We start from the raw sequence: 72,089 nt of genomic DNA, 5'->3' as shown, positions 1-72,089 counted from the left end.
TACAAGTCAAACGTAAAGAACAATTGCATCCGTTACGTCACCGGTGTTTGATCCACTGGTACCTGAATGCTATAAGAGAACTGATTCGTCAGAAATTATTTCAGTGGTCAGACCTTGTCCAACAATTTGAGGTCGCCAATGATCGACATGTTCGTGATTTTGGTTACTTCGAGATTCACCTAGAGCAACGAATTGAGGAAGAAGAGTTGAAGGATTACCAACATATTTTACGTGGAATCTACTTAGTGGAAGAGGAAAATCTAATCGAACTCTGAAGTGTAGGTTACAGTTTGGAGCATTTAAATTTCCTACTGGAGAACGAAGATCTCTGACTAGAAAGTATGTGTATTGCTTCTGAAAAAAAGAGAATATAAAAACAGGCTGCCATGCCAAGGTTTTTATCACATGTGATTGAACAGATTCCGTGTAAGGAACTCAATGACAATATTCAAACCGTGGATCATTACTATCAATTATTACAACAACTGTTTCCGTTCAATTTGGGTCGACAAGTGGTGTGTGTCTTAGTGACTTGTTTTCTGGGATTTCATTTACCAGCCGATTCCTTGTGGACCCTTTACGAACAGTACTTACCACCCAAATGGCCTTAAATGGTCACGAAATACTTATTTTGCTCAAAGCCTTGCGTTTTCATCTGGATACTTCTCGACCTCTGCAGGAAAAAAAAAGATTCGTCAACTTTTAGCTACCGAAAACGTGTATGACGATGTGTGTGTAGCTTGTGACTTACACCGCCATTGGACAGATGTACGTGCCTGGAAAAAATGGGGTTTTGAGGCTTGGACCCAAGAAGTGGCCCAGTATGCTCGAGAGTTGTGATCCTTCCTTTCAACGTCCAAAGAAAAAAGTCACTTTTCAACCTGTGTTAGTGACAGTACCAGAAGAAGAACTCGTCACTCAGGACAGAACTGTCGTGGACATTCCTGAAAGACCCTTTCGCGAGGACACATGTATGACCTTACCCCCTGTTGAACTTGTCAGAACATTACCCAAAACATGTTGTACAGAAACTTGTTTCTATTGATCGTTTTCATGTGCCTTTTATCGTTTTACTAAAGCCTTTGGCTTTTATGTATTTTAGTCTTTCGTGTTCATTTTTAAAACATTCAATAAACGTGTCCTGAAAAAGTATAAAAACTCTTGTCTTGTCTGTTTTCGTGTCACAAGTGACATTCCTATGGCAACCTCTGCTGTCTCTGCTCCCTCTTTCTCCACTGTCAAAGTCATCAGCGAACACTTAGTTCGTGCCATTTGGGAGGCTTTGTATCTTCGCCATCCCTTTAACATGCTCATTGCTGGACCTAGCGTTTCAGGCAAAACCGAATTTGTCAAACGTTTGATCGAACATAAACATCATTTGATCGATCGTCCACCTCAACACATCATTTGGTGATACAAAGTGTGGCAATCGGCGTACAGCCTCTTGCGAGAAAGTCAAGGCGATTCCATCGTGTTTGTGGAAGGCATTCCTAAAGAAGACGATGGAATCGTGTCTGACTCCCGTCAAACCCATTTGGTCATTTTCGACAACATGTTAGGAGAAGACGAATAAGAAATTAAACTTTGGTTTACACGCAAAGGGCATCATCGTAATGCCAGTGTCGTTCACATCACTCAAAATTTGTTTCAACAAAGTAAAGGCCATCGCACCATCAGTCTCAATGCTCATTACGTGGTCTTGTTTAAAAGCCCTCGAGATAAATCGCAAGTACAAGTCTTAGCCAAATAGTTAGGAACACCTTGGCTCACTCAGGCGTACGACGATGCCACTCAAACTCCACACGCATATTTACTCGTCGACTGGAAACCTACTACCCTTGATGATTTGCGATTTCGTACCCAATTGTTTCACCACTACTGCCAAGTCGGAGGGCCTGTCCTGTACACGTCTCCGTCCTCGACTTAACCCCAAAAAATCTATAAAAACCTTATACACTTTTCGTCTGTCTCACACAGTCTCAACATGACGTCCCTTCAGTCGCATCTTCCCGTCAAATTGATTCGTGCCTTGTATGGCATAAGTCGCGAAAAAAATCCACAAATACGGGCTCGTGTCTTAGAAGCCAGTCTCAAAGAAGTCTTACGATGGTCCACGGTTACAGCACGTCAATTACTACTAGGGATCATTCAGATTCCTCATCAAGCCAAACGCTTTTTTGAACGAAACAAAGTCGCTTTGACCCAACTGGCCGATCCCCGCATCGACACCCAAACCAAAAAACAAATCATTTTGAAACCTGGAGGGAGCGGTACTCTAGGAGATGTCATCATTCGCTCTCTCGTAAGATGGGATCCTAATGCTCCCAAAGTTCTCCCCAAGAAAAAAGCCAAACGAAGCTCCAACAAGAAAAAGAGCCACGGTGTCAAGACCAGGTCCCCAAGGAGACCCGTGTCTCCAAGAACTTCTCCAGTGGCGGGACCCTCATCGTTCCGGTCACCACCCCGGAAAAAGAAAGCCCCCAGAAAAAGAAACAGAGAAAAAGTCCATAGGAAAAGATAAGCGTACTTCGGCCAGAACGCAACCTTACACTCGCAAACCACGACCTGCAAGGACGGTGACTGCATCTCCGGTAGCCTCAGGTTCATTCACTTCTCCGTTGATGTCACCAACAACTGAGAAGTACTTGGAGACGTTGATAACACCAAGAACTTCCCCGTTAATGAGACCAAGAACTTCTCCAGTGGCAGAACCCTCCTCTTTAGAGGCAGTGGCCGCTGATTACAAAGTACCTTCTCCCAAAATCAAAGTCCAAGAGAGATCGGGCATGTTACAGAGTTTACTGGATTTGTCCAAGGAAGAACTGGCTCGATTTAGTCCGTTGCGTACCCCTGCACGACGTGTCATGCCTGTCCTCAAGTTAATACGACGTAAAGACAATCAGTGGCGACGCGTTCCAGTATAAAAAACGTATGCGACAAAGTAGGGTATCAGTGTTTTGGTGCTCCTGAAGACTCAAAGATGTCACCCTCTAGAAAATGTCCCTCTTCTAAACCCCAAGGAAAGAAAAGGAAAGGACTGCCTCCTCGTTTAGTCAAACATGGAGACATGTTATCTGTCCTGTCCAAAGCTTCTCCACCCTTACGAAAAAGACTCATTCAAACAGCCTCCAAAGAGGTCATCGATACCGTGTGCGAATGTTGTTTGAACGTTTTGAAAGGCATGATCCCTTTGTCCAAACACCAGAAACAATGCTTAGGCAAACATCGTCACGTTCTTCGTGAAATGGTTCAAAAGAAAATCTCCCTTCGTCAAAAGAAGAAGATGTTGGTCCAACGTGGAGGAATTTTACCCCTCTTGTTAATGCCATTGCTGAAAGGAGTCTTGGGAACCAAGTTGGGAGGACTCGTGGGAGCAAGATAAAATGGACCTCTGAAGTCCCAAGATCTCAGAGGTAACCCTTGACATTCAATGGAAGGACGAAAACTAGCTTTAGTGCCTTACAAACGATGGATGGAATACCATCGTTGGCAAGAACAACGGACCCCGCATTTACCTCCCAATCCCAATTTGAGCGAGATGTCCCAGTTGCAACACGAATTGCACTCCTTGATGGATCGCCAAGATTTGTCCGAAACAGAAAAATCGCAAAAGTACGGTCAACTCTTGCAACGACTGCAACTCTTTCACCAAAAAGATTTAGACAAAACAGCTCTTCCCACTCTGAATGATTTTAAGACCTTGATGAAAAGTGCAGCACCATCACCACTACCACCACCACTACCAGTGACCAAGACAGAAAAAGGAGAAGAAGAAGAAGGGTTTCAAAATCCACCAGTAAAAGTACGCAGGTTAACAACACCACCTACCTCCAGAATTGGATGGATAAAAAGATGATGACCACCCCTTCTTCATCAGAAGAGACAAAGAAGGTGAAGACAGAAGTGAAACAAGAACCGATATCCCCTGTTCAGACATCCTCCTCTTCGACACCTATCGCTGGTCGCACACGTAAAGCATTACAAACCAAGAAAATACCCCACGAGAAAAAGAGTAGCATCCTCCAAGAGGGGGTACCTTATTAACAAACAAAATGGAAGTGTTAGCCAGCATTTTCTAAGATCCATCCCATTCTGCATGTTACGGAGGAGTTAAAAAATTGTATTGTGCTGCCAAAACTCGACTGAAAAGTCTCCGTTTAGCTCAAGTGCAACGATGGTTACAAGAACAATCTACCTACACTTTACATAAACCCATTCGACGCAAGTTTTCCAGAAGTCGCACCCAAGTGGAAGGCATCGATCAACAATGGCAAGCCGATTTAGCCGATGTCTCTCATTTGGCTAGCTACAATCGCGGCTACAAATATTTGTTTTGTGTCATCGACGTCTTTTCCAAATTCGCCTGGGTCGTACCATTGACTTCCAAATCAAGCCACGAGTTAGTGCGAGCCCTGCAACGGGTGCTGAAACAACGTGGTCGTCACCCTCCTCGATGGCAAACGGACAAAGGCACCGAATTTCTGAACCAAGCTTACCAAAAAGAATTAAAGAAACGTGACATTCATTTTTAACCACCGAGAATCCTGAAACCAAAACTAGCATCGTAGAACATTTTCAATGCACTTTGAAAGAACGCATGTGGAAATATTTTACGCATCACCACACTCTGAAATACATCGACATCTTACTGCACCTGGTGCAAGCGTACAACTAATCTTACCATCGAAGCATTGGACGTGCCCCACAAGTCGTGACTCACGACAACGAAGTACTGGTGTCTGATCGTCTTTTTGGTACGTCCTCGACGAGGACTGTCCCCAAGAAAAGTGGAGTTTTGGCCGTATGAGACTGAGTGCGCATTGGCAAAACCAAACGCACTTTCGACAAAGGTTACTTACCTAACTGGACTACCGAATTGTTTCGTGTCACTGAACGAGTGCATGGCCGTCATCCTGCCGTCTATACATTGGAAGACATGAACGGAGAAGTGTTAAAAGGAACGTTCTACTTGCCCGAGTTACAACGTGTCACCAAAAACGAAGACGACATGTACGACATCGAAAGTATTCTCGAAGTCAGAACCCGTAAAGTGGGCAAACGACGTGGCAAAGAAGTCAAAGTACGATGGAAAGGATATCCGCCCAGTTTTGATTCTTGGATCGACGCTTCGCAAGTCATCGACTATAAAAAGAAGTGACCATCATGCCCTTTCACATAGACTCAGCTACTGCGACCACTCCTTCACCCAGTTCTTTTCTGCAAGAATTACAGAAACAACCCATGTGGGTGTGGTGTTGAGAACGTGTGCCTAAAACGCAAATCTTTTTTTTTCTGCCAAATCTTCGTGGTGTATTGTGTCATAGGTGCAGCCATTGCCAATTTGAGTTTGCAACATGGAGACAAACAATTGTGGACCATTTTATTGAGCAGTTGCATCGGTTACCTGCTTCCCAATCCCTCCCTGAAATTCACCTCGAACGGGAACAACGGGAACCTTGTGTCCAGTGTCAGTGGCAGTCACCACTCCAATAACAACAACCCCATTCTGAGCGGAGACACTCCTCTGACTTCCAGTAACACCTCGGACAGCCACAGAACTCTGGAATTATGAGTTACACTAACAACCAATTTTACTTAACCTTACCCAGTGACAGTTCCATTGAGGTGTTTCCCAAGAACAATTTGTGCTGTTACACGGTCAAATTACCTCAGACCATCCAATTAGATCACGAAACCCATTGGGAAGTGGCTTTGGTAGAAATCATTCACCCGACCCAAGTCCTCAATGTCCTTCCCAATCAAAATTATTTTTCAGTGGAAGTTCATGACGAACATTTGCAAAGGTACTTGAATACCCATGTCAAATATGATAACAAAATATATAACTCAGAAACTCAAAAGTGGTCCTATTACTTGTTCGTTCCTCTAGGCTATTATTTTAGTGGTCAACATTTAGTGAGCACCATTGCCTCCAGATTTAATGTCGTGTTTCTTAAAGCTTTGTAAAGTGTCAGAAAAAGTGTCACCATGGAGTAGCACAAAGCAGCTTGTCGCTTCCTGATAAAATTTGACGTGGGTAAAATCATGTCTATTTTATTTTGTCCTGAATTATTTGACATGTTGGGTGGGGACATGGACATGAAGATGGCCATGATGAAGAAAAACGAATTAGCAGTCATTTCCGACAACGATTCCTTTACCAAGTTATTTCGTTTCCCGGTAAAACTGAACCAAGGACTGAATTTGATGTTTGTGTACTCCGATGTGGTGGAGTACAATGTGGTGGGACACACCTCCGTACGGGTTACTGCGTGTCATTCCTTTCAAAGTGGATTCTGAAACGGTCACTGACGAGGAAGGTGGAAACACTTATCACCTACACCGCGAATTTGTACATGCTCACTATTTGCCTGTCAGCAAGTCGTATTTGGACACGGTCAACATTGCTATAAAAGGAGATCTGGGACAAAATATTCCATTTACCAAAGGGAAAGTCACGGTGAAACTCCATTTTCGAAAACGGTTCTCTCACGACTCGTAAGTCATGTATCCAGTGTACCGAGGGGTTGCTCGACAGCGAGGACACGGTTTAGGAGATATGTTAAAATCGGCTTTTCGTTCGATGGCTCCGGTGTTGAAATCGATGGTGACAAGCGGATTGCACGCCTTGAAAGATGCGGCATTGACACACGGCACAGATTTTCTCCAAAATGTCATCATCGACAGACAAAACCCAAAAGAAGCTTTCTTGAGAGCAGGCAAAAATGTCTTGTTGCAAACGGGCAAAGACCTTTTGGGTCGACGAGAAACTCCTATAAATGCCCTGAACCCTACTGAGTCAGGCATTCCATCTTCCCTGACGAGACAGCAAGGACAAGGCAGAAAGAGACGAAGAAGAAAATACCCTTTTACCAGACTTTACACTTCTAAAGCTAGAAAGACAAAGAAAAGAAGAACCGTTCTAGACTTAGACGTTTTCGATTATTAAATTATTGAGAAACAGAAAAATGATGCACCGAGAATCTTGCGCTAGTTCCAAGTCGGAACTGGATCTGTTTGCCATGCCACCCACCATGATGATCATGCAATAATCCCAAATGGGTCGAATTTCGCCCCGTCTCTTCTTTGACGGATTCTGCTCCCATCGAGTTTGATATCAAAGGTCAGCCCGAAGATTACATCGAATAGCAGTTACCTGTACTTGAAAGTCAAAGTGATCAAAACGGACAACTCCAATCCCGCAGACACTGCTAGAGTAGCTCCTGTTAACAATTTCATGCATTCCTTGTTCAGCGAAGTGGACTTTTTACGTGAATAACAAACTGGTCAGCAGCAGCATGGATATATGCCCTTATCGTGCCTACCTAAAAAATCTCTTGACGTACGGAAAGGGAGCCAAGAATACTCATCTGGATGCTTGCGTGGTATGGAAACGTGACACAGCGGGTGAGAACACGTTTAACGACACAGCCCTGACAGCAGATGACGATCCTCACAATGTGGCATTTAATGATCGTCGTAAGAAAATTCTGCAAGGGCGAAGTTTAGAACTGATGAATCGTTTGCTTTTAGACATGTGGCTGCAAGAAAAGTATTTACTGAACGGCGTGGATATCCGCCTGAGGTTGAATCGTAGCACTGCTGCTTTCCATTTGATGGCTAATGCTGACGAATACAAAACTATCATTCAAGAAGCCAGGCTCTACGTGCGTCGTGTGGGAGTGTTACCTAAAGTGGGAAATGATATCAGTCACACTTTGAGCAGAACGACCGCCAAGTATCCGATCCGTCGTGAAGAAGTGAAAACGTTCAATATTCCTGCTGGATAGCGATCCATGATCGAAGATCATCTCTTTCAAGGACAATTTCCCAAGCGTTTGAGCATTGGTATCGTCAAGAATTCAGTCTTCAATGGACTTCACAACGAAAACCCTTTCCATTTTCAACATTACAAGGTATCCAAAATCGGAGTCAGTCGCGATGGCAAGACACTGTGTACCCGACCCTTTGAGCCTAAGTTTGGTGACAGGAATTATTTGAGATCGTACTTGTCCCTGTACGAAACCACCGGACAGTTAGGGACCAACACCAGTCACGGGATTTCGTACGACGATTATGCAGGAGGCTATGCTTTGTGGGCTTTTGATTTCACTCCAGACCAAGGCAGCGACGAGGGACATTTCCACTCTATAAAATCCGGTCAGATTCGTGTGGAACTTCAGTTTGCGAATCCAATACCTGCAGATAATACACTGAACGTCATCCTGTATGCAGAATTTGACAATACCATAGAAATCAACAGTTTGTGAGAAGTCATTCTAGACTATTAGAAGCCATGGAAGACTGTTATCCCTCTTTACCTAGTGGAGAAACTTTGAACATGGAATGTGAGTAGACCATGGAAGAAGAATCCCATGACAAAGACGAAGAAGTCATGATGAAGTCGAGATGGCCAGAACAAGAAGCCCATTTAGTCTCCTGTTTTGATACAGTCCTGGGGAGATAAAATGAAGGAACCCATCAAGAAAGATTGTAATGGATGTCAAAACGATCATCCCAGTCAAATTCAACACGATAAATATCTGATGCTAAGTCAAGAAGAAAAATTGGACGAGTATCTGGAAAAAGCTTGGAGTCTCATCGAGATAGAATTCGTGTTTGATCAGTGGTATAAAGGCTTGCGTAAATATTCTTCTCCTCCATTAACGCCTCTGGAGATCCGTCGCATCGAAAGTCTCTTGGACCAGGGTAAGAAGTCGGAGCTAAATGCCTTCTACTTGTCAGACATTTTCCAAGAGAAAGTCAGGATCGAATTGATCACTTAATATCACCTGTGAAGAAAAAAAAACAACAAAAACATGGATACCTGGGAACTTTATTATCTTTTGAACCACAGTTCGTACACTGCTTATTGGAATCCTGTCGTATGTGCTAAAGATGAACTCCCTCATCGCAAACCTCAAGACCATCAAGCTTATGTGACCAATACTGACACCAGTCATCTCCCAAGAACCCACTGGGTAGCAGTCTACTTTCCTAAAGATGGATGTGTGGAATATTTTGATTCGTATGGATTGCCTCCTTTGGAAGACGATATCAGTGACTTTATGAGAAGAAATGCTCAGACCACACGATTCAATAATGTGAAATTACAAGGCACAGATTCCATGGTGTATGGACAATATTGTGTGTATTGTCTACATCATCACATTCTGGACTATTCTTTAGAACATTTAGTGACTCATTTTGATCCTCGTTCTTCTTCTAGAAACGATGTGAAAGTAGATCGATGGTTTTGTGACCATTATACTTATCTTTTGTCTCAAGCTAGGAAACGTAGTGTCCATCAATGGCCCAATGACTTCCAACAGTGGAAATTACAATTTCATTCACAACGTTGTCAGCCCTGTCCAAAATAGAGTGTTAGTTGAAAAAATGTTTTGTTATTTAAAAAAATGTTTAATGTTATATTGAATGCTTATTGTTAAAATTGTATGGTTACTTGTTAGTGTTAAGTGATTTTGGATACAAACGTTGTGTTTTGAAGAAAATATTGTCTTTGTGGTTTGTTTTGCTATGGGTATCCTGATTCATGCTCTTTGACTTCTTACTATCCCTTACTTACTTACTTACTTGGATTAAAGTGATTTTCGCTCCAATGGAGCATATATCACTGTTTAATGCACGCACAGCGTGCTATTTAATTACTCCTGGGGGAAGGAAGGAGAGCCACATCCTCCAGGCTTTTATGTGTTCATGGAACACTTATTGATTAGGCAGTCAGATCAAGGTACTATTTAGTTCCTAGCGATCTGGATGTAAGGCCGAGGTGAGTGGGATTGGACCCAGCACGCACTCATTGCTAAGGTTGCATTGCCTTCCTGATTGAGACCAGTGGGATTGGACCCAACGCGTACTCGTGTATTTGGTTATGGGGGCGTGAACTGCACGAGTGATGTTTGATGTCCAGTCGTGGTAGAGGAGGAAGAGGCTTATGGCGCAGTTTTGGCGTTTCTAAGCTCCAGGGTGTAGTTCTAAAAGGGTCGTCCTGCATAGTTTGGAGGATAACTCTGTGCTTTTTTAGAGTAGGTTAAAGATAGATAGCCAGGTTGACAGCCATGGGTTTTGATGTTGCCACCTTGTGTAGCGGGCCCTGATGGTCTTGGGTATTTTGGACCACCTTGATTGGTATTTGTTTATAGGGTCTTAGTATTCTAATTAGTGCTGTTTTCGTTGCAGCTCTGTGCTGCTGGATCTGATGGTCGTTGGGTTTTGGACCACATTATACGTGTTAATTTGGGGTTATACTTCCTTATGCAGAGAGCTTTTTTATTTTGCTGCCTTGTGCTGCGGGATGTGACAGTCTTTGGAGTTTAGACCACCTTATATATTGATAATTTGGGGTCGTTTTGTGTAAGTTCGTAGAGGTGTTAATTTTCATTCCAGATGTTGTTTAAGAGACAAGGAGACGGTTAAGAGTAGAGCAGGGAGCAGTATAGATAAAAAATATTTTAAAAAATTGTTTGTTACATTTTTTTTTTAATTGTTTAATTTTTTTTCGTCTTGAATTCCTTATTTATTTTCATTCCTTTTCTTATTGGTGTGGAGTGAAAACTTGATTTATGGTTGTTTGTATGTTATTATGTAGTCCTGTTTTAATTAATTCCTATTTTCCTATTTAATTTTTTGTGGCCTTAACTGGTTTTTATTATTCGGGCTATGAACGGCTGTGTCAGTCTGTGAACCCACGAGACCGAGCCGGCCGTCATAATTCCCAAACAGTGATTTGTAATATTTTTGACTGGTCTTTGATTTACGTTCTTAGATTTTTTTTATTAGATTGGATTCATCAAGAATTCTGGGTATGTTAACCTCCTTACAAACCTTAAAGGAACCACCTGGGGATCCAATCAAGAAACCTTACTAGCATTATATAAATCGTTAATTAGATCTAAACTAGATTATGGATGCCAAATTTACAACTCGGCACCCCAAAATAACCTAAAGTTAAAAAAAACTGAACAATAATAACTTACAAGTAGAATTTATGTGGATACCATCCCATATTAACATACCAGGTAACGATATGGTAGATATAACAGCTAAACAAAAACTAAACGAAACCACTCACATCAACCTAGATTATAGCATATGCGAACTCAATAGCATATCTAAAACCCTCGTTGACAATAAATGGCAGGAATTATTGAACACAAACACCCAAGGCAGGGAACTAAAAACCATCATTAAAGAAGTCTGTAGAAATAGAAAACCACCCAAAACAAAAGGCAATGAACAAAAATTCATAAATAGAATACTCACGGGCAAAACCAAGCTGGCTAACAGCTTCGGACAGTACATAAGACCACAACCACATAACCCTAACTGCTACCACTGCAGGGTCCCAGAAGACCTAGAGCATATTTTTAACAACTGCCACACACTTGAAAAAGAAAGGGCTAAGTTTAAAGTTAAACAGCATAATATTGGATCCCCTGCAACATACCCAGAATTCTTGATGAACACAAACCCCAATATCAATCTGACATTCGAAAATATCATAAGTTTTATACACGAATCCAATCTAATCAAAAATATCTAAGAAAGTAAATCAAAGACCAGTCAAAAATATTACAAATCACTGTTTGGGAATTATGACGGCCGGCTCGGTCTCGTGGGTTCACAGACTGACACAGCCGTTCATAGCCCGAATAATAAAAACCAATTAAGGACGAATCTAATAAAACAAAACAATTTTTTTTTACAAAACACTGTTTGGGAATTATGACGGCCTGCTAGGTCTCGTGGGTTCACAGACTGACACAGACGTCCATAGCCCGAATAATAAAAACCAGTTAAGGATGAATATTACAAAATCACTGTTTGTGAATTATGACGGCCTGCTAGGTCTCGTGGGTTCACAGACTGACACAGCCGTTCATAGCCCAAATGATAAAAACCAATTAAGGCCACAAAAAATTAAATTAGTAATTAATTAAAACAGGACTACAGAATAACATACAAACAACCATAAAACAAGTTTTCACTCCAAACCAATAAGATAAGGAATCAAAATAAATAAGGAATTCAAGACGAAAAATAAAAAATTAAAAAAAAAAAGATTATTTTATTTTTTTATCTATACTGCCTTCCTCATCTACTCTTAACCGTCTCCTTGTCTCTTAAACAACATCTGGCATGAAAATTAACACCTCTACGAACTCACTCACGGAGCGAAAGCAGACCCAGTTACCACGTGGCTCCAGTATTGCGACTCAACAAGAGAACAAACTACAACAGTCTACCTCTCACACAACTACAACACAAAGGGCCGGGATTGAGAATAAGACTGTCCATTCCAGTACGGACCAAGATCCGTTAGTAACTCATCAACAACTGGCTGAAATTTTAAATCAAGCTTCACAAACTATTTCTACGTAACATACTCAGCCAAATCCAGGCAATGTTGGCAGACGACCCCGAAGAATTTGAAACTTCCACGCTGGCAGCGGTCCTGGAAGTATCATCATCCAGCGGCGATGAAGTTGAGGAACCTGCACCACCTAAACATAGTGGAAAAAAGGAAGGCTTTATCTACCGAAATATGGGACTAGGAAAGGCAATTGATGATATCAAAAAAGCGGGCCACTTCGTCAATGCAATCCAATACATTAATTTGCGCTCTCTTGGTACACAGAAACCACGACCGGCACAATGGCATTATGGAATCAGAATTTTGAGCCAATTCTATTATGAAGCTTACTCAGAGTTCTCCTTGCGTCAGCTGACCGAGGCGGCTAAATACATCGCTAAACTTCATGGTTATGCCTTTCCTGGGGAAACTAACGAAGAAAGCAAAACAGCCCAGCTATGCAGGGAAACAGAGGACAGACGGGGAACGTTTGCCTGAAAACAAAAAGCCCTTCTTAGGGCTACTAAAATTGCCTGTAAATATCTAATAGGGATACATTTTGGCTTGGTATCCATCCTAGATCAACTAATCTGACATCTGAACTGATCTGTTTTGGTACCGCCGTTTAAATTCTCACACTTACTCTTTTACCATGCGTTACTCAACTGCTATAAGTCGTTTCGACTTGACCGATTGGTTTTTAATTTCAATAAGTATGTACACTATGTACACTAAATTCAAACTTATTCGGAAAATTTATTCAAAATGTATAACTCTTATGATTTGATTAATTGCAGAGCTGGCTAACACATTATTGGTATATTTTGTCCATTAGTAAAACTGGACATGATCTGGAATAAGTCCGACTGGTGTTTTGGGGAGTACATGACATCCATGGCTGGCTTTCCGAGTACCTTTCCTACCTTTCCTCCTTTGCCACGCTCGGACAACGTACACGTGGCAGTATGTGGAACGATTTCCACCTGCCATAAGACCAGGTGTCCTAATGTAACGTCATCGCTGCCGATCAATCGTAGCGGGCGTCACATACTGCTTGGGTTGACACCTGGGGCATTTCAAACCAACTAAGAAACATGAGTGTGGTGTGACTATTCCCACTCATGTTTATTAGCCTTTCAGTCAGGTTGTTAAGGACTAGTTAGTCCTACACCTGAGTGGCTAAATTAAAAAGTACTCTGTGAGTACATAAAAGCCTAGGGGATGAGGTTCCTTTTCCTTCCCCCAGGAGCAATTAAAAATCACGCAGTGCGTGAATAAACAAGTTGTACATGTTCAAAAGAACGAAAACCACTATAATCCAACTAACCAACCAACATAGTATGGAAGACTTGTAGCAGGCCACTTGTCAGCGGCGCGTGAAGTCAGAACAGCAAGGATACCAAGTGGTGGAAATATGGAAACACAAATATGATCACCGTTTGAAAACTGAACCCGAGTTTAAACGCACCGTGGAAAGTGTAATATATGGCAGAAACGACCAGATAAGACTCCTGAATTGAGGCTTCCTACGGTAAATAGAGGTTACTCAGAAATATGAAATATACATGGATATATTCATAATTGCTGGCAGTTTAAGACCTATATTGTTTTTGATTATTACCGCCTCTTAATGTATGGTAATGAAACTTTAAAAGCTGTCAACGCTTCGCAAAAACACATACTTCTCCCTCCACGGGCCGCTTAGTACCATAAGCTTGTATCTGGATATTTATTATGTCGGGTTCCAATGCTTTTGCATTAAAGAATTCCAAATTTATCTTAAAATATGGCGTAAAAGCAGACAACTGTTCTGGAATGTAAGCGGCTAGAGAAAACGGGAAGCCAGAAACAGTTATGCCCCCTAACAGTAATGTCCTATATCTACCTAGTACGTACCTGGACATATAATACAATTAATTTTACTATACGTTCTCTGCATTTGATTCTCAGTACTGACCTTTCCATTGTGTGAAAATGAATGCAGAATCATATGTTAATCTAAAATACCTTCAAAGATAACTTCACGGTGTGGTTCTTATCAAATAAAGAGTTACCTTTAAATCTGTAACAAAATGCATAAATACAACTCTTCTGTCACCACAAAAATGAGAAAGGAAAAAATGTTTTAAAAATAGACTAGGACTACATTCGTTGGTACTGAAATGGAAGTATTAATTGTGACTCGATTCCAACTAGGCAATAAATAAAGTACATGTGGGTTTTTCAATACTATACCAAGCGTGTTGTTTTTAATTATTCTCGTACGACTAAAACTTTCAAATATAACTATAAAATTAGTTTTACATACAGTTCAATGTTCCCTCTCTAAATTAAGATTAGAAAGGAAAAGGAGAAGGAGAAAAGAAGGAGATCAGAAGATTTGTTGACATTTTGCGCATTTCTCGTAGCGTGGTCATCTTCAATGTTTACGATATGGGACGTAATTATGCAAATTTCGGTCACCGGAATCATGTGTATTATTCGTTCGGATCTGCCGATCACTGCCGAACGGGGTTTTAATATGGAGATGATATATTTGTCACACTACGTACGAAGATTCCAGAGAGCTCGTATTTCAAAACGAGAACCTCTACGGACTTGATATTACCCCAGAATTACCTTTCAAGTAGTATCTAATCAGTTGATACACATAGATGTCCCAACAATTTGGAAGAAAACTCACCCTCAGCTGCACTATTGTGCCTTTAATTCTACATGAGAAACAAAGTTACCATTGACACTAATGATATCATTAAAAAAGAAATTAGATCTGTCATAACATTGTTTACCACAGAGCATTTTATGGAACAGCCATGATAAGAAGGAACCAAACTATTGACAGAAGACATGTCAAATCACTTTAAATAATACATCGATAAAGAAATGATGGTATAACCGGTAACTTCGCAGATTATGCTGTACATAATCATGAATATTCACCAATGGACTGCTGAGTCCTTGGAAAAAGTTATCGTAGTATGCCCGCAGTTAGCCTTGATTTTCTGTCCAACGTCTGGTATATAAGATCAAATGAATATAGCATTTAACATGAAATTATTATGGGCGCCATCTTAGTTCTTATCTACATTGTAACAGTGTACAAAGATGGTGATGGTCTGTATTGGAATGGAAACGTCATGCCAAGTGATATATGTGATGTTTTAGCATGAGTCAGTATGTCTATGTTTATGTGGTTTTTTTTTGTTCCACACACACACACACACACACACACACACACACATATATATATATATATATATATATATATATATATATATATATATATATATATATATAGAGAGAGAGAGAGAGAGAGAGAGAGAGAGAGAGAGAGAGAGAGAGAGAGAGAGAGAAAAATGACAAACAAATCATAACACAAGTCGACACTAGGTTTCAGTAACAACTTGCTTTGCTAAGTACGAATCACTTAAAAATGAAGTGGAATGATTTGGGTTTGTCATCAAACAGGGGTTCTGTATTATGTAGTGTAAACAAACTTATAGGCCCGGACTGTAATTTAACACATAAGCCATGTATGTTTATATCACTTTAGCATGAGATGACGGTCTGCGCTGGAATTGATAGTGCATATGACGTCATAAGTGGTGTGTGTGTGTGTGTGTGTGTGTGTGTGTGTGTGTGTGTGTTTTGGGGAAAAATTAAGTTTGTCTTCTTTCCAAATGAAAGACTGTAGTAGTATGATTTTTCTTAATAAAAGTAGGTACATAAAAGGTAGATTGAAATAGTGTATTTTGACGGGTGGGGTGTCTGAGAGAGAGAGAGAACAAACAATGCAAGATTATGTTTCAATATCATCTTAATTAGCCCCGAATGAGGACTTATGGTTAGGACATGACCCTTCTTCATTCATGAACAAAAAATAGAAAATAAAAAAGTAACAATGTTGACAACGTTGTAAAGTCAAACTATATATTCAATGATCATTACATATAGAGTCATTTTACCTTGGACACCCTAAGTTTCTACGCTAAAGATATTGTATGACCACAGTTCACAACAAAAAAACTTTTCAATGTTATCGTCATGGTAAGCACGGAAAGGACAATCTGAGGTAGAAGGAGTGGAATGTATTGAATAAATATATTAAAGCATTGGCATGTGGCTAACAGAATGTATTTTTACATAAATTATTCTCTCTAAAACGACTTGGTACTAGCTTTACTGAAACATTTGAGTTTGTCTGCATTATATATTACATTCCTACTAGCGAGTTGCATCCAATAGGATTCTTAAATATATGTTCCATTATTCTACTAGAATCATTTTTGGACCGCTCCGGTGGCTTAGCGGTAAAAGCGTCCACCTTGGATGGAGGAGGTCGTTGGTTCGATCCCCAGAAGAGTCATACCAAACACTTACAAAAATGGTACTTACAGCTGCCTCGCTTGGCGCTCAGCATCGATAAGTTAGTGGTAGGACTGTTTGGCCTGGTATCAGGATAATGTGACTGGGTGGGACATCATGCTACATGTCTTTGGGTATGTGAGAAAGCTTCCCAGTAGCAAGCTTCTCGTGGGTCGGTGGTCCTTTCCGGGATTTTCCCGGGTTCTTCTTCCACCATTAATACTGGCAGCCATGTATAGCCTGTCTTGTGCTGCAAAATGGAGTTAAACCTCACAACAACAATATTAACAACATGCTACAAACTATAAACTGCCACACTGCAGACATCGTAGTGATATGGCTGAACATTTGTTAAAGCTACGTTCAGAATCCTAGTCACACACACACACACACACACACACTTTTTATGTTACAATTCTGCTTGCGTACGGCATGTACAATGTCAATATTTATTTCATCAGTTTTGAAACAAACCCTGTTAGAGAGATAAATACGTTTACCGATTTTGTTTTACCCCCCTCCCGTCACTATACCTGAGACAGTTGGAAAATATTAAATAAAATGTGCTGAAGTTTTTTCGGTATAGTTCTTTTTAAAACCACTAACTAAAGCATGTGTGTGCGTGTGTGTGTGTGTGTGTGTGTGTGTGTGTTTGATAAAACAAGAGCACGAAAGAGAATGTCATTATTATTATGTTATTAATTTTTCATGATGATAATAATAATAATGATAATAATGAGGACTTTGTATAGCGCCTAATCTGTAGAAACTCTAAGCGTTTTACAACATTAGACAATACCTATAAGATAAAAAACATATAATAATATTATTACAAAAACAAACACCATGAAATTAGAAAAACATAAAAATAAAAAAATGCTGAGAATATACCAGGTAGGAAACATTATTAGGTCTTTAATTTTGTTCTTGCAGTCGAAATAAGTGAGTTTTGAGAGCCCTCTTGAATGTGATCAGTTCAGGAATGAGTTATAAACTTATCGAGGTCGAGGTCGAGATCGAGAGAAAGAGAGAGAGAGGCAGGCATTATTATCGGTAACAAGAAGATCGCGAGAGCAGCAATATTTAGTTACAGCTTATCAAACTAATTCATTGGAAAGAGAGGTTGTCCTTTCTGGTAAAGTTTCGAGTCTGAGGAGCTAATGTCAAATTCTGTTTTTAAAATTCAAGGCGCTTACGCTTTTATGGTTTATATTCCTGACGAAATTTCAAAACCACTCATACCCGAAAGATCACAGTGATCTAAAATCCGATTTCTGTGTAAAATATTATAGAAATTACTATTTTGACCACGTATTGCAATCGTTTCGAACACGTAGATCTAAGGATTCCGTATCACATATAAATATTCAGTTGTGTTTCACCTGTTTAATGGAAGGGTGGAGGTGAAAGTATAACATAATACCCATCGTCAGGAAATCAAAAGGTATAAGTAAAAAAATAAAATGATTTAGATGAAAGCGTATGTAATGGCAGTGATATGAATTATTATGCATATTTAAATTGTAATGTCTGTTCGATTTTCTCAGTGAACATGTCTAATGCATATCAGTATTTTGTTTCTGAACATTGACCAAAATCAAGTTAACGGTCTTCCAAACTGGCATTCATTTTTGTTATTAACAACATAATACATACATAATATTTATACATGATTATTATATAAATATTCAGATCTTTCTTACTGGAGATGAAAATGTTTATTTAATTTGAGTCTAGGATATTAGTTTTCCACTTGGAAATTCCTACACATTATGACAACTTTGAATGTTTTAGAGTCGTAACTTGATGAACTTAGATTTGGGGAAAATATTATTGCCCTAGGCTTTGAAACAAAATTTCCATTTATAATTGGAGAAAAGTTGTTCTTTTATTTTGTTTTTATTTACAACATAAATACACTTTGTAAAGATAAACAACAAAATGAAGATCAGTGTATGCTAATTGAATGTATGCCATGATTTGTAACATTCGAAAAAACAAGAGCTAAATTCGTATTTCATGGCTAGGACATGGAAGGACACATATTGTACCACACTTTAAACCAGAATTAAAAAAAAAGGATTCTGACTGTTTTTTCTTCTTCTTCTTCTTCGCCATTACTTCAGATTACATGTAGCATATATCTGTTCGAATTCCAGAACTGTTGCAAGGTTACGCTTTCGAAATGTGACCAATAATTGAACAGTATGGAGCACAATATTCATCGTAGTCAGTGTTATGCTAACAAGCCTTGCCTTCCTGAAACAAAAAAAGAAATTCCACGCTCTACACGAAAACGAACACTCGTCAAATCCGCGTGTTACGAACAACATTGCACGAAACAAGTTAAACAGCAGAATATTGATGGTGAATTACTGACAGTGTTCTACTTCTGGACACCACGTACGGACTAATAACCAAATTTTCAGGTTTGAGCATGGCAAAATGTGTCAGTTCTGATTAAATCGTCCAGAATAGAACAGAATGACACATTATCAAATATGAAAACGAACTGAAGGAAGAATTAAATGACCGCTGACATAAAATAAAACAAGATCATGACGTCGATTGTTTACTTTGAAAGTTTCAACAGATTGAAACTCAGATCTCTAACGTTTTCTGGCTCATCGTGCTTGTAACAAAAGCATTGAAGTATATTTATTTCATTATTGTCCAAATACTAGCGTGATTACTGCAGGATGATACAAAAAATTGTGGTTCGCGTACTCTTGCTGATTTTACTGAATGGATTTTCGACCCCACCGACGAGACATGGAGCTAATATGAAGTCCATCATTACTGGAACTGTTATAGATAGGGTACAGTCATTGCAGACAGGTTTCTTCTGGATAAAATGTCTCTCCGTGGCAGCGTTGCATTAAGATACCACTACTCGGAAAAATACCGCAAACTCCTCTAAATGACGTCCCGGGATGTGACCCGTATCAACCGCCCCTTACAGTGGCCCCGTCTCCTCTTACGACGGACAATTTATATGAACCATTATTCAGAACAAGGAACATAGTTTCCAACAGTAGTCGTTAATAGTGCTAAAGTCATTCAAATGTAAGTCGTATAACTTAAAGATTCCTTCCGTTATTTAGCCATGGCTTTATGCACAATGCTTAAAACGTTCCGAATGACAGAAAAGGTCAAAGGTTATTTTCATGACAGAAGCTAATAAAGGCATCATGCTCTCACATGATGGTATGCACACAGCACAAAGAGAAGCATTCTACATTTGGTACTAACTTCACTCTTTCTTTTTTAGAACTCTCAGTGGAAGAGATCTACAAACAAATGTAGCAACGACGTAAGAAGTTTGAAAGTCGGGGATACCAAGTGATAGAAATGCCAGAACACAAGTACAATATACGGATCAATTTAGATGCATTATGTGCTTGTATGCGTGTGTGTGAGAGAGAGATTTGGATTTTTAACGTAGCTTTAACAAGTGTTCAGTCATATTGTAACGATGTCTTCAGTGTGACAGTTTATAGTGATGTCAAACACTGGGGCATCATGCTGCAGACATGTAGCATGTTGTTCCATCCATTCACATTTTCCTTACGCCAGGCTGACCAGTCATAACACTAACGTCTTAACGCTGAGCGCCAAGCGAGGCAGCTGTTAGTAGCATTTTGTAAGTCTTTGGTATGACTCGATCGGGGATCGAACCCATGACCTCCCGCATCCGAGGCGGACGCTCTAACCACTAGGCCACCGGAGAGGTCTAGATGCATTGTAAAAGTATGCAAAGTGGTGAATACTGAGGTTTTGAACGCATGAGGCAGTTTATATGCAGGACAGACAAAAAAGACGCTAACTATACGAAACAAACTAAACTCGAGAAGCGCAAATCAAATACATCCTTGTTTCCATGGCAGCTAGTCCTATGGGTGTCTAGCACCAGAAGACAAACATAAATACTTCAAAGGTACGAATATTAGAAGGCATAACTTTGGAACATGTGGAAATGAATGGAGGAAGACGTTAGTTTTCCAAATATCATACTGAATTGTTAGTGGGAAGGACTAGCTTAACGTTTTCTTTTTGCAAAGACCGATAACTTGCTACATGACGCACAAAACACACGCAAAGCATAAGTGTAGATTTGATTTCGACTACTTAGTTAGAAGTCGTAGCAGCCAGTACTCATTTAAAACTTCATGACGTATTGGAACATTTAGGAAAACGTCTTTTACTTTGACATCGATAGTTGCAAGCTAGCCATAACAGTTGATGTTGACATACTTTACAGTTAATAATTGAATTATGTTGCAGAAGTGATCGTTTGACAAAATGTAAGGCATATAGTATACTGTTGCAAAATGTTATGGCATAAACAATAGCCCCCCCCCCCCCCTCCTCCACCTCGTGCTTCTCTTGTAGTTGGCCCCACCGGTTTGTTGTACATGACTGGCTATCGCTATCCAATTATTCTGATAGCGCTTCCACAAAGGCCATTTTTGTCAAGTTTTTGTATTGAGGAGCGTTCACATCGGCAACCTTGGTGAAAGTGTCATTTTTTATGTCTGAGCTTATGTGAACTCCCCGTGTGCTGCTATAATAATAATAATAATAATAATAATAACAATATTATTATTATTATTATTATTATTATTATTATTATTATGAACAATAACAATAATGACTTTATTTTAAGAGGATAATATAGTTAGCATTAATGCTAATCTCCCGTATGTTCATCAAAAATGAATAAAAATCCATACGTTTCTCTCTCTCTCTCTCTCATATATATATATATATATATATATATATATATATATATATATATATATATATATATATAAACTTACATAACACGTACAAAAATGACATGTATAATAATTGGGGATTATTTTATTAATTTAAAGCAACATTAAAGAGTAAAATATGTTTGCATAATACAAAACTGGAATATAAGTCTGGATATAATTAGTAGACAGCCACAAGTTTTTCATCATACACGGATTTAAATGTATTGTAAGAAGCTATCTTTCTAATTTAACTAGGAATAGTGTTCCTGTATTTTTGAACCGACATTTATCAAAATAGGAATACCAAGAAAATGGGATAAAACGATACACAGACAAAATGATGTATCTGTGTTTTGTTTCGAGTGGGTGGAAATAACAAGTCTGATACGGCACAATATAGGTCGCCTGGCTGAGATTACGGTCTATGAAAGGAGTTATTTGTTCCGACTCAGAACAACAAATTATGTGGCTTTGTTTATTTTTAACATATCTCTTTTTTATTCACACATTCTTTAGAAAATGTATACTTTAAACAATATAAATGAGGCATTTGGCGGTTTATGAAAGATGGTGTCCAACCCTCAACATGTACACGTATTTCTCTGTGGAATAATGGATTTAGTCTTTAGCTTTTGGATTTTTAAAATTGTTGTATGATACATTCGAACAAAATTAATATGTAATCACGACTACGTGAATTTTTTCATTACTTCTCGAAGGGAACGTATGTTTCGGCTGTAAGTTGCCCTTCACTTTCATTCTACGTACTGAATAGACACTCAACTTCCAAACAAATTTCAGGTTATATTTTTACAGACTAATAATAATTGAATACAGTCAATTTATACAGAAAGCCATTCATTTACAATACATTCAAACTCTTATCGTCTATTTTTTCAGTTAATGAAATAAAATATTAATGCATTGAACATAAACTGATAATTTAAGCATATAATTAAGAAATCAAACGTTCTTTGTAACATGCGGATTATATATTTAATATATGTTCATATATATTTTAAGACGAAAATTATAAACAATATTGTAGTATTGATCTGTGTTGGTCTCTTTATTTTCTACTTGAACAGTCGCAAGAATTTAATATGTAAACATAAATTTTCCTCATTGTCCCCTAGTGATCACACAAACACTGTACATGCCGGATGTAATACTTCTGATTTGGGTCACAGTCAAAACAACTGCTGATCACGTTGATAGTCTACTGTTATGTTGCAATTTTTAATGCGTTTGATCCTCAGATTTACTAACCGAAGTCTTTTCCTCTGTAATTTTAATAGAGAAATTGTAACTCGTTCCACTTAAACATGTTCTTAAAAAAAATTCAGCAGACCGTATTTTCAACAATCTGAAGCTTTAATGGCTTTTAACTTATTTTTTTGTATTGATGATTTGCATTATGGAATGTCTCGTAAGAATTAATCAAGGGGTAAAATGTTGTCCAGTCGTTGAGCATTTCTTACCATGCCTGATTCTTGAATCGAGACTCGAGTCCATTAGTCTTACTTACTTTGTCTTGAATTTTTTTCAAGCGTACACCGAAGTATATGGGGTATATACTAATTGTTTATAAAAAGAACGAAGGACGTGGTCATGTCTTTGCGCTTTTATTGATATACGGTAGGTAATCGGATGCAAGACCAGTGACGGTTTTCTATATATATTAATCTTTATGTGATGCAACACTTTCACATAATGGTGGTTAATATTTTTATTGGAAATTATGTCAGACGATGCTGTTAAAATAACTGCTTTAAAAGCATTCCTGCACTTCGGTGTTACAGTTTAGTAATATTATCAATCTAATCTATTGAACACTGCTATCAATTAAGACACATATCAATGAAGACTGCTATAAATGAAGACACATAGCAATGAAGACACATATTAATTAAGATACATCGCAATGTAAATACAAAGTAATGAAGACTGATATCAATAAAATACATACCAATGAAGATAACTATCATTGAAGGCTGCTAACAATGAAAACATAACTGAAATCACATATCAGTTAAGATACATAACAATTTAAATACAAAGTAATGAAGACTGCTATCAGTGAAGATACGTATCAATGTAGACTGCTGTCAATGAAGATACGTATCAATGAAGACTGCTATCAATGAAGATACGTATCAATGAAGACTGCTATCAATAAAACACCTCGCAATGACGATACAAAGTAATGAAGAAATGAAAACTAATATCAATGAAGATATAAAATAACGAAGACAGCTATCAATGAAGATACAAAATAACGAAGACAGCTATCAATGAAGATACAGATCACTGAAGGCTGCTATCAAATGAAGACAAATGGCTATGAAGACTGCTATGAATGAAGACTGCTATCAGTTAGGACTGTTATCAATGAATATCATATAAATGACGACTGTTATCAAATACGACTGCTATAAATGAAAAAGCATATCAATGAACGGATTGAATGTATGTTTGAAATTGATAATAGGCAATGGATTTGCCGTGATGTTGGACCGATGTATCATCAACGAGTGTAAACAGGATATTTAAGACATAGGGTGTGATCGTTAATAAAGTGCAGAAAAGAGGACAGTCCGAAAAATGTAGTGTTTTGAGACAAGTCATTTTGCTTATACTAATCATAATGAGAGATTTCCATGACTATCATCTTGAGTCCTGTTTTTGTTAGATTGCGATTTAGCAAAGTGTGTGAAATAGGTCAAAATGTAAAGTTTGCTGATTTCTTCAGAACAATATTTAGGTCATCCTCAGTAAAGACCCCAATGTATAAAGACAACTTAACAACAGATAGTCATTCATCTATGAGTGTAATCAGGATAGGTTTAACCGGAGTGAGATCGATATATAGTGTTGTATACGTATTGAGACAGCCAGTGGATAGGTACAAAATGAGTTTATCGATTATTGTTAAAAGGACAGTCACGACAAAAATAGGGTTATAGCTCCATGGATCTATAATGGATCGGACTTGCGAAAATAAAGAAGAATAAATATGGCTTACTTTAATGCATAATATAATGCATCAGCTTGTAAACAGTTCTAGAAAAGATCAATAATAAAGATGGATACAATCATATATATTTTAATGCATGCATTTATCATCCAAACTACGATCATGATAGCTCAGGTAATACTGATCGTGCTGGTGTTGCATATCATTGTATAATCATGTAATTTTTCACCCCAATTCCAAATATAGCTATACTATAATGACATACATCCTTAAAACAGACTAAGTAACAGGAACTATATATATATATATATATATATATATATATATATATATATATATATATATATATATATATATCGCTTTATCATTTCTTCTTGTTCTTCTTGAAAAATTGTTTCCAGTACATCGGTAATTGTCTGTATATACACTGTGCCCGCTGCGCTCTGATCGAGGCCTCTCTTAAGTCCTTGCCATTTCGGTGTGACACTAGTTATAATTTTGGCTCTGGAATGTACAACGTATGCAATCAATATTGTAGATTATTTTTTCTTTTAGGACGGTTTGCAGTCATAAGTCAAGTTTAAGTCCATCTGGTGTAGGTGTTTGGCGCTAGATAGATTGACACACACACAAATACATACATACATACATACATACATACATACATACATACATACATACACACACATACACACACACACATACATACATACATACATACATACATACATACATACATACAGGCACATAGACCCAAACATGTATATAGCTCGAGCGGGGGATATATAGATATTTAATGCCCTTAAGTCATAAATGCATAAAAGAAGCGAGTACCTGCATATAAACCACAATGCATCAAGCAAAGTGAGAAAAAGACGTAGACCCACGTTAATTCCTGATTGTAACCTGAAATAAAGAACAAAATGATGTATATATCTTTCATATACATTTTTACGAATTATTAACGTCAGTTAGTAAAATTCACGCCCCCAGAAGAAAATCTTAGTCAACGAGACACAGCGTTGTTGTGTCATTATCTTTATTTGATACGATGCAAATGATATCAAAAATGTATCTATTAGCAAGTTGAGTTAAATGCATACAATATTATGTCTTCCACAAATTTCAACAAAAAAGAACCATATAACACATACTTTTTTACTAGCTTGTCACCAATAAAAGTCAGATTTACTTTTGGATGGACACACCATTTAGTCATTCATAGTCAAAAATGTTAATCTAATCCATAATGTCAGAAGAAATGGAAGTTTAAGAAGTCGCTATCACTATCTAACGATAATTAAAAGAGAAAGATAAAAAATATTAACATGCACATTAAATGGATTTATTGATGAGATCTGTGCAAAGAGTAAAGTAGAGCTGTTGATATCAAGCTATACCTCTTCCACCCGATTTGACGTCTGTAATGCCTGCAAAACAGGAATGATTGCATGTTATATGTTAATATATCCTTTCATTTGAATGATCAAAGCCATGAGCTAAGTTTCGAGATTCCCTATCAGACAAAGAGAATTTTCGGAATGATCCAATCTTTCTGCGATATTTTATTGTGGTCATGGAAAGTGGTATTTGAATTACAGTGGCTCTTTGCAAGATAGCTTTCGTCTGTAAATTTGGATCATCTGAATCGGTAATATTATAGTTATATACTTTGCATGAACGTACCTTAATTCATTAAAGAATGACCATATTAGATGTAAATTTGGTGATACTGTTTCAAAAGAGGCTGGGATACATTCTATTAGAGCTACCCTTGCGTCTAAATCATTCTTCATCGCAGTTCAAGGATTAGATTTGGATACACCTTATTATTCTGTGCAGGATTTTGACTTATATATTGGTGCATTACATTAATTTAATTACTTTTAGTATTAACAAATAGCGCAAAATTACTGACAATTTTGTCTTAATTGGTTAATATGAAACTTACTCTTGACTTCGACATGCACTTTAGCAGAATAGGCATGAAGGTATCGCCAATGACTGGCTACACACTGGTATGCACCGGTATCGTTCAATTGCAGATTACTGATACGCAGTCGTTCGTCCGTAGGGTGAATTCGTTCAGTTTGGTTCAAGGTTTGGCCATCTTTCATCCAGGTGACGGTGGGTTTTGGAAATCCTGATGCCGTGCATCGCAACTCCAAGGTGTCTCCTTGAACCATGCTCTTGTCTTTGTCGCAAGTTTCGATTTTTGGGACAGCTGAAATGATAGATCGCAATGAATATTTACAAGTACGTGTATCATAACCACGGGAATGATCAATGAATAATGTTTGACCAAACTTCAAATGTAACATGACATCTGGATTTTCAGGTGCCTAGCTAATTGGAAACGTTCCTTGAAATAGTTTACTATTTCAGACATATTGATGTTCACAACAAAAAAATGAAAGCCGAGTTAACCGTGTTCATTCCATATGTCAATTTTTGGGAAGGTTTCCATGATAATGATACAAATGGATTAAACAAAAATCTACGGGTCCATAATTATAAATTCCTAGCAAAATGAACACATCAATGAAAATGTGATAACCTATATTTTGTGTATTTCACTCTTAAAGTCCAGTTTCCGATGAGACTTGTTAATGTTGTTATTATGAATTTTCAGTCGGAGACACGAATGTTTGCTTATCTTGTATCATTTTCGCTCATGATACGCTGTAGATAACACGAAACCTGCTTATAATGCCACTCCTCTCATCCGAAAAGCATCATGAGGAAGCGCCCTGCCCTTCCTCAGCCGAGCGTAAGAGTTTTCTGTGCAACGAGATGTGCTGTTGAAGGCAGACCTCAGTAATCATAGCAAACTGAATGCTTTAACAATCTGATTCGTGCCAACATAAACATACCAGGAGCCTGCGTTTAAACAAGCGGTCTAAGTGGGTTTAATATATTTTACCTAGCTATCGTATATGTACGTGTTGAATACATGTCTTGAAATCGTCCAGTGGAAAAAAAGGACATTGAAGAGTAATGTTTTGCCATTATGTCTATTAGTCGTAAGTACATAGTTCTAGTTCCATTGTACAAAAAGGTGGGCCACACATATTACTTCTGTTTTTATCGATGTTCCATTTTCCATTTACTGAAATCGAGCCACGGTTGTATGACCTAAAGCAAGTACAGTACTGTAAACGGCAAATGATACGAGAACTCATGTTAGTTGCAATTGTACTATATGTATCCTGCTGAAAGTTCGCACAGAAACCAGTCAACTTTATTCAGTCTAAATGATTCAGACCTTTGACCTAAACTCAACGGGCTTCTTCCCTTTCCAAAGCCTTTTAAGTTCTCACTTTGCTGCATACTATTCTTCGAATTAGACTCAATGTGTTTCTTCCCTTCTCTAAGCCTTTTAATTTCTCACTTTGCTGCATAATATGCGTCGAATCAGACTCAGTGGGCTTGTTCCCTTCCCTAAGCATTTTAATTTATCACTGTGGTTTCGAATCTTTGGTTGCAGATTAAGACTACAATACCATTTTCTACAAAAAACTTGCTTGGCATAATAAGTGTGTCCAATGACCAGAACACAGTCATTTCAGTTGATAAATAAACTAGCAAAATTAAATTATAGCTGTATAGTTTGACTCAGCATAAACGATGAAAGACTGAATAATTATGGAAAAGAGAATGCTTATTGTAGAAGTTAATATTACCGTAACCGGGCATTTGAATATTGAAAAATAAACTTAGCGTTTTCTTTAATATTATAAAACCATTGTATCTAGAGGCAGAAAGAAATGTAGAAGATATGACATAAAAGACCGACAATAGTAAAGATTGTTCTCACTGATGATCCAAGTTTCTTGGTTAAGCACGTGTTTGAAGTAAGCCAGTAAAGACCTTCGAGCATATCAGTGTATCAAGTTTGAACCCATAGTAATATTACCCAGATGTGTTAGATGATTGCTGCCTCTAATGTAAAGGATTGTGACTGTCAAAAAATCAAACTTTAACAATGTTGACCATAATGCTTAAAGACGACACGACAGACACGATTTGAATCTCTATCACATCACAACGTACACGATACCACTGTAGTGATATTATCAGCGATTCCCATTGGCCTATAGTCAGTGATGTCGACAGTATGTGACGTTTGCGAACCTAAAAGTATCATTTTAATAGCCTTATAAAGGTATGGAAAAAAGTTCTTTTCACTAATTGCTCAAAGCAAATCTATTAATCAGAAAGGCATCTTACAATATCTTAAGAGTTTTAAGAGAACGCACTATTTCTCAACAAGTGTGCTGTGAACGACAATGTTAAATAGTCCTCTATTTAGTTAACTGTAATTTGTGCACAATGACCCTTACGTTTGATCCTGTACTTCTTCCTTATCCTAAATACAGGCATATCACAAACGTTGTGACTTATCGGTGATATAGAACTAATGTTATTTTTGCAGAAACAATTCTTCATGTTTCATTGACCTTAAGCTTTGACTTTTTAACCCAAATCAATAACGTTCTTTCTCATTCCAAGTGCAAGCCATCTAAAAGGGTTGCTTGAGGTACGTGATGTTGAACTAATGTTAATGTGTGGAATCAAGTTCAAGCCAGCTAATAAGATTGGTAACTGTAGATGGTGGTAGACACAAGACCCTTTAGACTCTGAGCCAATAGTATTCTACTCCACCGTCTTAACTTACCATATAATATGGCTTCTTCAGGAAATCGCCCCTATCATATCATCTCAAATGTGTCATATCAGTAATGGCTATCATAATGTATGGTCTTATATGAAACTTAAAAAGAAGGTGGATTTAACTATCCAATATATCACTGAAATTGAGTTAAGTTGCATGTGGTTAATAAATAAGATATGCATTCGACATCCTTTCAAAAGGAAGTATTGTCGTTTTATACATAACTACCCTGCAGTTGTACACAAACATGTAATTCAAATTGTTTTCTTCTTTGATGTTCGTTTACCAAACAAGCTGTAAATCAAACATGATTCCCCAGGCATATGTCGAGCACCACATATAGTTAACTATGCTAGGTTAAATGAAAAATTGAGCAAAATATATTGTGTACTCTATTATCCATTCTGAGAACTTCCTGAAACCCCTTTGGTCTGCATGCACCAAGCTACCAACTTGAATTAATCGTAGCCACCGTGACTATTGTTAATTGTAGTTAATGAAAGTAGAGCACGGGAAAAGGTGATGTAATTTTGCAAGTAACGATGAAGACAGTCTGAACTATGAACGCTTTCTACTATAGTATGTAAAGGTTTAATAACAAGTATTTTAAGCATATAATATAAAGGTTAAATAGCAAGTATGTTAAGAGCGAATTTGTTTTTGAACCAAGCCTAAATCAGTTTCGTAAAATAATTAATTTTCTACTGAACTGCTATCAAGAATTAGGCCATACTTTTCTCATACTCAGATGCAGAAGGTTCGAAGTAGTGTGAAGAAAGAGGGTCATCATATCACTAACCATTCACATCAATTGGTGGAGAGCGCACCTCCTGGTGAAATAACATGTCCCCCTTGTTAAAGACTAACACACATCTGTACTCCCCTGCATCTTGCCTCACTGAAAGCAAATACAAACTTCATGATCACAGGTCAACTACCAATATGATGTGATTTTCGCATTGAACAAAAACATTAAATATAGAATCGGTCATAGTTAGCATGAGAGGTCTCACTTGATTGATATCTGCGTAAATGCCAACAAACAAGAGCGTATGGCATAGACAAAACGTGGTCAATATGTGGTGATGCTCTGTAATGTTACCTAATGTTTCCGATTGAAAATATTATGATAGCAACTGCTTCGATCTTCCTTTAGCTTTTATACCTAATCCATATTTGGATCACATGTCAGTGACATTTGTCAAATATTGAAAAGCATCAATGCCAAGATGATTTCTGTCAGTATTAGTCAAACTCGGTATAGCGATTTTCTTAGATAAAGCACCATTTCTATATTGTAAAAGATCATCAAGCTATGATACTTTCTGAAAATTTTGGTGCGATTCTGTTAAACAAATATTTAGGAGAATGTATTAAAACAAAACGTTTCGCAGGCATATGTGATTGCAACGACAATATTGACAAAAGCATAATAAATGTACTCTAAGTTATACGAATTTTGTATCGTGGTTTTTGAGAAATCATTCTGAACAAATTCTTTATTTGGTAAATGGCATCCCTATTTGATGAACTATTTGGCACATTCGTATAATTTTGAAAGCCCCTATGTTATGAAGTGAAATGTAACGGACGGGATTAATTCAGTTTCGATAACATCTTTTCAGAATTTATCTTAAAATGAATGTATGGGTTACACGGATGCCTTTTTACAATGGATAAAGTATTTTAGCAATTGTTGAAACGCGTACTAACGAATAAAAAGAACATGCTAGGTTGAACCCTACCTGGATTTGAAATTTCCAGTGTTCTATTCTCTGTAAAGATAGTGTACTTTGAACTGTTTTGCAGAAGCCGTTCCTTGCCATCCAAAATCTGCAGCCACTCTGTGGTGACAGTAAAGCTGGTATCACTTTGGTTTATTCCTCTAACCTTACATTCAAGGACCAGACTCTGCTGCACTGGTGGAATGATCTCCACAAATTTCTCTCCACTTTCAGGGATGTCATACGATGCAGATAGAACTTTAAAAATATGTCAAACTTTAAATGCCATAAATAGAAATATGCAGCAAAGCATGACTGTCCAACAATTTTCATAGTATTTCATCTCATTTCAATCCAATAGATTGTGCCCCCCCCCCTCCACATAGCCCCACCATCTGAGGCTGGATAATAATGTCTAGATAACTGAACACAATTAAAATGAGACCCAAGTTGTTATGACATCAATTATCTGGGTATGTTACACATGTAGGATAGTGAATGCCCTTTCATACGTGTATCGAAACTAGATATATGCGTAACGTATCTTCTGTGCAAACTATATATATATATAAGGTACATTCTTACGCTGCCACCTTTGCATTTATTTTATTATACTTCCATTTGCCTGTGGACGTAAAAAATAAAATTGAGCATTGGAACTACCATGATTGAACCAAATTATATATATATATATATATATATATATATATATATATATATATATATATATATATAAACAATGTATTCTATATGGCGTGTTACTTGTTATATTTTATTTTATACTCTTTTATTACAATTAATGCAAGAATTTACGTGTATTTAGGTAGTGTTCTTATGTGACTTTGGTCTTTGTTCCCCCAATTCGAGTTTTGACAGCAGAGGGTTTGAATGGGCGAAATCGTCAGTGTTATATCTGGCAAGTGATAACTAACACCAGCCTCGAATATACCAGCAAACCCAGGGCGATCTCGGATTTCGTAATATAGACATTCCTATGCGTGGTACTAAAGCCACACTGAACATATTCGAAAGGCCTATCCCTCGTATCACCTATGGATAACATTGACTAATGCAAATTAACTTATTGCTGCTGCGTGAAATGTAAGTATCCGAGTCGGTATAGCACTACATATGTATATAGAATTGAGATCGGTCGTTTAACAGACGCATGAAGCACAAGGGTATGCAATACCCATGCAGATGTTACAAGCATGTATTTAATACTTAAAACTCACTGACCATGATTTTTAGTGTAGTGTAAGAGTTTAACCGCGGCAGACAATAATGACCGAACCAGGCAAAATATTCTCAAATTCATTGCGGTGCATCGAAAGATGGACGTTCCTTATATAATATAGGTCAAACTTGAATGTCTCAACGTTGCATTTGAACTATTTGCTTTCCCAAGCTCCACTTCCAGTGACGTAAGCTTATTCAGTCAATCAACAGAAATCGCTTTGTGTGACGGACATCATGGCAAGTACGCTACTGGAGTGTTTCATAAACCAATAACGGTTACGCTGAAATGGATTCAACAACAGCTCTATTCACCTCAGTCATGATTATGGCTGATGATATCATGTGTGAGTTTTCTGCAGCTACTCGTTATTGGATATGTGTGGTTCTCTTTCTCTTTCTCTAGAAGCTCCGGCAAGTCTACCATCACTTTGACATCACTTACGCACAAGGAGGGGCCGGACACAACGCATGCATTCTACCGTTGAGCATGTATCCTAACAAATAGTTATTCATAACCTGGCTGTATAAAATGGTCACTTAATAATGCAAGCAGTGGCCATGTCATGAAAATCACCAATAAGTGTGTTCCCAAACAACATCGAAAATATGACTTTTAAGCTCTGAAAATTACAATTTATTGATTCATTACAGATAATGAATTTATTTTTTGACAAGGTTGCTAGCAATCTAACAGCTAAGAACTTCGCAAGCACTCGCAGGTATTGTTAAACCAATGCATAAGAAAATATACGAGGACATGATTGACTGGGAAATGTTTTCTGAAAGTCATATGATATTCATCGTCTTGAAGTCGTCTCAGACATAACGCACTTGCACGCAATTAAGGTGTTGACAGCATTCGAATGAAAAATCCTCGGTGGCTATCACTATCTTCATCTAAATACAAAATGTGTGTTGCGAGTCGATATGTTTGACAAAATGTCGTGATACCGCCTTTCATATCTACAAGTTTGATCCTGTGCACTATTTAGCAAAAGCTAGAACGGCAAAGGATGCATTGTTGATGAGAATATGACAGATTGTAAGTGCTCATCGACATTGACCAACATCTATGTATTGCTAAATTACTTCGCTGCTGTATTTCTGTGGCGAGTCACATATATGTGCGTGCCAACAATCTAAACTTGTAAGGATATGACACTGCAACCTCAAACAGTTTCACTGTGTATCTAATTAGAATAAGCTTAATGGATAGAAAATGATGTCAATTGATGGGTTTTTGTGGATTGATCCTAGATAAGTTGGTGTGTCTTCTGGTGTATATGCTATTGGGTTACCAAAATCAATCAAGTTCTAGAAGTGGGATGGTACACCTTGATGAATACAGATTTGAGAACGAAGGCCACAGGCGAATTTGCGATATTTCAAAGCTCATGTATAATTCTGTATTCAGAAAAAGCATGGATAATCTGCGTAAATGGATCCGAATCGACCATGTCCTTGATAGTTAAAAAGATAAACGTCAAAGGTACCTCGCTGACCCGGCCGATGAATACAGGAAGATGTTTGATGGTGGGATTGTTGCCGTTTACAATATAAACCACAAAGCAACAAAACGCAAGCTGACAAAACCATCCATGTTGGTTCATCTGTGTCGAAAGTGTAGAAACTGCAGACGTATCAGTTTTATTGCGACAATAACAAACTGCTTTACCATGATGGGGTCAAAATGCCGTACGCCCACACTGCCTAGCTGTTAATGTCCATCACTACCAGCGAAGTGTAAACGGATGTGGCACAACCATGTTTGGTCAATAAACTTGATAGCAGTGGCTATCTGAAAGACTATAGGTCGTTTAGAAGGATGAGTAAAACGGAAGTTGATAAATATGAAGGTGAATACTCTGTTAACCCAGAGGAATCGTATATGATACCGCGACCTAAATTGTTTTCAGTCGTGGTTGGATCATACGTCTCCAAAGTAAAATAGAACAAGATCAGTCACACGGTCTATTTCGCAGAAAAATGTACAAAAGGTCATGTACATGAAATGTCTTCAAGACCAACGTAAAATCGCACACAGCGCAAATATAACACGGTGCCCGAAACATGACATGTGTATTTACCGATGTACAGAAGTGTGTTTGTACACTACCGAAACCTAGCAATCGAAAGTTCCCTATACAATCACCATTTATTCGTTTGGCCATCATCCTATTGCCGATGACCAGTCAACATGATTAATGGTGGTGCGCTTGTGCACTAAAGATATTTACTAGCGAACGTGTCCTTCTAAAGGTATTATACGAAACTAATAATACATACAAATGGCCCAATTCAATAGAATATCTGATCCTGCATTTGACATGGCCTCATCTATGTTGGTGAACCGAAGCAAACGAGACTTTGATTATTACTATTACAGGGCCTAACACTATATTTAAATAAAAATATAACTGCAAATGCAGAACACGTTTATGTTCTTCATTTTATGTCAGGCGATAATGTAAAACATGTACAGGCTAGAATGTCAATCATCCTGCCAATACCCAGTCAGATTTGTTGATAACGGAGTTATGGTGTTATTCAGCATCATTAATTGACAATGTTGACGCCTACATTGGCTATTTATGGTCTTGCTGAATACGGAGATAATTACGCGAGATCAGCTGGTCGAACTATAATGTTTAACAATGTGGATTCTCAACCGTGCGCAATTAGGCGACTTAGAAATATCGTAGACAAAGCTGATGCAGATGTACAGCTGCTCGAGTTTTAATAGAAACATTAACATGGTCGATTTCTGTGTTACTACCTTAACGTTCTACAGAATTGTATTTGTTTTCGTTTACGCAAAATGGAACCGCTTCAAACGCTACAGTTTCTTCCATATACCACCGACCCGAACCAACACGTCCATTGACCAGTCTTGATCTACTCGATATAGCGAAATCAGACAAATATTGTCGTGTGGCTTTATGCGCAATGAACATGCATCGATGGTACCACACATATTTGCAACCGGTATTATCAAACTTGATTTGAGAAATGGACTAGGCATCCATTGGGATGCATACATGGTGACAGCTCAGTGTCATTTATATTGTGATTTGTACTTGTATTTTGGACTTGAACCACCAGATGATGTTGTTAGTATTTTGACTAGGCAAGGAAAACAACCACTGTTTTATTTGAATATACAAATACACACTCGGTTAGTTGGTCTCTTATGCAGTCATCATGTTGTTGAAACATTTCACGCACTTGAGAGATCACAGCCCGTACGAACTGAGTTCGCATTAAAGTATTTTTAATCTTATACTAAATGTCAATACAAAATTTAAATACGTTACTAAGTTCGACGTGGTGCTAATGTAGATTTGAGCAGATCTGACACAAAGCAGATTGAATGAGTTTACCAGCAACATTGACATTGTTGTTAATTGTTGATCCAGGTGAGCTTGAAACTCAAAGTGGAAAAGTAAAACATATATGGTGGATATTCAAGATGTTATTGTCAAACTCAAAAGCGCTATCGCAAAGTACCTGGCTGAAGCCACTGACAACGGAGGAATCAGAGACGGTGGTATCTCGGTTGCACTTCGCAAGGACTATGTTGATGATAATATTCCTTCAACGAAACAATACGTGGATCAACTAATTGTAAACGCGCCCGCATCACCACGCGTAATGGGCGTTATGAGATTGGACTAGGTTTTAGTCTGCCAGTTCAGTAATAATACTTCGCTATTGTATTATTAATGGAAGAACCATGATGAACCCTCAATGTTACTGACGTAAAAAAATAATCCAATCAGAACAACAGCTGCATGATGAAATCATTCTGAGAACCTCATTGATTGTATAATATAAACGCGCGTGCTTGGTTATAAAAGCTAGTTATTGCACTGTTACAGCACCAACTGTTTGCCTTGGAATGGCCGGAATCACAGTCAGAGCAACCATTATAGGTGCACCAATCAGGATTATTGTCGGTCTTTATCAATAGTAGTATGTATCTCTGGCGGTGGTAGAATATTAATTTCAGTTCGATTGCTTTCACGAATACGTGTCTATTCAGAGCTAATTTTATCTAGTCAAAGCAACCGCAAAACAATTAGTAAACAGTATTCGGTAGCAATAGAGGATATTACGTTTCTGAGTTCAAGACAGTGCGGCAGGAAATGGAAAATTATTTTTAATTCCGAGGACAAATAAAGAAGCGTGTGGTTACTGTTTTACAGATATAAAAGGCGAGTAAAATAATCTTCACGTCAATGATTGATCGTCAATAGGTTTCTCCTTGTGTTTCGCTTATGTGCCAAACCATGGCGGATAGACGCTACGGTGATGGGTCTTGGTCCTACGGAAAAAAAAAAAACAATATATCTAAGATTACACTTCTCCATTTTTTTTAAAGATTGCTTCAAATAACAAATATTCATGGTATTGCGTCTGCGAGAGAAAATGTAAGAATAACCCTTGCATTGACCAGATGAAGTGGCATCCCTTGACAGTGTATTATGCATTTTAATACAAGTGATCCATGCAAAGTGGCAGCTGAAAATTCCCAGTCCACCAATGACTTGGATTAATATTTGGAAACAAATACATTGCTTTTCTCTTTTGGTAACAAATCTATTCTTATTACTATATTTTACATTTTCCAACAGTCTTTGGAACTGTGCATCAGCAACTCAAAATAAACATTTGTCAAGTATGTCTTCACTGACAACAATGAACCTGCCAACCGAAAAGCAATACCTATATTTCACCTAAATTTCACAGGCGACACAATATGTAATACTATTTTTGCTGTCGGATTTTGTGATATTGGGCCCAGCATTTCACTTTGTTTCAATTTGTCTCAGCATCAATATAAAATAGAACATCTGACTTCCTGCATTCTCCATAACAAAAACATCAAAACTCTTGCGTTTGCCTTAAAAGAGAGTATTCCCCCAAACGTCTAGTGCCTTGTGTTCTCTAGCTTTCGTTACAATTTCTATATAATACTAACTCTGTTGATTCCACATATTTGCAATGTTTTTAATTAGTTGCTTCTAAAAGGTGAATTTCTAAATTTCGTTATCGACTAAAGCTATCCCTTAGGTCCCAAACCTAGTAACTCTTATTCAAACTTAATGTTCCCCTCTCGTAAAAGGTTTCCACAATTTTTGCTCAAACCCTGGATAAATTCAGAGTTGAACACCATTATGTGGTGTTTGGATATATTTGCACAACTAAGCATATTATAGACATCTGACATTATCTTACATTGTAATACTCGCACTTCAATTACTGCTTCTGCCAGACAGCTGGTTAGATTATGACCTAAAATGCATTTGTATGTTACACCATCGTTGAATTGGACATCCGATTTGGTTATGACTAACGTGCGGATGGTTCGTTCTATATCTTGGGTGTTTCCGAATGCATAAGTATGAACTGAGACACCATTGCCAGTCTGAACTTTGATGTCTCTCTTCCAGAAACTCAACTGATACTCTTGCGATGCTAGTGTTCCATTGTGTATGCATGTTAGGTTTAATGTGCTGCCCTCGATCACCCAGTACTGTTTTAAGTTTGGCAGTATCGCCAGTTCTGAAAATAAAAAACAAGTAAGTACGTTTTATAAGCAAGGATTATTTTATAATGTGATAGCAAAGAATCACTTAACATCATGATGAACAAAACCATGAGAGAAGATTACAACTCAGATGATAAGGACTCAACACATGGTTCAAATTTCAGTGTGGTGTTTTGCTCTTTTCCTCATTTATACAGCAGTGGAAATCTGTTGGAACTTACTGTTGCATATTCAAAAGCTCCCATTTTGTCTGTGTTAGAATTAAATGCATGCCACTTAAGAGATATGTGCATTTCGACACGTGTATACAAATGTGCCCTGGTAAATATCATTCGCCTTTGTTGAGTGGTTTGGCTAAATTTATATTTTTGTTGAGTGGTTTGGCTACATTTGTATTTATATTGAGTGGTTTGGATAAATTTATATTTAAGTCCAGAAACTTCGAATATTCGATAAAAAGGTGAAATATGTCTAAAGGCCTAAAACCGTAGCCAGATAAAATGATAATGTCTACAATTATTGCGAAAATAAAGTAATGTATCCATTTTGAGTAGCAAAGATTTCCTAAGAAATAGTTTGAATCCCCAAAAACGCGAAAGTCCCTTACAAATTGGAACATGCATACACTTAAAACAGCTACTGCTCGATTTTATTTGTTTGTAATTATCAAGTTTATCCAACCATGCGCAGAAGCTTCCATGGATCACCGTTAGAGACAGATTGATTAATATAATCAACTCCATCTTAAAATTGGCAGGCACAGAAAGAGAAAAACAGAGAGATGCATCTAAAGGAGACTATAGCCGGAATGGTTAAAAAATTGGTGTGCTAGTCTTTTGATCCAAAGTGTGTAAGACCGAATCGATCCATCCATTGAGTAAGAAAGGGTACGCTATTGTATTGTGTAAGACACTTTAATTCCCTCAGCGCTATGTAAACCTGTTGTACTGCTGTCCCCGCACCCCCAATAAAAAAACGCCATATCATGTTTTTGCTTTGGAATATTTGTTTTAATATTTTATTGTTAAAGAAATTAGTCACTGACAGTCTCTCTACCTTTAACGCTGCCTCCTTCTAAGCATCTCGGTATAAATATAATTTTCTTTGTGGCACCTTTTGCTAAAGCATTTTGTCGCAGTAACAATACAAACGTGTTAAAGATCATGCCTTAAGCTAAAAATGTGGTCCTTGACTGGCCGTTGACAAATTAATTCTAAGTATGTAATATAACTCTAATATCTACTAAATATTTGATATCATCGTAAGTGTTTTATACACATTCTCCTGCATATTAAGCTCATTTTCTCTGAATGGTATATGTATATGTTATTCTTTGATTGCTCCAATTAGATAAATAATAAGAAGGAATGACCATGTCGTTGTTGAGAGAATATATAACTAAATATTCATGTTTGTTACGGGTAAATTGCAGGCGGAATCGGAACCTGAATATTTCCCAATCAATACCATTAAATGCAACAGTGAGAGTAATATATATTCTCCGACGAAACTAGAATATTCTATTTAAAAAAAAAGTTTTTTCTTTTAGAATTGACTGTACAATTTGTCGCTTGCCAGCGATCTTACTAATTTATTATAATTATTATTATTATTATTTGTTTTGCTTCGTTTGCTTCCTCTTGATCAATTTACATGAAGGAATGTAGCTATTGCTTATAAATTTGATTTGAAAATATTTTCAATTTATCAATATCGCTTAGCATGAAACAGATCGAAATAATTTATGCGGGTTTCTTGGCCTCAGTTTAAGGTTTGGGAGTACATTAGATGTATTATATTGCATCTTACACTATTCCATCCAACAACCATTTAACAGCTTTGCTAGCTAAATTTCAATTTCTTCAGTGTTGGAGAATCGGCGCACACATCTGTATTCCAATTCATGCTATATTTATACAGATACATAGAATATGCATCATAATACATCAATTGTCCGCCTAATACTGCCCACAGCAAATTCAAAATATAATTTATATCAGCCAGCACATTATATGACATGTCTATTGTATACATTTTTATAGAATAACCAATTTTTTCTTTTCCGCTCATTGCAGCTGACGACTTCATGGTCATCGCTTGACTAAACTGACCACAACGGCTGTACCATGAACTGAATTCACTGAGTATAATAACAACATGCCTAGCAGACAAACTGATTAACCATAAGAGCGAATTCGCTGATTTGCATCCTCTCTTAGTATTCATTACTGATCCTGAATAACTCAGACCTAAGTTATATTCCGACTTGTATTTAGACATTTTCTTGATTAGAAATTATATCACTGGATAGAAGAAACATTCCCTGGTTTTCAACTCAAATGAAGGAGGGGGACGTTACCATAATTCAGACCCAAGATCTCCATGTGCGTATCATATCATCTGTATACTTCGAAGGTGACATTACAAAATGAAAACTTAAGTTGGCATTACCATATTATTTGCCTGGCCAATAACTTATCCACTTGAACTGCTCAAATCAGAGTATAGAAAAATACTGTTTTCATTGGAATACAATTTATTTTATCTAAATATGGCACACATCTGACACCTTGTTATCTAACACTACTTCTAAGCTATGTCAAGTTAAGTTTAGGTTTTTGCTTTCTTCATGGTTACATGTTATGTATAACTACATTTTGCACTTGATTTTGTCTAAAATCATCCTCATGCTGTACCCGACCAATAGTATTTATTTGGAAACAATACAATATATAGCTAAGTATTTTTATATTATCGTGGATTATATATTCAGGTCAGTAGTAATGGTAAACATATTTATTGTCTTGTTTTTTTATAACCTTAGAAACTTCCTTCTTAGAGGGAAAGCTGCCTGAAGTTGACTATTTCCAGAAAATAATAATGCTGATGTACGTGCAGTAGAGAATATACTGTTATTTACATTATGATTATTGACTTTTGCCTTAATAGCCAATGCAGAATCATTAATTGTGTTGCGTTCAGATTTTGTTGGGGATGATTTATTTTTTCAAGGTATTATTCACGTGAACTTGAAAAATCTCCATTGCTTGGACAGAAACACGAACATGGAATAGTAAATTCAGACAAGAAACGATTTTGATTATATTATTGTGATGCATCCAAAAGACTGTAAAAGCAAACAAAAATTGTCGCAATCTTGTCAACGGGCACATTAGCACATTCGAGAATACAGGTACATAATCACATTCAATATTTAAACTTATTTGGAATAAAACAGGGTTCATACATTTGGACCAGTGATAAAACGTGGGATTTTATTCACAGTACTTTCTTTTGTTTTCACTTTGTTTTCTATGGAAAAAACCATTTGGTGAATTTTATAAACATTGCTTGTCTTCACTACTGTATAATACTACTACTGCCATAGGTCCGGTACGTAAGCCACAGACCCTGCTTGAACGGTTCATTAAAACAGGTTTTTTTTTTTTTTTAATAGCTGCAACGCGTGTGTAATGTCTAGGTGGAATGTGGTAAGATTACATGCCAACGAGGCCGGTCCGTCTGCGTCTGTGCATTTAGTTTTAAATGCATTCCGCTACCAATTATCCACAGCGAATCATCTATATAAAACGATTGACTAAAAAGGGATGCTACGCTGTGCTAGTTTGACTGGTGTCAAGTATTTGACAATGGATCATTAACACGCTTCTACCTGCGGTAAACGTTCAAATGAAGACAGAGTAGATATATGAAGATATATTTCTTTCTTTATGAAAGTAATTGACGTTTGCTTAAGCTGGCTGAAATAATAATTCGATGATGAAAAATGCAAGCAGGATCCCGAAAAATACAGTCTGGCGAAAAAATATAGATTGATGGAATTACATAAAAATAAACTTACCCTCTCCAAAGGAAATCGAAATATATGACACAATAACTGAGATTAAGACGCAATTCATCTTGGCCCTTCGAGAAGATTGTGTGCAATGAACAATGTAAAGGACGCAGACAAGATTTAGTCGGTGATAAATGTACAAAACATTATCTTGTTTACGCTTATTAATCTTAACACCGATGGATCAATGTATTATTCTACTTTGTGTCCACCCGTGTGCATACATTTCCTTCGCTCGTTCTTTACGTGGTACATGCAATGCGTTACTGAGATATGCAAAAGATTTTAATTATTTTCATTATTATATTTTTAAATCATGGTGTGTAAATAATGAGAAAAAAATATTTGTGATCTGAAATCTAAACAAGAACGTAAACAGCAAACCCTCTTATCGAAAAATAAACTATTCCATTTGCTCTTACAAACGGATATCCTGGTAAGTTAAGTGTATTCACTAATGCATATTGAAGCAAGTATGAATCGTGAATCTAATAATGTTATAAACCTAGGACATACAGTTTACAGCTCTGTTAGATTTCAGTGTTTGTTTATTATATGATATCTATGTTGGGCAAATGGTTGTATACCTGAGTAATTATACTAATGATGAATCCGACCTCTTAATGTATAGCATAAATAAGACTTTATGATATGGATTACTTTCGTAAAGTAGGGCGTCTATAACTTTTTATCACAGGGAAGTTTTCTAAATAGGTTTGGTGTACGTGTTTAGTAATCTTTAAGCTACGCTTTGTATTTCATATTATAAAGTTATAATCCTCACCTTGAAATAGTTATGCGAATGTGAAACAAGAGAAACATTCTTAGTGTGAAATCATAGTTTCGTGATGTGTTGTCCTTGGGTGAAAGGAAAAACTTTTGTAATATGCGCGAGTTTAAGAACTCTTCAGATGACAACGAAAATTAGTTTGAGGTCTTTAGAAATATTGTAAGAAAATTGTTTCAAGGCAGAATCAAGCAGGCGTTTTGTTCGTTTGGTATGATACGCATTACGTGTAACAATTAAGATTCATTAGTGGCAGTTGAGCCGATTTGGATGGATTTGTGATGTTTAAATTTGATATTACAAACACGAAAGCCTTGGTTAATCGACAAGGCAACTTGAATGAAAAGGCTTCGTCTAGGAGGTTCGCTTCTTGCTTCCAATATTGTGTGCATGACAAATATATTTTTTGTTTTAATTTCCATTAAAATGTGAGCAAGTTTATGGACCGATGCTTTTACTGGTAGGATATAAGTTTGGGTGGATTAGAACATGCTTTCAACAATAGAGAATATTCTGTTTCCCAATAACGGTCAGTGAGAAAAGTTTCTATGTTTCTACCAGACACGAGGTCAATCTGATTTCATTTTCAGTTAGAAAATTAGAAATCGTATAATTTTCCAAGGGTGAAGTAAAATGACTCAGCATATTTTGTAATGAGTTAATTCCTATTAGAAATATCATTCATGTGTAGTTTATTGTGTTTGATTAACGAAATAAGACCCGTATAAAGTCTTGGTAGATTACCACACACCCGTCATTGTTTACAGTAGGATTACAATTTGATACCGTAAAACCTATTTTAAAAAAGTTTTTTCCAAAATCACATCAGTGAACTACCATTATTAGTCACACATTTTTAGACAATCAAATCTATTTTATATTGGATGCGGAACAAAAGCAGAATTGAAGAGTGCTTTATTTGAAATATGTCGTGTGGTAATTATAATGGTTGTGCGATCGCCTGTACAATAAGTTGTTCCATGGTTACTATTTCCGACAATACATCTTACTGCTAAAACACATCAGAAAGCTTATCAACTTTGAAAGTGATATTCAGTTTGTTTCTAATTCGCGAGATTTGTGATGAATACGTTCTTGACTATTAAGGAGGGAAACCTGATGTACAGAGACGAAGGAAAATGACATTATTCAGTTTAATCCTTCTTTATATCTAGCAAGGATATAATTATAGAAGATACGTATCATGTTTCACAATTAATTCTTGAACGCATGAACCGTTTTGAGCAATGAGCAAAGATCAGTAATTGAAACAAAACCGAAAGGTTGGATGAGCTTTCATAAATTCTCAGGAAAGGATTCCCTCTAAAGTTTGACAGATCTTCTAATCCAGTCCGGATAAGTCAAGCTAAGGAAAGTTAAATCTACCTTGGGAACTGTCATCGCGCGTTGCAACCAAGAGTGCAAAGAGCAATTTGAAGCATTGCAAGTATCTCATGGTCAAGCTGAAATCTTGATTAACTGGAAATGCTTCAAAGTATACATTTGGGCAGTATCTGACATTAGATCATTTGGAAGTCTTTGGTTAGGTTATTCCCGCCTGCATAAGTTTGACAGCATTACTGAGTGCAGCCAAAAGATGCAGCTACTGAACTTCCCTCGCTTGTGCAGGTTAGTTGGGTCTAGAACAGCAGGGTTCACAAAGAGAGAGGTTATCATTTGAGAATTGTAAGACATTACCGAATACTTTGCTCATCTGACTGAAGCTGTCCTAGCCAGGCTGCATTATAAATTTCTCCCCACCATTCGGGACGAAGTGGTAGTGTTGGGAAGCCCTATGTTGCTTAAGATATCAGTACAAAAATGTACGTGTCTTCAAAGAGACGTAAACAAGAAAAGGTTGTTCTTAAACATCTAGAATGTTTCCAGTTGTATAAAGTACATAGGACATTTCTCCTATAACTCTTCCAATCTAGCCCAAATACATATTGACTACATTTGTATCACTTGTCTCTTCGGTTAAGCATGTTGTCTTTGATCAACTCCTGGCGTCAAGACCTGGTGGTCTGCTGGTGTTTATACTGGGTCTCCTAAGTGCTCGAGTCGTTTTTGCCGTCCCTTTCCTTCGATACACAAATGAAGCAATATTTGCATTTACATTGTTGGGTTTGATGATAATATCTCTAGTTTTAGACGTATGAACTTTAATTCATCTTGTACATAACTTCTTTGAAAATACTGTTCCATACTATGCTCGTATATTATAGAAACCTCTGATTCCCCATTAAGCCCAGGTACATCAATGGCACTTGAATTCTTTATATTAATGTCACCAATCACTCCCTCATATTGTAACGGAATGGAAACCGGGTGGAATATGATATTGCGGAAAGAAAACCTAACGGGATCACGAGAAAGAGATGTTTATTTATGATGCAAAAACATGATAAATGTATCTGATATTTTATTGCATGCGCTGGAAGCTCAGCAACGAATATATAGCAAAATTATATTGTTATCTAAATTGATGTGATCAAGTCATGAACCTTCAACACATAGATAGAACCAATATATGGAACTTATAAATAGATATGACTGATGTATGGATCAATCTGGTGATCTGATCATTGCATGGGTTTGTCATCGTATCTGAGTCATATATGGAATCTGTCAGCTGATACACTCAATATAAGAAATGTGTAAACAGATGTGATCTATGTATCATATCGAATGATCAATGTACGATTCGTATCAAACTGAATGCAACACTGAAAGTGACGCTGCTATTTGTTTTTAAAAAAACCCACATATAAATAGACAAATACACACGCATACACACGTGGGAGTTAGCAGTGCTAAAGCAATAATTTACACCATAAATGCTGATAAGGCAATCGTTTCTAATCGCAATCATGTCGTAAAAGTACTTAAAATTACTAAAATCACTTGAGAACACTAACTTGATGTTAAAAACAATGCTACGCAGAAACATGCATGCATATTAGTTGAACCTTACGACGGAATTAAGATTTTATTTCATTGACCGCAGTGTTTGTATTTATTTGTATAATCATGATTACCATTACATGCAAGATACAAAAACAGATAATTGAATTGGAATTGAATTGAGGAAAGTTCAACGTACTAGCGATGATATGAGTTGCAACGAGGTTCAAAATATTACCTGTCGATGCATATAATGTTTTCACATAAATAATGTATTACATACTTCGTTATGACATAGTGAAATACAACAGTGCGAGAATAAAATACATCGCCCCATTGGCCATACTACTTTAATAGCCACAGTAACGATATCCCTTATTAGACTACATTCGTTTCCCATTGATGACATAATGGCCTTTATGGGTGTTATTACACTTTGCATGTCTATGTTTAGGCCGATGTTTTAAATATTATTCCACAGTTAATTTCGTGCTGTGTAATTTTCTACAGAAAACTCCATTATAACTTCGTGGTAAATCAATGCAATAGAGAACTCTATTAATTTTCATTATGATTCCTCATTCCAGATGGTAATATTTAGGGCGTTGTTTCCTTTTATATTAGATTTCTCATATTACAAATCTCACCAGATCACCAGAGAAACATAACTGTTGTTGACTTAATTTACTTTGTGGGTTTTGAGCTATTTGTTTGGGGCTGGGGTGATGGTGTAGGTTAGATGTATACATCATATGTTGGAATTAACCTCTTGTATCATTATAAACACGAATAAATTAAGAAAGAATAAATTTGAAAGAGTTATGTCAATATTTCAAACCAGAGTCATCGAACAGCTTGTTTCACTCAATGTCAATGATACAGTGAAGTGCACCGCCTTATCTCTACACTAGTTGCGGATGTTTGATATTGCTTCCTGTTTCTTCAAGCTGCTATCTGCATCTGTAGTATTGTGAACGACTTGTTACGTCGGTAGCAAAGCGTTATAATTTTTAAACCGTACATTACTTTCTGACCACAAACACCAAGATCCCTACTACTACACAAGTTTGGTAAGATGGTTTCTCCAATTGTTTTGGATCAAATCATTAAATGAGATATGGTTATTATGGTATTACAATAGCCGAAAACATAAAAATGTGACGCATTGGATACATTAATTTTGAGACTTGTTTAAACTGGTCAGTACACGTTGAATTCTCTGTCACCTTAACAGTGATGATACACCACAGATTGGTATAAAATAAACACCTTCATACAGGAACTGAGCAAGTTTACAAGTTGGAAGCAATAAGATGAATGAGGGATAAAACATGTTACGCGCGAGAATTAAAAGAGATCACAGATTAATAAATCGTTCTCAGGAAATTAAAATGATTTGCGTGAATTAATAAATCTAGAGGAGGGAATTAATAAACTCGTCCTTGGTCTTAATTTGGAATTTATTAAGATCACAATTTTATGCCCAAGTATACGCTTTTTGGCATGAACAGAAATATTCTAATATACTATACGACCTACTCGTGTTTAAAGGCTGGATGAGTCTTGGGTGTTCACCGGTACATGATTACGTCACATCCTTAAGTCCTTTTACATACCCAATTGCATATTTTATGACTGCTTAGTTGTCTAACACTTCTGACTGCTTATGTATGAGACTAAATATGTCCAGGGAAACAACTGTGTTCTTACAGCCACTTCAACTTTACATTCATGATACTGTCACCAGCGATTGAGGTGAACGTATTCTTAGAACTCAAACTCTGTTACGTCTACATGAATCGTATTACCCAGAGATTAAGAACGGTAACATACGTGTTTCACGTACATTCTAGGGGACACTAATATAAGTTTTGTCAAATGACACCAATCAATTGTCATAAACTAAATGCCCGAAAGTATTAAAAACACCAAGGTGGTAGATAATACAAACCTCTCCCAAAAAAGTGTACGCCAATGGATAAAACATAAACACTAAAACACTACAATAAATAAGGGAAGGATATGAACAGAAAATACTGGAATGAAAACATGTTTAAGAATCCAAAACCAATGTAGTACAAAGTCAAAACCTTGAATCAATTCACCAGACAAGAACTGCAAACCTGTAATTTAGAAACGCACGTTAAGAATGATCAGTGTTCCTTCGAGTGAATTTAAATTGAGTTATCTAAATTTTCAAAAATTTGAAAGTATTAATAAAACATTTTTCATTTAACTCATGTTAGTCCGTGATCAGCGTTTAATTTATCTAAACTAGATAATAATACAAAATGATTTACCCGTCAAATCCAAAATATGCATACAATAGATTTTGATGACCTTTACAATTTTAATATAATATCCCTTACTGTTGTTACAAAAGAATAATGTAATGATGAATTTGACAGTTGTTAACACGCTGCTGGTACTTTAGGCGTTGTTTACCTAGCCAGACTGATATATAAACATGATTTAACTATAGATGGAAAGCAATATAAATTAATTAGTTGTCAGATCAAGGCTAAACAGGAATACCATAGTACCAAAATGCAAATGAATGTCCTATACAAACTCCTGAAAAACGTCAGCTAACTGTACAATTATGTCAAAACAATTGTGATATATATAAAATCCTTGTTGACTTGTTTAGTGATACATTTGATTTAAACCACGCACAGTATCAATTGCATAGATTACACGACCTTTTCCATTTGTTCGTTACTGTGCACACGTTTCTTAATTACGTTAACTTCATTTCTTCAAATTAATTTGTACTCTATTGTTTGAGGATTTGCTCTAACCATTGTATCCCATGATGTGATTCAATTTCTTACCATGTTAGAACATTTTTAGTTTTTCACTAAATATATATGATGACTTTGTAAATTCCAATTTTACCAAATATGCTGCCTATTGTTATGTCCATGTCATTTGGTAACAAAGTTTAATCAATAGCAGCAACGACATAGCCTTGCCAAACTTTCGAATCGGAAATATATTGTTTATTCCTATTGAAATGGGTTCCCTCTAAGTCATATCTTTGCTGACACGAAATTAAATTTCAATCAACCTTTTCCCAGTATCTTTTATAGCTGAAAGTGACTGCTTCAAGTAGACCGGAAATAAAGCTTTTCTTTTTATGCATGTAATTCTTTACAAAATTTAATTAGACTGTAGTGTTTATAAATTAAATATCGTAGGCTGGTAGTGATTATATTACGCGGAAGATACCACGATTCCGTAAATTGCCGAGTTTTTCCGAGTTTCCATAGCCTGATGGAAAAACATTACATCTTTGCACATTATAGGCCGACATATCGCGAGTAATGAAAACGGCGGGAGGGGGGGGGGGGGGCGGGGAGCGTATCCCGTGTGTCTAAAAGTAATATTATTTTGCACAGAATATTCTGGTGACGATTGCTTCTTTTCAAATGGTAATCATTGCAGCATTTTATTTTCGTCAATCGGTCGAATTTGGTAAGCATTTTGCTTCAATATTGGAGACGGAAACCTTAGTTGCGCAGAAATGCCCGACAGCATTTAACCGTGATGGTGACCGATGTAAAAAATTAAAAAGTTACGATAATCCAATAAATTCATTTAAGAAGGATGAGGTTAAATTGTTTTATATGGAAATGACCTATTCATTACTTACCCCGCAACACACACACACACACACACACACACACACATCACCTAAGGACTAACATCTTGAAAATATTCACCCAACACTGTAACACTGAGAGATAATACTGAAATGTGGGCGAAGAGACTATAACGGGGACCGACTTGTGTGTGAAACAAAATCCATTCCAAGGGTTGGTGTAAAAGGCATTGAGAATGGTTTTCATCGGTCGTAACGTATTAGTTTTTCACATACACAACCCGCCTCCCCACAAATAAATCCGCAAAGCAGACATCATAAGTAATTATTTAAACATTAAGAAACTTCCTTCTTAGGATTAAACTACAGTGTAATTTACATGCAGTCTACATTTAGCGTGTTGACAAATCTGAAAGTATATACATGTCTGGTATAAATAGTTTATGACTTTATCGGTCAGTGCTCAAAGAAAATACTTAAATGAACTCACTAGCCTTAACTGAAATTCCACAAGCCCGGACAGGTCATACTTGCCGTAAATTCTTAAACGGGGAAAAAAAACTCCCGATGGGGGGGGGGGTATTTCCACACCTAGCTCCCGATCTCGTGATATCTCCCGATTTTTCGCAGAAAACTCACGATTATTACATTATGTCTGTCAATTTTCATTTCTCACAAGAAACAAAAACAGACATAAAAAGATATAACGATATAACGTATGCAACACACAGCTGTTATATTCTATTTTATCACTTATGAATAATGAAGTAAGACAATAATTAAAATCACATGACCGTTTCTGTTCTTCAGTAAATAGAATGTTACGATTAAACAGTATTCACTTCAATTTCAGATTTTTTAAACCACTACAACAGTAATGATGTAAACAACATTAATGAAATACAATTTTCACAAATTGGCAATAAACCCATGAATAATCAATGTGAATGATGTGTTATTTTCTCGGCAACGAAATCGCTTCTCCCTTACCGTCAAAGAAACTCGGCCAGTTAACACCTGATATTCCTCTACCATCTATGTACAGGTTTAATAACCATAATTAAATTTAAAGAGATAATAAAACAAAATATACCACGCAGTATATGTGCTCCCAACGAACTAATTCAGAATAAATATGTTAATCAGTAAACAGTGTTGCGTGCCTTGAGAGTTAAACATAAGGAAATAAGGTGGGATATAAAATGTAGGAAAAGCAGTTGCCACATATATGGTAACTTGTGGCTGCAGATTTGAACTTAACTTACAACACAATATGCGATTGTCTGAGCCGCCGTAGCGGACAAACGCTGGTCCAATCAGAATGCTTCCGTTGAAATTTTATTGTCTCATGTCCAGAATTCCAATTTCACTTGTTGTATCAGAAATGTTTGTCCCTATAGTTCCATTACTAGGTCGAGATTTTAGAATGTACCTGTTGAATTAAACGGTAGTGGTTGAAAGTTATATTTTCGATGTCGAGGTTTTAGATTGTGTCATTTGAATTGCATGGCGGTCGTTGAAATTTCAATGTCATACGTTGAGAATTCCTAATTTACGTATTGGTTCAACGAGTTCATCTGGAAAGTTCCATTTCATATGTTGAATAGTTAGAAATCTTCTGTTGAGTGCCACAGTGCTGGCTGAAAAGTCGATGTCCAATGTCGAGTTTTTCGACTATATCTTCTGCATTACACGGCGGTTGTTGAAATTTTGATGTCATAAGTCGAGTTTCAATTTAACATGTTGAAACTTATTGATTATGCTGAAAGTTACGTTTTGTATGTTGAGTTTTCATATTGTATCTGATGAAATGCACAGCGATGATTAGATATTTTATTGTGCTTGTCAGAATTGTTATTTTTATATGGTGAAAAGATGTGTTAGTGTTAAAAGTAACATTACACAATGCCCACTTTAACAATTCAAAATAATATTGAATATTAAGATACATAGTTCATGTATTCATTTATGAGGAGCCATTACATTTCATGCATTTACAGTTTGAAAGTTACAATTTACATGTCGAGAATTACTATGAATTTATTCTCTAGACGTCGCTCTCGTAACGGACTGCGTTATTTGCAAACAAGGAGGCTTATTGTTGTTGTGAAAATCAACAGATGAAATCAAAATAGTCACCATATGAAATGGGACTTTCATCACAAACAGTTACATACAACGTCTGAAATAGGAATTCTCGACATATGATATTGAAAGTTCAACCACCGCTGTGTAATTCCAAATATACACTGTAAAGCGTCGACATGGGAAATAGAACTTTAAACCACCACTGCATAATTCAACATATAAAATCTAAAATCTTGATCTTGAAAATGGAACTTTAAGGACATACAGTTTGATCCATCACGTAATATTGAATTTCTCGACATACGATATCAAAATTGCAACTGCAACTTTCCCGTTGTCCCAGCTTTTATCCGCTACTACATTGCCTGATAGGATCGTTTATTTGCTAATCAATTTCTGGTGATTGCATCAAACCTCTGTCGAACATGGTTTCTTTGAAGTATGTCTGAAGGGCAGTCATTTTCAGACGATAAATGCATGGATAAGGATTAACTGTTAATTAGTCACACTGGCCTTATGCTTGTGTACTTAAGTCTTAACTTTAGCTATTGTGCCGTTTCGCTACAGCTGATCAGAATATGAAAAAGGTGGCTTGTCCTGGGGGATAATAGGGCGTATCACAGGGTGAAATGTCACGTCCCATGGGCGCTCGCACATTGGGGCAAGTGTGTGGGGTCATCAGTCGCCCCCAACTCAATTTATATTGTCAGCCAGTCAATCTGAAACTTTGATTCTATAATGACCTCTTTTATATTATTCGCTGCTATTTAAACTGCCCAAAGGATAGTTTTATATCAGTACCAATTATTACAGATTACCGTTCATACATACTAAATGTAACAGCCATTGATTGAATGTTTTGTTAAAAAAATTTTAAATTGTTTTTTTTTTTAAATTACTGAAAATTTTGTTTTCTCGAAACGCGACAGGTTTAGAATCTTATTTTTAGCAAAGCATCCATTTGATTAAAATCAAGTCTCAATTTCACCTAGGACAGTGGTGATTTGATTTAGATTGTGCCGTGTTAAGGCATGTATGTCAACATCTTGGAAGTACATTTACTTATTTCACCAGCGCGATCAAAGTTTCCTCATGCTTTTAATGATTGTTTTGAAAAGCCCGACGGGCATCTCACTTCGAAACATGATGGGCCGAAAATAAAATCAGATGGGCCCTGGGTGTCGGGCTATCATATCTTTTAGCAGTGCTGGTGTATAAAAAAGATCTGTGAATTGATTGTTGCATTTGTGGTTGTGTACTCGGCAGAACTTTTCGTAACTCACACGCTTAACACTTTCCCCAGGATTTAAGATATGCAAAGGAATGTCTGGAACAACGCCAACGTTTAGTCTAAGCCTAGCATTTGCATATCCTAGAGCTGCAATATTTCTGGATCCCTACCGTAACATTCCTTTGAGATGTGTAATGAGCACAGAGAGCTGTATAGTGTTGCTTTGAAATCGACTAACTTGTAATAATGTATCCATACTTTCTTTATGCCTTTATCTTTTGGAGAAAAAAACAAAAACAGTTGTCAACAGGCTTTCCTTAATGTCCTATTATACCCTTAAGCAAAGCAAAATGACATTGTCTTTAACTCTGGCAACTCCCACTTGGGATACTGGAGTCACTACTGTGACGTCACATCACGAAAGTAACCGAATAGGCGCGGACATTTTGCATACGATATCACGGAGATTCAGCTCCTACAAGATATGCCAATATTTTAATATTGGCATTACAGTGGCAGATGATATTTCAGAATAAGGTTTTCTTCAATAGTGTTTTTATTATTATTTTATATTTCCATTGGTTTCTGGTCTCCTTTAAGACATTTCTAATTTGCACTAGACAAATTAAAATGCATATCTCATAAGGACCGCTGTTTAGGTCTAGTCTAGATATACTAATCCAGTTAGTTTATTGCTAAGTGTAAAAGAAATTATTACATCCATTAATATTCGTCACTTATAAAAATTGAATTTGTTTCTTCAGCATGCGTTTTCCGGCATTATTTACATGTTGCAGTTCATAAGTATATGTGACATTGTTATCATCCTTTACCCCGATTGGTGTAATTATATGTACTTTTGTAGGAATTATTTACGTTTGTTGGAGTCTATTCTATGATTCGTGTAATTATATGTACGGTTGAAAGCATCCGTTACATGATTTGTGTAATTATATATCCGTTTGTATGCATCCTTTACATGACACCTGTAATTAATGTACGTTTGTAAGCATCTTTTACATGATTCGTTTAATTTTATGTACGTTTGTATGCATCCTTTACATGATTGGTGTAATTATATATATATATATATATATATATATATATATATATATATATATATATATATACGCACACGTTTGTGTGCATCTTTTACATGATTCGTGTAATTATATATACGTTTGTATGCATCTTTTGCATGATCGGTGTTAGGATAAGCACGTTTTTAAGCATCCTTTACATGATTTGTGTAATGATATATACGTTTTATATGTACGTTCGTATGCATCCTTTACATGACTCATGTACTTATATGTACGATTGTATTCATCTTTTACATGATTGGTGTAATTATATATTTACCTCTGTATGCATCTTTTACATGATTCGTGTAGTTATATGTACGTTCGTATGCATCCTTTACATGACTCGTGTAATTATATGCACGCGTATCCATCTGTTACATCATTCGTGTAATTATATATACGTTTGTTTTCATCTTTTACATGACTCGTGTAATTATATGTACGTTCGTATGCATCCTTTACATGGCTCATGTAATTATATGTACGATTGTATTCATCTTTTACATGATTGGTGTAATTATATATTTACCTCTGTATGCATCTTTTACATGATTCGTGTAGTTATATGTACGTTCGTATGCATCCTTTACATGGCTCATGTAATTATATGTACGTTTGTATGCATCTTTTACATGATTGGTGTAATTATATATACGTTTGTACGCATCATTTACATGATTCGTTTTATATGTACGTTCCTATGCATCCTTTACATGACTCATGTAATTATATGTACGTTCCTATGCATCTTTTACATGATTCGTGTTCTTATATATACGTTTGTTTTCATCTTTTACATGACTCATGTAATTATATGTACGTTCGTATGCATCCTTTACATGACTCGTGTAATTATATGCACGCGTATCCATCTTTTACATCATTCGTGTAATTATATATACGTTTGTTTTCATCTTTTACATGATTCGTGTAATCATATGTACGTTCGTATGCATCCTTTACATGACTCATGTAATTATATGTACGTTTGTATCCATCTTTTACATGATTGGTGTAATTATATATACGTTTGTACACATCATTTACATGATTCGTTTTATATGTACGTTCCTATGCATCCTTTACATGACTCATGTAATTATATGTACGTTTGTATGCATCTTTTACATGATTGGTGTAATTATATATACGTTTGTACGCATCATTTACATGATTCGTTTTATATGTACGTTCCTATGCATCCTTTACATGACTCATGTAATTATACATACGTTTGTTTTCATCTTTTACATGACTCATGTAATTATATGTACGTTCGTATGCATCCTTTACATGATTGGTGTGATTATATATACGTTTGTCTGCATCTTGTATATGATTGGCGTGATTATATATACGTTTGTATGCATCTTGTACATGATTGGTGTGATTATACATACGTTTGTATGCATCCTTTACATGACTCATGTACTTATATATACGGTTGTATGCATCTTTTACATGATTAATGTAATTATATATAAGTTTGAATGCATCTTTTACATGATTGGTGTGATTATATATACGTTTGTCTGCATCTTGTATATGATTGGCGTGATTATATATACGTTTGTATGCATCTTGTACATGATTGGTGTGATTATACATACGTTTGTATGCATCTTTTACATGATTCGTGTAATTATATATACCTCTGTATGCATCTTTTACATGATTGGTGTAATTATAAGTACAGTTTTAAGCATCCTTTACATGATTGGTGAGGGGCACGGAGTGGCCGAATGGTCTAAAGCGCTCTCCGTCACGGCTCTCTGTCATCTCACCTCTGTCTGTGTGGGTTCCAGTCTCGGGCTCGGTCAATGTTGATATGTGAGAAAGCTTGCCGGTAGCTTCTCGTGGGTCGATGGTTCTTTCCGGGATTTTCCAGGGTTCTTCTTCTACCATGAATACTGGCCACCATGTATAGCCTATCTTGTGCTGAAAAAATGGCATTAAACTCTATAACAACATAAAACATGACTGGTTTAATTATATATACGTTTGTAAACAGCCTTTACATAATTATTATAATTATACTTCACTGTGCTAGATATGTGCATTTCGTCTTAGTTTCTGACATGGAATACATTTCTTGTACGTTTGATTTTTGTTCTTACTTGCAGTCAATGATGTGCAGTTAATGAAATCACCAACTGTCTGTATATGTGTGATTTGCGTCCTACACAGTGTATCATTTCTTAATGACGGATGGATGGGGGATAATATTGAGAAGATTCTCTTTATTCGTATAGTCGAGAATATTGATCATTCGTGGGTAGGAACCGACTTGAATAACTTAAAATTCGTGCCAATAATGTTAACATGAATTTGTGATACGTCAAATGATCAGGGTAGACAATTTGTTTTGTCAGTGTTGTTAATATGGAAATGAGTTGCTTCCCATATGTGCGATAGTCAAAGGAAAATTATATTAACCCGACGAACGTACATACCATCATCAAATTGAGAGTTTCATTCTAAGAATGTGTGACGTTTAAAGATAAATATACGTTTATAAATAGAATAGGTGCGATATGAGAAAGTTTTTTGTTATATAATGATCACACAGTCTACTAATAAATGCGAGTTATGTGAAGTGAACAATGAGCTCATTTACTGACCACGCATACTTAATAGTCATAAATGCATGATATCTGAAGAGCAAATAGGCTCATTCAAAGATCACTAACTGCTTAATAGGACAGAGGCGATCTGTTGTGATCAACCAAACGAACTTTTCGAAACGCAAGGTATATCGCTGTAAGACGAACTATGCAACGGGAGATACAAACACTTAATGAATTATGGAAGCAAAAAAAAACTACTTAAGCTAGAACATTTAAAAAAATAAGAAGTTCTACACTTCAGTACAACATTTACAGTATCAGCTGTTTTTACATTGAAGTTCGTTAACTAGCGAAATTGTTAATCGGATACAAATAACTCCAGAATAAATACTAAACATTATATAAGTAACTGTAATCTAACGAAAGCAGACAGACATGTCTTCCTATAATAGCTCTTCAAACGCTGTTGAAAATTTCCTTTGGATCATCCCTCAGCCATTTCAGGCGACCCCATCTAACATTTTTCGTTTTTATTGGTCAATTTTCGCTTGTTTGTGGTGCCAGCTACATTCATGTTTGTTTGTTGTGACACTTCACTTCCTTCTTTGGTGTATGTTGTGATGTATATTTTGTGATGTTTGTTGGGGTTTTAATTCTCCATTATTATATGCCTTATAAAATTTTATCGTGAACCTGACCTAGTCCAAAATCAAGTTAACTGTGTTCCTGATTAGAGACAATGTGGATTGAATATTATGATCATTATGAATAGACGTAGACATATTTATTAGGGCCGTGGTCATGGTTATTGGAATTCCCAACCTAGCCTACCATAAGTATACGATATTCTATATTATAATTTTAGAAGCAGATTGTTCTAGAAATGAAATTTTCTCGTATATGTTGGCTCCTCTCTTGTGTCTTAGCTTTTATAAAATATTGTTTATCTGAAAATTATTTATTCTTGCTTTAAGATCTTGAGGGAGAATCGTTGTGTTCAGTATTTGATTTGGGTAAAATTATTTATTCAAATATTTTATTCATTTAAAATACAGTGCTCATAACAAATATTCTTAGGCAGAGACCTTAACTGGTATTTATAGTGAATTTAGACAATAACTACTTGGTGTTATGTATATTTGATTTAGTTATATATAATTTAACAGTTTGTAACTTTTAAAATCTTTTCATTGTATTTTTAAATTCCATTATATGTCTGAATAATGTAGTAATGTTTGCGGAACTCATACTTTTTCAAGAAAATAGTTTGACCTTGATTGTTCGATTTAATAAGCTCCAGTTGTCGAACTGAATCCTGACTTTGATTCACATTTATAGTGACCACGTAAATAAGTTCTATGTTTTATTTTATAAAATGATTGGTTGTTGTCGAGTTCATGATGGGACTTCGTGGTTTAAGATGCAAACAAAATTTTTAAAATTCTATTTCATAGATCAAAATGAATGGTTTTCGTCAGGGTTATGTTAGTCGTACGTGATATAATCACGATCAAGTGACTCCCGTTTCAATTTATCAGCTTTGGAATTCTTGAAACTGCATTTTAGAATACGGTATAACCTTTGTTTTAGAGAGATATTCTCAGCTGAACTCATACACTGGAAAGTATATATGTGCCGTTTGTAGTTATTCTAATATTTGCAGCAGATTTTACATGTAGTGGAAGCTTGTTCCACATAACATATGAAGCTCTTTTTAAATTGTTCTGTTCTTGGTTTTGGTGGTAGAAGGTTTCCATGTGATATTGATCTCAACTGGCATTGTGTTGAAAAAAGCCTGAATAAGTATTAAAGAGTAAGTAGCCTTGGTGATCTGTGTGACCTTAACGATCCTCCTGATCGACTGGAACACTTGTGAGATCAGTGCATGCGGGCAACGACGCAACTCGAAGTCGTTAATGAAGCCACAAATCTATGAAACCGCATAGATTTGTTAGCGGCGCTCATCAATGACGTCATTAACATAAACACATATCGGGCGTTGATACATGCGCTTGCTGAATATATCCATGATGCATACGACAAATGAGGTTAGTACACCCATCGTGAGTTCTGATGTGAGGCTCCACGTTGAAGCACCCTTTGGAGAGACGCTCAGCGTCTTTCGTACAATTCATGCTTCAGTGCAACATGATGTTCTAAATATAACTTAAGGCATTTCTTTTCATCAACGAAACCGGAATTAAATGTGACATTTGCTGCACCTGTTACCGATGGTTTCACTTTTTAACTTAATGAAATCAATACATTTGTCGCTTTTGCTGAAGTTGCTGATTTCGCTTCTTTCTATTACTTATTTTAAGACCATCTAAATGTAGCACTTCAATTATCGTGCTTTGATCATCTAAAACCTTAATTGATCCCTTGCTTTGATTGCTTACATTAATATCCTATGAACATCTGTGATAGCTTAAGTGAACATTTTATTTTAAAGTCTGCAATAAACATATTTATATGCGTACAAAAACACAATTAACACCAAACGGGAGAAATGTACATTCGTTCGGCTACAGGAACAAAGAAGAAGCAAAATATTATATTCACTAAAAATAGTTCGGCATGTAAATAATTCAGTCTTAAATAGCAAAAGTAATGAGAATAATAGATTTGGAAGTAGTTAACTCACTATTAAAACACAATTTGTTTGTTAGGAAACATGTTTTGGTCTCTTCAATTAGGTGGAGGATATTCCAGTTTCATGAATGGTTTCAGTTATTGTGATTTGTAAACGCAATGGCGACTTATACCTAATTTAATAGCTTTTTGTTGTCTTTGTATTCAGTTTAATGCAGAAATGTTCGTCTAGGACAATGCAATGGCATTCTATACTGACCTGATAGCATTGACACATTTGGTGTTACGTAAAACATTTTAGTTTTTTCAATTATCTATAAGAACACTGTATGCTCCTTAATTTAAATAAATTCCAGCTTACATACAACAAATTCATGAAGTAAAGTTACAGTTTTTCTGAATGAAGCAATGAGCAGATAAAGAGAGCGTAACATTTCAATATCCAAGTATATTTTCATTTCCATGACAAATATGCCCATTTACAACAGTTTAATAATTGAATATAGTTTAATGTATCTTTACTTACATAACTTTTCTTGAATTATAAAGATGCCAGTGTTATGTAATATATTTTAAGACTTAATAGCATTGAATAAACTGTGAAACATATGTTACCGCTAGGTCGGATATATTTTAATACAACATTCAGTGCTACATTGTTTACATAACATTGATCAACGAAATAAGAACCTCACTCTATACTGACTTTGCACATTAAAAGAAGAGGAAACCACAACGTACATTTAATTCGACAATACACGAAGAGACAAATAAACACAATTTGAAAGATGATTATACGTAATTAGCTATTTTAGAAAATGACTTTAATTAGAATATAAAAATCGAGATAAAAACATTGTTAGCGTCCATTGCCAAACATATAGATCAGATTCAGATCACGTAGTACACGAAACGGAAAACTAGTACAGCAGGTTACTCTTGGATTGATGTTGAAGACAGCGAACATTTCAATATCAAACAAGTAACCTACTGGTCACAAAAAAAATTAACTGAAATTTGAATAGGAAGTTAGTGAAATGTACATGTGCACACCATGTTTAAAGCAAACAAATTTATATGGTTGTCGACATACTATTATTCAATGATCAATTACGTAACGAGTATTTCAAACGTAGTTTTATGCACTGAATTTACATAACTTATGACAGGATAAATTATCAAACTTCTTCGTGTAACTCATTATTCTTCCTTAATGATTTGTAGAGCAAATCAATTGATCTTTTTTGTTCTTCCCTTCATGAGCAAAGACAACTCTTTCCTTACTAACTTTGAAGTACTTAATGTTTCATTAGTTCCGTCATCATGCATTTATGACACGATCATTTCATGTGGAAATTAATAAATTTAATATCAGCTTCAATTTGAAATACTTGTTATAGTTTCAGAGAATATTTTAAATTATAATTTTTCCCATTGCTTTTATAGGAAAGAGAACATAAAATTTGATTTAGCGATAGTAACGACAAATCAAACTGAAACATATTCAAGCTTAGCTATTTCAGTAAACAAAGGGTCATCTGATGGATTATACTGACTATAATATAAGAAAGTGAATTGAGCATGCGCTTTAAGTACTATTAGCGCAACGTGAATTTCGCTCAGTAACTAAGAATGGGGATTTGATGTTTCTTTCTCTTTGTAACTGTCGACAAGCCCGTATAAATATAGTGTCATGACTCTAGAATCCAAATCTATTATGTTCCAACTAATTTCCAGTGCTTTTCCAAATAAAATCAATACAAAATTTGTTGCAGTGTTGTAGTCTCTAGCATTATAATGTGTCAGAGACCAGGATCGTGATGATGTGCTAAAGTCTTTCAATGTATTACAATAATATAATAAAAATGTTCTTGTCTGAGCACGATAATTCCAAATGTACTGTTTATGGTAAAGAGTCTCAAAGAGCACTTTGTAATTCCAGTGAATGATATTGTGAATAAATAAATCCAACCAAATAAACAACTCAACAACATTAATGACTCTTTTCACGTAAACACTCGTATGTGCCCTTCTACTTGACCTATGTTACAATTACCAATTTCTGAAAAAAATATGTCAACGTAATGGAATATTCCATTCTTAATGTTTTTAAGGTCAAAATGAAGATTATGAAAACGTTTGCCATCTGAATATTTGATTCAAAATCATAGATAACATTTTGGCAATGTATTTTTTTGCTTATAAAAATGTGACCCTAGTCAGGTAATCCACTAATTTATTTTTGGGCTAACTTCAATTACAAAGAACAATTATACATAACATATTCTCAGAGAGATAAAAGCCAACAAACAATATAAAGTAAATATGCATAACTATAGCACTTATCTCTTGCATATCTTTCGTGACCAGAAACTGTCTAGCAGCTACGATTTATACATGGGTTACAATAGCTATCTTATGATTTTATGAATACATTATGGGAAAAGATTCAAATGGTTTGAATAGGTAAATAGCAGGAAAGTATTATTAATTGCTTATTCTCGTTGTTGATTTCAAGTATAATAAGAAAAACGATCAAATTATAGCACATTCAGACACAGATAGAAACCAAAGAAAAGCACATGTTATAAATTTTTTTGTTTGATTAAGGAAGCAGAAACAAGTAAATATCAAGGACTTCTTGACAGAAAATTGCATTAAGTATGGCATGATATTAACATGGTGATTTCCGGATGTACCTTTGACATTTATTTAAAATTATGTTTAAATAATTTTGAAGAAAATAATATGAATTTGATGTATTTACAAAACTTTAACTTTGTAACTCATTTTAACCACAGAAAATAATTTCTCAAAAGCCAAGACAATATAATTTATTCGAATGCATAGCATACTGATAAGTCCTCTTTACAGTTATAATTATTTGATTCTTTTCCAAGTCATACAAGTAAATAAATTTCATAAATATTTTTCAGATTCTAAACTTTCTTCAAGATTTCTAATCGTTAATTGGTTTATCTCGAGTCTCGGGTCCCGCGGGTTATGGCACTGATTGCCTTGTTTGCATGCAATAACCCTTATACCACTGTGCCATGTACTTCTCATTAAATATTATGCCACGATACTGCATTAAAACATTAACCTCTACTTACCTTGATTTGTTGTTTAATGAAAACTAATTTAACATTTTTAACATGTATGACTATATAATTTTTTTAAACGTATTTTAATGCCATCAACCATTCGCATGTAGACTCCAGAGATAGAACGTTTCATGATGGTTAGTCTACATATTGGTACAATTTCATGGTCTCAATCTATGTAAGAGAAAGACCTAAAATCTACAAATTTTGTTAGTGTCAAAATTTATCTCCTTGCAATACAAGAGCATATATAAAAGGAACTTACTTTCTTACGTTTTTCTGAGTGAAGTTCCCAACAATCCTAAATGTCCTATTACAGACTGAAAGTTATAGATTGTTTAGAAAGTATTCAAATAACCTGGAAGGTTGTCAAGTACCAGAATACTAAAATGATACAATGTATTTGAAAGTCCCCCAAAAATTCAAAATACTGTTTTTGTCCAAAAAGCCTAATACAAATTTGTAATTAAAGTGAATAATTTCAATACATAATTCCTCCCAAATGATAATTGAACACAACTACAATCTCTTTTTCATAGCTTCACAGATAAAAGACTTTTGAATACGAATAAAGACATGTTTGCAAAACTTATATTTTAAATCTGTCACATGACCTAATAAACAACATAATGTTGTGGAAAGTGATCATTTCGATTGAAATATTAACGTATTTGAAAACAAGGTCAGTTTTTCATTTTTAGTGGACGTTTTGTTTACAACTTATAGTCATGACAAAACGAGAGAAACATGCGCTTGACATAGTCAGGAAGTCAAAATTTCTACCCTAAATAAAGGACGGAGGTCATGCTCACACTGCATATGTATGTATGTATGTATGTATGACTGACTGACTGACTGACTTTATTTCGTCTTAAAAAGAGATTACATCAGATTAAACAAATTTAGGATAATACAAGATCATAAAATAGAACAGAAAATTGACAAAAATACAATAGTAATACTGTGTCAGTTACCGTATTGACAAAACGAAATGTCTCAAGACCTGCAGTTATGCAAATCTGCAATCATTTGGCGGAGCATGGCACTGATCTTTTAACAGTTGCTTGATGATGATAATAGTTCGAAAAGTTAATACGTCTATAGTGTTATGTGCTTAACATTAAGTTCGAGATAGCAACGAAAATGAAATGAAAAACTTATAACAGTGTAATTCTATAGTTATGTATGTATGTATGTATGTATGTATGTATGTATGTATGTATGTATGTATGTATGTGTGTATGTATGTGTGAGTGTGTGTGTGTGTGCATGTATGTGTGTGTCTATGCATGTATGTCTGTCTGTATGCATGTATATAAAACACACATTACTTTCAAGAAAGGATAAAGAAATGTAGTTGTTTTGAGAATAACTCCAACAACAGTAAACAACCTTATTTGTACTTGTTAGAATGTTGAGAACAGGATAGTTTAAGTAAGATCAGTGATATAAAAGAAATTCAAAAGCAAGTGAAAATTACAGTATGCACATTAAAATGCGAGCAAGAAGCTACTGATAAACAAATACAAGACATTAGTAGTAATTGTGGCTATTAAGATGCAATATCAAAGTTCTACACATTTACAGCTAAGGAATAATTAAAGTGTAAAATGGAAAGATATGTTATATTTTATACTAATGATGGATAGTGTCGGAACGGCGTTTGTACCAGATAGTCTATTTTTACCCTCCCAATATTCAATTAATATATAAGACTTTAAACCTCGATTGATCAAAGCAATTCCTCATACGTTATTCCGTATGTATAGTTTTGAATTAAGTAAGATTAGCATGTAAGTTAATCTTTGTCACAAAATTAATTTCATTCATTGAAAGTGCTCTCCTCATTTCAAGCGTATCTCCTTTTTTATTAGATAAATCATAATTCGCATTTTAGTTCAGGTGTTCAAATTATTAAAACTTTTGAAAGCAAGTTTCAAGTCTGAAAATAGAGCTGTAGTGTATTTCATCGATCAGTTTAATTCATTGTCAGGAGGAACTTCCACAAGCAGCTGAAGCCATCCACATTGAGATGTTGTATTGATCTTCTCTGCACATATATTTATTGTTTAAAAACTATAAAGTGTTTGTATCGAAATGGTTTAATTGAATACTCTCAGAATTATTACATAAACGATTTACCTCATGTAATGTTTGCTTTATAAAAGGATTATCCATAACCAATACTGCAGGACATCTTCCCTTTAAAGTTTCATTTAAACTATTAAAAATTTTAGAATTACCATGGACGTTACTTGTGTAATTGCACTGAACCTTCATGTGATGTGTATTACATTATTTTGCTTAGTAATTTTATAACAGTATGTTTATTACATTTTGTTGTGATGCTTATCATATGATGTGTATTGCATTCTGTTTTGTAGTGATGCTTATAACAGATGTGTGTTACATTCTTTTGTGTAGTGCTACTTATAAGATATATTAATTATGTTTTGTAGTGATGCTTATGACATGATATGTATTACATTATGTTGAGTAATGCTGCTTATCACACGATTACCATGATTTAGAATTTTCCTAATGAGAGTTTTTCAGCTCGTTAATAGATTTAAAAATTAAAGAATTTTTGTATGAAAATTGATATGCATAATTGTAATAGCTCTGTTGAGTAGCAACTGAAAATTGTAACAAAGGCGTTTAAGTAAATAGATAAGACAAGTTTTTACATGTTATATAGAAACCTTTTTACAGGTATCAGCAAATACCCATTCAAACAGGCAGTAGATAGGTAGTTACGTAATGACTGTTAGTTGCTTTGCAGTGTCATTGGCCATGGGTTCGCTTGAAATAAGGAGTATATTGATTGAAAATTGTCATTAGATCAGTTGGTGTCAGTATGTGACCACGTTATCTACTAAGTACAACTTCAGTCGCACTAATGTAAAAGTAAAATTAGATAGAAAATGGTAGAAGGAGAGTGCACCTGTATCTTGCTGCACATTATTATACTGCAATCCAGTGTTAAATTCTTTGTAAATTGTGTAATATAATATTGGAAGTTGGTAGAAGTTATTTACATAAATAATCTAAAAAGTTCTTTTAATTGGTTTATAATGCAACAGTCTTAAACTATTTGCAATTACTTATCTCAGTTTAATCATAAGTCTCAATTACAAAACAATTTCTTAATTATCACTCACATTCAAAGACTTATAGACCAAAAATGTTATAATATTTAATCATAGCTTGATAATGTAAAAGCCAAACAATCCAGTTGGTTATTGTTTATCAATGGTAAAATATAAAAGGTTTGGTTTAATGAGAAATTTACGTCTGAAATCTTTAGGTTTAATATATTGTTAGCTACATTGCTTTTTCTTCAGATGATTTACACAATCATTATCCAGAGTAAGATAATAATGATAATAATAATAATAATAATAATAATAATAATGATAATAATAATAAAAATAATAATAATATTAATAACGATAATAAAACAAAAATTTAATATTTCAGAACATATTTTATTCCTAAATAATTGATGTGCATTAGTCAACAATTGTTTCATAAAACGGGAGTTTCATTAATATTATTTGTCCCATTTATTCCTCTAGTTTCATTACAAATGCATTGACATTTTCAATGTAATTTCTGAAAGACTTGCATTTGTAGAAATTTCTGTAGATATAAAGTGTTATATGTGCATTTGATTCATTCACTTGAAATATGAACTGGTTCCATAGCAACACACTGTGATTAATTTTAAAGGACAGCTTTGTGTTGAATGTTTTACAGAGGTGTACGTCTTTACTAATTCAATACCTTTTTCGAATCTTCTGTGAAGCTAGTTAAATGTTATCTGTTTGCATCGATATTTATATGATTCTTGGTAAATGTTACATTGTTATAAATTTGATAAACTTTCTTGTACTTTAACTGCGTCTGTCATGAGTTTCCTAAAATGATGCAGTTGGAGCCAGTATGACGTTATACTTAAGATGTCTTTCATAATGCCATATATCACCTTCCTTGGACATTGTGTATATTGTTGTTGCGGTTTCACCTATTTCATGTACATTGTTTTGCGACTTGCTAGGAAAGTGTCTTTTTTATGTTTCTCATGACGTATCTTTTAATGCGCTTTTTTTCTATGTCAATCATTTGCCCATGCCTGCACGCCACCATTCCAAATAAAGGTACAACTAGTTGCCCGTGCCTGCACGACACCATTCCAAATAAAGGTACAACTAGAATTTTGCCCATGCCTGCACGCCACCATTCCAAATAAAGGTACAACTAGTTGTCCATGCCTGCACGCTACCATTCCAAATAAAGGTACAACTAGTTGCCCGTGCCTGCACGCCACCATTCCAAATAAAGGTACAACTAGTTGCCCGTACATGCACGCCACCATTCCAAATAAAGGTACAACTAGTTGCCCATGCCTGCACGCCACCATTCCAAATAAAGGTACAACTAGTTGCCCGTGCCTGCACGCCACCATTCCAAATAAAGGTACAACTAGTTGCCCGTACCTGCACGCCACCATTCCAAATAAAGGTACAACTAGTTGCCCATGCCTGCACGCCACCATTCCAAATAAAGGTACAACTAGTTGCCCGTACCTGCACGCCACCATTCCAAATAAAGGTACAACTAGTTGCCCGTACCTGCACGCCACCATTCCAAATAAAGGTACAACTAGTTGCCCATGCCTGCAGGCCACCATTCCAAATAAAGGTACAACTAGTTGCCCGTACCTGCACGCCACCATTCCAAATAAAGGTACAACTAGTTGCCCGTACCTGCACGCCACCATTCCAAATAAAGGTATACGTAGTTGCCCATGCCTGCACGCCACCATTCCAAATAAAGGTACAACTAGTTGCCCGTACCAGAGGATATTCATCGTAGGAAGAAGGATTTGATATAGATAGGTAACGACACCGCTATTGTCATACATCTCGTCCACGTGCACGTATACGATCATGTATTATATCACTTCTCGCGTGGTGAACAAACCAAACTGAATTATTTAAATTGCACACACACACACAACCAATGGATACAAGTGAAGTTTTTGGTGAGGCTAATATTAATGGTTATAAGTGTAATGAATATAAAAATACACTAAAATACTACTAAAGATATTAGATTACAGATTTCTTCTAAACTCTAATAAATTATTGTTTCCGTTTTGGTACTATATTTTATTTTGACTGTGGCAGAGATTACTTTAGAATATTATTTTAAACAATTGCCGTTATGTATACGCCAAATGTTCACAGTTTGATTTATTCTGAAAGAATGTATCAGTATATCTTACTCGGGAATCACATTGGACGGACAATTCTTTTAACGCTACAGAAAAATTAAACCGGGTTTTTGGCTTAAAATGCTCATAAGGACTGTTAGAGAACCTCAGTAGATGTTGTACACATTTTAAGAAACGTATGCAGAGCTTCCTGATAGATAATTTGATCTCGAACTTTATTAGAAACACAAGAACGAAGACTTGTTGAAGCTGATAAAATAAAACCAAAATATTAAATGCATCATTTTGCGCAAAAATATCTCAAATTACTGACAAAAATAGGCGAAAAAAATTAATGACCAGTGACAAAGAAGACAGAGAAGAGGTCGAAATTACATAAATTACATTTTTAATATAACAAAGACATTCACACACATTAATGGAGATATTTGATCACACTCTTTCTCTATCTAGAGTAGCAAAAATCATTTTATTCATGTGACATACCTTACATGAGTGTGCACAATCCACCAATCTGATACCCGTATGCTTTATATATGTCGTCCATCTGTCGAGTTTCTCTGAGTGTAGTATTGATCGCATTCAAGTGGTAGACGTGATCTATATGCGCATCGGAAACCGTTGAATATGATCATGCCGGTAAATATACAGCACGATAATCATAAACAGGTGTGTGCCATTCATCCGGAAATCTACTTCACAATGTTTTGGCGATTCGCGAACACTGCATCACATACGATGACAATTTATTTGTTAAAATCCGCAATGTCATAAGAACGCGAACACCAACACAGAACGGAAATCTAACATTTCGTGTTTGAACACGCGTTTGATTTGTAAGGAGTGTTTTCATGGGCATCGCAAAATGCCTGAAGTTATAATGTACTATACAACAACAGGTAATAAGGCGGCAAGAAAAATAAAATTTTACCGCCGTTAACATCTGCGCAGACACAACCCAGGCTAACAAAACACTGAAACACGCACTAAAGTATGTTTGCGCGTCAAACATTAACCTTGCTTCATGCAGGAAATACACTTTTTAAATCGGATGCGATGATTAATGGGGGATCGTTTTTATGTGAATGCGACATTGAAATACAATCATCCATGCTATGATGAACTACTTGACTTTATATATGCGAGTGCGTCGTCGACAAGCCTATTTTATACAGTTGATATGTTTTCCAAAATCAAAGAAGCCCCTTATCATTGAAGACCATGATCTGTTTGCATATAATCTGTTCGTTCATGATTTGTAATGCGAGAATACTCAGACTACGATACGGACATACTTTCACGCGGCTGTCAGCAAAATAGGGACGTGATTATTGTCACATAACGATATACACAAGTTCGAAATGTGATCAGAGACAACTGCAGCGTGTTAACGATATTTCGAAGCGCTGACTCGCATGTGTGGCAAACATTCTCTGGAATATTATGATATTGACAACACACGGGAAGAGTTTCAGAGTATGTTAGTCACTCAGGACTAATATAGTTCCCACACAATCGACTTGAGTGAACAAGCAATGTCTAGGCAACGAACTAGAGTGGGCGATACAGTTTAAATACTTATGATAATAGTTGCCATTGATACCATAGCAGCGTATAGCCAGACAGTAAACACTTCAAGAGCATATGGGACTGGTAAATAGTGTTCTAGCCGATCGTATACAAACGTGCGAAATATACGTTACATTCTCGAAGGACTGCAAAAGAAGATATCACAGACGGCTTCGAACAAACATTTGTACTGTCACGGAATTAGGTTCACCTAATCTTCGTGCATTACGCCATGGCGAGTTTCGTTTTCGAGTACAGTAATTTCTTTTGTCTAAAATTAGTAAAAATACCCAATTTTGTTTACCCCATGTTGCCACCGGAGAATCTATAAACATAAGCTCTCTATTAAAAGATAGCCAAGGTACTTGTAAAGTCCGAATTAACTTCATAACAACGCACACGTTTTCTGTGGAAGCTGCAGAGGTAGATGAAATATAAAATTGCTTTTATGTTCGTTATATTTATTGTGCGAAAGAATTGTTAGATATATTGGAAGCTCCACTTTTTATCCTAATTGTACAGATAGTCAGACCGTCGTCATTTAATATCGTATTAATCTGATAAACCATAGACCTTTTGCAACATAGCCATTTTATAACTGAACAGACAATTGAAATAATTTAAATATAGTCATTAAATTTAGTCATAAACCTAATAATGGAGTTCAAAAATGTATGAGAGTGTTTCTATAAAAGGCAATCCGATCCAAACCTAATGAATTCGGAAATGTTAAATTGTGTTTCTGGCATCTGCAAATGACAATCAAACACTAACCTAATAAATTCACTAATTTAACATCTTTATGTTGCCTGCGGACTACGTTCTTCACAAACAGGTAACACTGTGACAAATGATTCAAACATATAGACAGAAAGTACCGGAATGAAAACATGTGCAAGTACAGTAAACAAAGGAAGCACAAGGCAGTGCTGCTCAGATTATCGATTGTAATCCATCTTCATTTGGTTGAGCAAACCAACACGATAATCGATTGTGAAACTCCTTAATCGATAGTGTGGAAAGGGAAACTACTCATTTCAGTTGCATGCAAAACACAAAGGTTAGTAAAGCTCCTATGTAAATGGTAAGCTAAATAGGGCTTCCAGTCCCCCAAAGTTGATCTGAATTATGTCATCCTTACGCAACTTACCAACGTAGAACCATACCATATTCTGTATGTACAAACTTTCATAACTAGGAATATTAGTCATGATTGCATGATTAAGCTGTTAAGTTGTTGAGTTAATAAATCAAAATACTTGTTGATGATTTTGTTTCCTGTTTAAGTGTGAAATCCCATGTAGTGTTTGTAAATGATGATATAAACGAACACCACGTCCTTCCATGCTTCATATTATAGATAAACACACCATATAAGAATGAAACGATTGTGGGATTGCAACAGTATTTCAGTTCATAAGACTGATCAGCCATAAAAAGTGCAATATATTCATCAAGTTACAGTTTCCATGCCATTTAAAGAGATTGCTCTTTTACATTTATTAGCATTTTGCACTATTAAGCACAAGCGTAACTGTATAACACACACAAATTAAAATTTGCTCTTAGTAAGAGGAATCTTCAAATTATTTCACACAAGAAATACAGTGCTAAAAGCCATGACAATACCCATAAGGTCAAAAGAAACATTTATTTTAAGAATCATTGATATTCAATCAGATTAATGTTTATTGAGTTGAGCATATTTTCAAAGCTTGAAGGTTTGCATGAAAGAAACCAATATATCCGTCATGTTAATCGGTGTGTGTGTGATGTTAAACCTGTACATCATACCAAAGTAGTTCACTCGTCAAACATATGCTAGCTGAAACAGGTTTACAATTTACCATATGTTGGAATGTTATTCATAAATTTAAATGTGATTTAACTCGCACCGTTGAATAACATAATATTATGTTTCTTCTAATATAATCTTTCGCCTGTAATTTGCTTTAAATTAGCAATTTGAATACCTTACTCATCGGATGTATCAATCCCTGCAATGATATATCTAATAGTGCTTTTGATGTATACACATTAGCTGTGACACTCCATGTAATGATATATCGAACAGTGTTTTTGACGTATACACATTAGATGTGACACTCGATGTAATGATATATCTAACAGTACCTTTGATGTACACACTTTAAATGTGACACTCCATGTAATGATATATCTAACAGTGCCTTTGATGTAGACACATTAAATGTGACACTCCATGTAATGATATATCTAACATTGCCTTTGATGTATACACATTAGACTTGACACTCCATGTAATGATATATCTAACAGTGCCTTTGATGTATACACATTAGATGTGACACTCCATGTAATGATATATCTAACAGTGCCTTTTATGTATACACATTAGATGTGACACTCCATGTAATGATATATCTAACAGTGCCTTTGATGTATACACATTAGATGTGACACTCCATGTAATGATATATCTAACAGTGCCTTTTATGTATACACATTAGATGTGACACTCCATGTAATGATATATCTAACAGTGCCTTTTATGTATACACATTAGATGTGACAATCCATGTAATGATATATCTAACAGTGCCTTTGATGTATACACATTAGATGTGACACTCCATGTAATGATATATCTAACAGTGCCTTTGATGTATACACATTAGATGTGACACTCCTTGTAATGATATATCTAACAGTGCCTTTGATGTATACACATTAGATGTGACACTCCATGTAATTATATATCTAACAGTGCCTTTTATGTATACACATTAGATATGACACTCCATGTGATGATATATCTAACAGTGACTTTGATATGTGTACACATTAGACGTTTCATTCCACATGATGATATATCTAACAATGACATTGATATATAATCATCAGATGTGTCACTTTCTGTAACGATATATATATATATATATATATATATATATATATATATATATATATATATATATATATATATATATATATATATAACAATGACTTATACTTCAGACGATATAGCATACAGAAACTCATTTGGTTTATTTTCAAGACAGTGTCCAGTTTCACTGACTCATTAACTTGGTATACATTTTCCAGCAATTTCGTCTCGGGCTCGCCTAACGTTGGTACGTGAGAAAGCCTGCCATTAGCTTCTCGTGGGTCGGTGGTTCTTCCCGGTGTTTTTCAGGGTTCTTCCTCCACCAAATATACAGGCCGCCATGTATAGCTTATGTTGTGCTGAAAAATGTCGTTAAACCCTACAGCAACAACAACAACACCAATCCAACAATTTCCAAGCATGTTCAAGTAGCCCGGAACGGTGTATTATCGCGGTACATAATGTTGTTATTTGTATATATTAAAACCGTTTTGTTGTTACTGCATGGTTACATTATGTGGAGTTTCTGTGACTTTCCCTATATCTATTCCTATAAAAGTTCTGTGTCAATCGAAGCCCGTAAATGTACATAGAATCAAATATAGTTGATGACCCAGATTCAATTACCACGGGGGAACAACTCTATATTATCGCGGTATTTCCATAACTTGGGTATGGTAGCACACACATATAATAAACGTAAATTTGAACTTACCTATAAGAATGAATGTCCACACTTGCATTGGCTGAAGATTCCACATAAATAAAATGATCCATTGATTAAATGGAATACACAAATGTAATTAAACTTGAAATCCATGAATGAAACGCAACAAATTGTTTAAAAAAATGAAATATCTATGAATTTTAAATGCAGTATTGGCAAAGAAATGATCTATGTCGCCTAACAACTGATGTTGAACAACAAAATGA

At 35.8% G+C, this 72,089-nt stretch overlaps 1 protein-coding gene across 2 annotated transcripts; it reads right to left on the bottom strand.

The window, feature by feature from the left end:
• Nucleotides 1-21,583: 21,583 nt before the first annotated feature.
• LOC149782349 (contactin-3-like) lies at nucleotides 21,584-41,697 on the bottom strand. 2 transcript variants are annotated; one of them, XM_089933729.1, is made up of 8 exons: nucleotides 41,527-41,697; nucleotides 37,352-37,678; nucleotides 30,896-31,132; nucleotides 29,950-30,048; nucleotides 26,427-26,699; nucleotides 25,872-25,905; nucleotides 25,310-25,383; nucleotides 21,584-24,979 (listed from the first exon to the last, which is right to left on the bottom strand). In XM_089933729.1, exons 1-8 carry the CDS (start codon nucleotides 41,582-41,584, stop codon nucleotides 24,966-24,968), a joined length of 1,116 nt encoding a protein of 371 aa, XP_089789855.1. In that variant the 5' UTR covers nucleotides 41,585-41,697; the 3' UTR covers nucleotides 21,584-24,965. The 2 variants fall into 2 exon arrangements, with proteins under 2 accessions (XP_089789855.1, XP_089789856.1); XM_089933730.1 differs by having other exon boundaries at nucleotides 25,310-25,381; nucleotides 25,876-25,905; nucleotides 41,527-41,691.
• Nucleotides 41,698-72,089: the final 30,392 nt, after the last annotated feature.

The sequence above is a fragment of the Sinohyriopsis cumingii genome, chromosome 15 (assembly GCF_028554795.1).
Source record: "Sinohyriopsis cumingii isolate HCF-2022 chromosome 15, ASM2855479v2, whole genome shotgun sequence".
Taxonomy (NCBI): domain Eukaryota; kingdom Metazoa; phylum Mollusca; class Bivalvia; order Unionida; family Unionidae; genus Sinohyriopsis; species Sinohyriopsis cumingii.
This window is presented reverse-complemented; position numbering and strand designations above follow the sequence as displayed.

Excerpts from the sequence above, each read along its gene's own strand:
- LOC149782349 (XM_089933729.1), bottom strand. The coding sequence starts at position 41,584 with ATGAATTGCGTCTTAATCTCAGTTATTGTGTCATATATTTCGATTTCC. Across the intron at positions 37,679-41,526 it reads TTCGATTTCCTTTGGAGAGG|AACTGGCGATACTGCCAAAC; the intron begins GTAAGTTTATTT and ends TTTTATTTTCAG. Across the intron at positions 30,049-30,895 it reads ACTGGAAATTTCAAATCCAG|TGAGGCAAGATGCAGGGGAG; the intron begins GTAGGGTTCAAC and ends ATTTGCTTTCAG.